The sequence below is a fragment of the Corylus avellana genome, chromosome ca4, assembly GCF_901000735.1.
Source record: "Corylus avellana chromosome ca4, CavTom2PMs-1.0".
NCBI lineage: Eukaryota > Viridiplantae > Streptophyta > Magnoliopsida > Fagales > Betulaceae > Corylus > Corylus avellana.
In genome coordinates, this window is record NC_081544.1 from 7,459,021 (window position 1) to 7,529,268 (window position 70,248).

General features: G+C 36.9%; 9 protein-coding genes across 9 annotated transcripts; 6 read left to right on the forward strand and 3 right to left on the reverse strand.

Moving 5' to 3' along the window:
- Positions 1 to 2,376: 2,376 nt before the first annotated feature.
- Positions 2,377 to 5,189, forward strand: LOC132177983 (probable glycosyltransferase At5g03795). The gene is made up of 5 exons (XM_059590453.1): positions 2,377 to 2,802; positions 3,570 to 3,862; positions 4,013 to 4,245; positions 4,684 to 4,833; positions 5,089 to 5,189. The coding sequence occupies exons 1-5, from the start codon at positions 2,377 to 2,379 to the stop codon at positions 5,187 to 5,189; spliced, it is 1,203 nt and encodes a 400-aa protein (XP_059446436.1).
- A 9,559-nt stretch (positions 5,190 to 14,748) lies between these two features.
- On the forward strand, positions 14,749 to 17,344 carry LOC132177984 (probable glycosyltransferase At5g03795). Its single transcript, XM_059590454.1, has 5 exons — positions 14,749 to 15,087; positions 15,701 to 15,972; positions 16,123 to 16,355; positions 16,785 to 16,942; positions 17,252 to 17,344. The coding sequence occupies exons 1-5, from the start codon at positions 14,749 to 14,751 to the stop codon at positions 17,342 to 17,344; spliced, it is 1,095 nt and encodes a 364-aa protein (XP_059446437.1).
- Positions 17,345 to 19,374: 2,030 nt separating this feature from the next.
- Positions 19,375 to 21,773, forward strand: LOC132177985 (probable glycosyltransferase At3g07620). Its single transcript, XM_059590456.1, has 5 exons — positions 19,375 to 19,770; positions 20,219 to 20,508; positions 20,713 to 20,945; positions 21,431 to 21,588; positions 21,681 to 21,773. Exons 1-5 carry the CDS (start codon positions 19,375 to 19,377, stop codon positions 21,771 to 21,773), a joined length of 1,170 nt encoding a protein of 389 aa, XP_059446439.1.
- Positions 21,774 to 22,952: 1,179 nt separating this feature from the next.
- On the forward strand, positions 22,953 to 26,368 carry LOC132177986 (probable glycosyltransferase At5g03795). The gene is made up of 5 exons (XM_059590457.1): positions 22,953 to 23,348; positions 24,630 to 24,919; positions 25,036 to 25,271; positions 25,856 to 26,013; positions 26,243 to 26,368. Exons 1-5 carry the CDS (start codon positions 22,953 to 22,955, stop codon positions 26,333 to 26,335), a joined length of 1,173 nt encoding a protein of 390 aa, XP_059446440.1. The 3' UTR covers positions 26,336 to 26,368.
- A 296-nt stretch (positions 26,369 to 26,664) lies between these two features.
- LOC132177439 (GATA transcription factor 19-like) lies at positions 26,665 to 36,346 on the reverse strand. Its single transcript, XM_059589764.1, has 11 exons — positions 35,850 to 36,346; positions 35,008 to 35,094; positions 34,788 to 34,921; positions 33,870 to 33,971; positions 33,607 to 33,721; positions 29,961 to 30,020; positions 29,233 to 29,301; positions 28,705 to 28,773; positions 27,717 to 27,788; positions 26,995 to 27,063; positions 26,665 to 26,884 (listed from the first exon to the last, which is right to left on the reverse strand). Exons 1-11 carry the CDS (start codon positions 36,093 to 36,095, stop codon positions 26,834 to 26,836), a joined length of 1,074 nt encoding a protein of 357 aa, XP_059445747.1. The 5' UTR covers positions 36,096 to 36,346; the 3' UTR covers positions 26,665 to 26,833.
- Positions 36,347 to 38,621: 2,275 nt separating this feature from the next.
- LOC132179312 (GATA transcription factor 24-like) lies at positions 38,622 to 44,987 on the reverse strand. The gene is made up of 7 exons (XM_059592015.1): positions 44,392 to 44,987; positions 43,246 to 43,329; positions 43,009 to 43,142; positions 41,232 to 41,354; positions 40,883 to 40,988; positions 39,124 to 39,195; positions 38,622 to 38,939 (listed from the first exon to the last, which is right to left on the reverse strand). The coding sequence occupies exons 1-7, from the start codon at positions 44,698 to 44,700 to the stop codon at positions 38,841 to 38,843; spliced, it is 927 nt and encodes a 308-aa protein (XP_059447998.1). The 5' UTR covers positions 44,701 to 44,987; the 3' UTR covers positions 38,622 to 38,840.
- A 1,424-nt stretch (positions 44,988 to 46,411) lies between these two features.
- Positions 46,412 to 49,687, forward strand: LOC132176974 (costars family protein). The gene is made up of 2 exons (XM_059589150.1): positions 46,412 to 46,564; positions 49,335 to 49,687. The coding sequence occupies exons 1-2, from the start codon at positions 46,484 to 46,486 to the stop codon at positions 49,539 to 49,541; spliced, it is 288 nt and encodes a 95-aa protein (XP_059445133.1). The 5' UTR covers positions 46,412 to 46,483; the 3' UTR covers positions 49,542 to 49,687.
- Positions 49,688 to 50,054: 367 nt separating this feature from the next.
- Positions 50,055 to 58,905, reverse strand: LOC132176973 (KH domain-containing protein HEN4). The gene is made up of 7 exons (XM_059589149.1): positions 58,011 to 58,905; positions 54,203 to 54,646; positions 53,817 to 54,092; positions 52,663 to 53,073; positions 52,502 to 52,584; positions 51,015 to 51,126; positions 50,055 to 50,378 (listed from the first exon to the last, which is right to left on the reverse strand). The coding sequence occupies exons 1-7, from the start codon at positions 58,677 to 58,679 to the stop codon at positions 50,244 to 50,246; spliced, it is 2,130 nt and encodes a 709-aa protein (XP_059445132.1). The 5' UTR covers positions 58,680 to 58,905; the 3' UTR covers positions 50,055 to 50,243.
- A 10,408-nt stretch (positions 58,906 to 69,313) lies between these two features.
- Positions 69,314 to 70,135, forward strand: LOC132177987 (uncharacterized). The gene has a single exon (XM_059590458.1). The coding sequence runs from the start codon at positions 69,314 to 69,316 to the stop codon at positions 70,133 to 70,135; it is 822 nt and encodes a 273-aa protein (XP_059446441.1).
- The last annotated feature ends 113 nt before the right edge of the window (positions 70,136 to 70,248 follow it).

Here is a 70,248-nt window from a genome sequence, read left to right on the forward strand (position 1 = left end):
GGTAACATGCACATTAAATGCGCCGTATGGAGCAGGCCTCGGCAAGCGACATGTGGACAAACTTTATGACTAAGTTCAATATACCGATGAGGCCTCGGAATACCAACCGACGCCGCCTGAAAATTTTGAAATTTAAATATTCCCTCCGAAATTTAAATTTCAAAATTTTTGCCACCTTATTAATCCGAGACGGAATTGGAAAAACATTAACTGTCTCGGAATTTCTTTCAATAAAAGCTGGCCTCGGTTCATTCCATCAAGACATGAAATTTCTTTAGTTCTACAAACTTCGAAATTGGGGGGTAACTGTTGGGTCATGAACTAGCTTACTATTTATTGAGCAGTCCTTGGGCCCAGCCAGAGGAGGCCCAAGTCCGAGACCTACTCTAAAGGCCCAAGTCCGAGACCTACTCAAGTGATCCGAGACGAGACCTACTCATGTTATCCGAGACCACCAATCCGAGGCAACCCCTAGCCGAGACCATAAAGTCCGAGAATAACTCAGGACATTTAAGTCTCAGTAAAGGGAATAACTCTGATATCTTAAAAGATTACGAAGTTGATCATCTGATCTCAAGTCGCTTAAATCGTGGAAGAACTAACCGACATAATCTTTTCATTCAAAATGTTTGTTCAGCCGATATCAAGGGATAAGATTCCTTAATAAGTGGGAAATCAAATTTCCTCCAATGCTTATAAATACAAGTCATATGATCAAAGCAAAGGTAATCACAACTCTCATAATTTGAGCACTGTAGTTGTTACTATTATCCTTTCCCATTCTGACTTAGGCATCGGAGTGCTCACTCCGGCTCACCCCCGGTCACTTCGATCATTCTTTCTTCTTTGTTGTGCAGTCAAATTGTTCGGGTGTTGGTCCAACTCAAGCTCGGCAAGCGTGCCACGTCATCTTTTGGAAAACTGTGCATCAACACAGTTATTTTTTTTTAAGCTACGGACACGGATTTTCCATTCAATGATATTCTTCCCTCGAATAAATTTTCAATAGTACTGGACGAGAAAGATGTGTATATGGTTAAGCACATTCTTAATGACATAGGAGATGTAGATTCTCCATATTGCAAAACAACTTACTCAAGGTAAAACAATTTATATATCCCAAATTAAAGTTTATATTTATAATTTATTTAATTAGTATTTTAATAAAATCAGGTCCAGAAGCTCTTCGAATGGAACTCACCTCCACTCAGATTTGATGCATTCCACATGGTCATGTACGATCTCTGACTGCGGCTTTAACTCCTCTAAGGGTCGTGATACACACAACGCCGGCGTGCTAGCATGCCAGACAAATTTTTTTTTTTTATTAAAATATTAAAAAAAAAATTCTGTTTTACTTCACCCCTCCTCTAAATATCAATTTTCATAATAAAACCTCGGTTAACCCTTGTGATTCAATCACACATTTGGGGCTGACATGCATGTAAACGTCACACGTCGGATCATCAACTTTCAAATTACGAGGCCTTTGGACACAAATGGAGAAGAATTATTTTATGTGCAAAATTTTATTTTATTGTATCTAACGGTATATGTATTGTCATACAGTAAATATGTACGTGTCACACCATTTAAAATTTTTAAATAATATAACAGTCTATTCAATAATTAACATCCTTCTTTATTGATGGCTTCTAGTGGTGGTGATTAAGGTTTCCTATAACTTTTGTTGGTTTGGTAAGCCATATCGGAGAGCAAGGGGCTCCATTTTTTCATGAATTTCTATGTTCCTCTTCAGCCAAACAAAGTATAGCGTTATCATTAATATTAATTACGTTGATTGTATAATTTCTATTTTTAGTAGAATGTTATACGAATATCATACATCTGAGATAATATCTAAGTAAAAATTAGTATTTTTATTTTATTTTATTTTCTATATATATAAGTACTGATATAAAGGCTAATGATCATCACGTTATATTTCTGATCTATATCAAAAATGGGAAGCTCATAACATTTAAATCGTAACAACTTTATTTTTGTATAAGTCATTCAAATCATAACTACTTAATTCTATACATCGTGGACTTTGTGTTATATTGTTTAGGTTAATCAAAATGGAACGACGACGTATAATAAGTAGTTCACACAAAAGCTTCAAAAAGATTATCAAGTTTGCATTCTAAAGACCTTCATCCGATTAAAAAAAAATTAATGGCCTTCATCCGACGGTCCAGATTCCACTAGACCACTTATATATATATATAACCCAATTTAAATTCCCGCTCCTATTTCCAAATTCTTGTAACGAACCTAACCAACAGAGAAACCGAACGCTTTCTTTTCCCGCTCAAAAATCCAGCCTCTGATTGATCACTTTCCCAAGAAAATCAATCCAAGAAAAAACCAACCATGGCCAGAACAAACTCTCTCAGTGCCACTATTTTTAACCATCTGCCATACAGACTGCGTACGATCATCATCCTTTACTTGCGGTTTAGGCGTATCTGCAACAGGATCATCCTAGCGGTCTTCCTCTTCCTCATTTATAAATTCCTACATCGAGCCTTTGCAGGTATAGCCTCCAGCTCCGAGGAGGTGTTTCGCTTTCCGGAGACCCGTTTCGCGTACGAGCGAATGGAGACTTACCTCAAGATCTACATATACCGGGACAGAGACCCCGGCGCGAACTTTCAGTCGCCGAGGGAGCTGACGGGGATGTACGGGAGCGAGGCCTACTTCTTCAAGAATATCAAGGAGAGTGGATTCCTCACCACAAATCCTCTAAAGGCTCACCTTTTCTTTATTCCCATTTCTTGGCATCAAATGCGCACCGAGGTACGTACATTAATTTCATCAATTTCATTTTGTAATTTTGCAATTTTTTTTTGTTGGGATGAATGAGTATCAGTTTTACAATCTGCACTGAAAACAGTAGATGCCAGATTTTGAAACATATTTCAAAATCGTGTGTGTGTCTATATATATATATATATATATATATATATATCTTGTATTGTTCTAATTAAAGAATGGCACCAGTTAATTTTTCTCGCTTTTCGGAATATGCATATTATATATTCATATTCTAATTGATACTAGTGTTTGAATTAGAGCAGGACATTGTGGTTTGGCAACCGAGAGAGATTAATTAGAGAAAAGATAGATTTCATTTTTGAGAAATTCATGTCTGCAATGTTCAACAGTCTGTGATTTCTAAGCTAATCTTTTCAATGCTTAGGAGGACCAAAGAAAGAGGAGGGAATCAAATGATGAGTTAGGAAATCACATATTGTTGAGTTAGGAATCAAATCAGTAATGCTAATTGCAAAGTAATATATGAAAGAGAAAGGAAAGAGAGTAGCATCGATCTTGAATATATTGATTTATATAATACATAATACATGATAAATATACGAAAAATGTGGTACTTAAATATGCTAACATGAAAAATATATAAGAAATATATGGTAATTAGTCTTGAAAGCATATATGCTTTCAAGACTCATTTGTCTTATACAAATTGTAAGTATTTTGGTTAATTCTCGTTTTGAGAGTTTCTCTCTCTTTCTGATATGCGTCTGTGCATACTTTGTGGAATTCAGGGAACATCTTATGAGAAAATGATCACTATAGTTGAGAATTATCTGGAGAGCATAATCTCAAAGTACCCCTACTGGAACCGAACTGATGGAGCTAATCACTTTTTTATGATATGCCATGACATTGGTTTGGAGGTTACTGATGGAGTTACAATATTTACTAAGAATTTAGTTCGACTTGTGTGTCCAGCTACCTATCATACTCATTCTCTTCCATTCGGAGATATTCCCCTCCCTCCAGTAAATCAATCATTTTCTCATCCACCTGGAGGAAATGCTCTGCCTCAAGTTAATAGGTAACTTCATCTGTTGGAAGGTTTAATTAATTGAGGTTCAATAAAGGGTTGTTCATTGCAGAGATCATTCAGAGGTTCAATATAGTTTTCCAAACAAGTATTTCAATATAGAATGTACAGATAAAATATTGAAGTGGGTGTTTGTTGCAGGACAAGGATTGATCCCTGGGCAGGCATTCCCAATTCTTTAATAAGAGCAAGTCTGGAAGAACAGTGGAAAGATGTTACCGAACTTGAATCAGAACGTGTGTGGAATGATACTGCTGAAGGATATCTGCTACTTCATGACAAAATTCACAGGACTAAGTTCTGCATATGCCCTCATGGATTCCCAGCCAATACTGCCCTTATAGCAGACTCGATCCGTTATGGATGTATTCCTGGTAATATATCATGCATCTTCCTATGGGGTTCTTTTATGCAATGGTGGCACTTTTGCATCTGTTATGAATGTTTGCTACATATTGGAGTTATTCATGTGTGAGCCAGTATTTTTTTTTTTAATTTTTTAATTTTTTTTTCTCTCTACAAATCAAACTGGTTTCATGCAATTTAAGAGTAATGCTATTTATGACGTAGTGGAAAAAATTAGTCCTTGAATCACCAATTTGTAAAAAACAAAAACTAAATAAATAAAGGCTGATTTTTACTGCCTCATCATCCCAGCTGTATTTCAAACGTACATAAACAAAACATGCCAAATCTTCTATGAGATACGATGTATCTTGTTTTCTTCTTCTGCTTTTTTGTTTTCTATTTTCAAAAACTAATAAACAACCCAATATGTGTGTCCATGATGGTGTTTTTGTGTCTCTCTGCAGTTATCTTTACAAACTACACGGATTACCCATTCGCTGATACTCTTGACTGGAAAAAATTTTCAATAATACTGGACAAGGATGATGTGAATCAGCTCAAGGACACTCTTAAAGGCATACGAGAAGCAGATTTCACTGTAATGCAAAACAACTTACGCAAGGGAAACTTTATAGGAAATGATTGATTTAATCATTTTTATATGCAAAACAACACGTGTTATATTTAATTGAAATGGAATATGAATAATAAAAACAAAGTTTGAACTCAAGACAATGATATGTCATGCATGCATTATAACATTGTCTTTTTCTTAGTTCTCTAATTGAGCACCATTGATGTTTCCAACATTGATATGTTTTGAATGTTGGATTAGAAAGTGAGTTATGTTTGAAAATCTGCTCCCTTTGTGAATCAGGTCCAGAAGCACTTCCAATGGAACTCACCTCCACTCAGATTCGATGCATTCAACATGGTATTGTATGATCTCACTGTGCTCGCCAATGTTTGACTGCAACTTTTACGAACCTTTTCTTTTTTTGTCTCTATATTCAGCATCCCTGCTTCAGTATCAAGTAAAAATTCTCTGTATATCTATTAACACTTCTGTCACAAAACCTTGAGGAATAAAGTGTTGTATTTTGACCAAATGTATATCTAAAACATTTCTTTTGTCTCATTAAAAGGAATTTTTTAGATAAACAACTTAACCCCTCAACTTCCATTACTTTTACAATTATCTCATAAAGTTCAAAAACTTTCAATCAAGTGTATGAAACTTCTAATTTTTTGCAATGTCATAAATCCGTTAGATTTTTTTCATTAAATCTTGTCAAAATTCCCAAAATACCAAATAAAATGAAGAAATTACAAAGATTCAAGTGTGGATATTTTTGCAAATTATGTTAAATCCTGACCAACGCGAATCTTTGCTTCTTTATATATATAAATTGGGGTTATTTTGATAATTTTAACACCCCCTCCATTGGGTTTAACGAAAAACCTAATGGAGGGGTGACATTGCAAAAAATTAAAAATTTGATACACTAAGTTAAGAGTTTTTGAACTTTGGGGAGTAACTGCAAATGTGATTTTTCATTATTTTGGTCGGTTTGGTCATTGGTTGCCTCGTTGGTAAATTTTTAAAAAAAACTTATTGCGGATGTGTTAAAAAAAAAAAGAAAAAAAAGAAGGATATTTAAACGCGTTAAAAGTTGAGTCGCAATAATTTTTTAGACAGTGTCACAGCTATGGCAGGCTTTTAAAATGGAGTTCCAACAAAAAGAAAAATAAAACGAAGTCACAATTGGGCAAATGTGCATTTTCGTCAACTAAAGGCTAATTTAAAACGTGAAGAAAGAATAAAAACACATCTCACATCGTCTTCAACCTTTTGTCTAACCTAAAATGTCTGAAACTCTATGTAACAAAAAAAAAATCTTGTTTGCCCCTGATGTATAATAAGTGGCTGAGTCGTTGATGATGATATCTATTGCCCCTAATGAGTGGCTTAGGGTGGGGCAACCAAGACATTTGGAGATTTTTTACCATAAGTAAGAGAAAATTTTGGGGGTTGAGAGGGGGCATTTGACCCCTCTCGATCCCCCTTCTCTCCACCCCTGTACGGGAGAAGGGCCTACTTCTTCAAGAATATAGGAGAGTATCTTCCTCACCACTGATCCAGTTAGGCTCACCTTTGAAAATATATAAACAACTCCAAACAACACCTAGAAGGGAGTTGAATAGGTGTATGCAAATAATACACGGGAATTAAAAATAACAAATCATACAACCAATCATTCACCAAAATATGTAAAGCAGTAAATCAATCTGACACAGATATTTTGGTGACGAAGAGAAAACCTTTTAGAAAATTCTCTAAAATTAAAACCTCTTCGGGGCAGCCAAACCCTTTATATTTACAAAACCTTTGAAGTTGACAATTCAAAACCCAATGACATCTACTTTATTTCCATTTCTTGGCATCAAATGCGTAGCCTGGTATGTATATAGATTGATTGATTTCTCTCTTTACGTACACAAGTATGTGTATTTCTGGTATTGTTCTAAAGAATGGATGAAGTAGCTCAGCATGCCCCAAGGATACAAGAGCTCTTCTAATTCTAGGGCTAGGAGAGGATGCTCACCAAGTACCGATCGGTAGCCAAGATACTGGTCCAGGAGTTCCATGCGAACCTCCACTGCCAGCACCACAACTACTTTATGACATGGCTGCGAAGGAAGCCTATTGTGGTGACCCCGGACTTGATGAGCAGTATCACCGAGGCATTGAGGATGGCAAACCCCGCATTCCCCTTGGTGGTCAACGCTATATGATGCAAATTGCATAGCCGTCAGTTTGTTTTATTTTCTAAACCGACTTTATGTTATATGTTATTATTTTATTAGGGTTAGGGTTTGGGAGTCTTTATTTTGTTATTTTATTAGGTTTAGGATTTTGGGGGTATTTATGTCATATTTTATTAGGTTTAGGGTTTTAGGCTATAAATATATGCTTATAGCCTTTAAAGAAGGAAAGTTATTGTTTATTATTGATTATGTTGAATAAGAATTACTTATAAGTGAGTTTTCTTGATATTTTTCCTTGAAATCATAGATAGACTCTATATTGATGTTCTTCGCTACAGCTCACCAAGTCACGCTGCATCAGTTGGTATCAAAGCTCAGTTACTTTCCATGAATGGGGAGGCGTGACCGTTGTGTAGACATGAACGAGGTGCACGTGCGCATGGAGATAGCACGTAAGGAGCAACCGGCAATTCGCTTACGGCACATGAGTGGTGGGCTGAACGGTTGTCGTCGCCAACCAAGATTGCGATTCGCGAAGGCGAAAGACAAATCTATCGCTGAACATTGGCAACACACGGAGGATCGATTCAGGGCTATGAGGGATCAAATTGAAGACCTCACTAACAAATTATCCAACTTGCGTGGTCAACATGGGAACGGATCTAGAAACCTGTTTGCGAGGCTCCGAACGCACAAACGCCAGCACCTTGCACAAGCTTATGCTAGTCGGGGAGTGAGTAGATTCGAACTTAAAATTCCGAAATTTGACGGGGATCTATAACCCAACGAATTTCTGGATTGGGTGTTAGCTGTTGAAAAGGTTTTTAAATTCAACGGGGTGCTCGATAAACAACAAGTCTTTTTGGTGGTACACACATTCCGAGGAAGAGTTGTTGCGTGGTGGCAACAACTGAAGAAAACTAGGATGCGGCAAGGCAAATTGAAGATCAATAGTTGGGAGGAACTATTGAAATATATGCGAGTTGCTTTTTTGCCCCATAGTTATACCATGGGCCAAAAATCACAAAATTGGAGACAAGGGTCTATGGCTGTGATAAGGAAAATAGAAAATTCCTACAAAAAAATGGTATTTAGGGAAATAGGGAGTGAGGCGAAGAGTCCATGACAGGCCAATTGGATCCTTACTTGCCAACTACAAATCCATAAACCGAATCCATATTTTGTGGAGGAGGAAAAAGAATCTGTGGATTGAGAGTTTCAGGAATCCGAATTCATTGATGAAGAGTTCTGACAAAAAGATGTTGAAGATCCTTCGCAAGGATTTGTGGCTTGGGATTCCCCACCAACTTATGATGAGGAGCCCGAAGAAGATGATTCATGGGAAGAGGAAAAACCCCCGGAAGAGCACGAAGAAGATGGGTTTTATCCCATGTTTGACGGCCTCTACCCCGAAAAAGATGACCAATTGGACGGGGAAGAATACGAAGAAGATGGGTTTTTTCCCATGTTTGATGGCTTCTAGCCCGAAGATGATCAATTGGAAGAGGAAGAGCCCACGGATGACATCACCGATTATGAAGAGGGTGGTGAAGACCTTTTAGGTGAAGTGCCTAATTTTAATGGTGAAGAGGTTGATTATGTTGATTTTCTTGGTGTTGAAGAAATTTTAAATTATCCTAACGAAGATTATGGTGAGTTTGATGCGGATGAGGAAAATTATATGTTCACAAGGGAAACAATGGCTGACCCTTTCTTGAGTATTTTCATGGCACGTGGAAGGGAAAATGAGCGAGAGAAGTATGGCAAATCCAAAGTATTGCCAAGTGGTGTGTGGGGCCGTCACAACAACCGTCAAGGTATTCTGAGGATGAGGAGCATCACGCTTACTATGAGGTGTTGTCTTGTTTTGATCTTGAGGAAGGGTGAGTGGAACGAGTTGATAGGGCATCCAAAGGACCATGGAAAGAACCGACCAAATTCGAGGACGAATTCTCTCCAACAAGGGGAGAATGATGCAGATTGCGTAGCCGTTAGTTTGTTTTATTTTTAAAACCGACTTTATGTTGTTATTTTAGTAGGGTTAGGGTTTGGGGAGTCTTTATTTCGTTATTTTATTAAGTTTAGGGTATTGGGCTATAAATATATGCATATAGCCTCCAGAGAATGGGAGTTGTTGTTTATTATTGATTCTTTTGAATAAGAATTACTCATAGATGAGTTTTCTTCATATTTTTCCTTGAAATCATAGATAGACTCTATATTTTGAAAAGAATTCTTAGGTCATTAATAGACTCAAGATCTAGAATTACATATCTGCTGCTTTATTGATGTTCTTCGCTGCAGCCCACTAAGTCACGCTGCATCATTATACCTACTTGCCGCCAGCTTGTGGGGTGCTTTGTTGAAGGGTGGCCTCATTAGATAGAGCTAGATGGGCAAGGGGATTCATCGTGAGTGATCGCATGGATGAGACCTGACTTGTCTATTGCATCATGATCAGATGGATACTCCCAGTCAGGAGGCTCGCCACCATCACTTGGGATAGAGCTCTTTGCGTCCATGCAATTCCTATTCAAGCTCCGATTGATTTCGCCTTTTTGTTCTCGATCATGAAGGATGTGATGGTGGAGGACCTCAGGAAATTTCTCCCTTATAGGGCCTTAATCACAAGGATTTTGGAACACGCTAAGGTATCTCTGGAAGACCAGCCTCTCACATTCCTAGAGGGACCCTTCACCTCCTGATTCTTCAATGCGAGCAGGTCACATCTTGGCAAGGCAATTGCAACTACTTGAGCTCCACGAGCCCAACAGTCGGCAGCGAGAGGACAATCGTCGAATGGAGCCTCATTCTTGCGATTTGCCCCACCTGCTGAGGCCGGTTTCGACTACGACCGCATCATGGAGATCCTTTCCTAGCAGGGCCAGGACATTGCCCGACCGGGAGAACAGATGACAGCTCTTCGCAAGGAGATGGGGCGCTTGTCCACAACATTTGCGGAAGAGAGGAGAGAGACAGCCACTGATCGGAGCAACAATGGTGTCAACACTGGGAGGATTCTCGACATGCACAATAGGAAAGTAGGACCACCCCTGAACGGGAAGGATTATGGGCTTCATGGCTCAAGTACCAACCATGGAAGACGGAGCCCCAGAGGTCGGGGCTTGGCAAGACGTAGCCCTAGGGGTGCTTAGTGGCCTTTCTTTTACTTTATTTCATTGTCGGTTTGTATTTTGTTACATTTTATAAGTCCACCCTAATGGTGGCAATCTTGATATGTACATATTTGGTTATATTTCTATGTGGCATCTAGTTTTACTTTTATGTTCATCTTTAGTGTTTAATGTTGTTTCTTCACTTCTCCTTCAAGAATTATTTTATGTTTTGTTATCTTTTCAAAACATCGGACTCCCTTTTAAGAAGGGCATTTTCAAAACGTTGAAATTTCAAGGACAAAATTTTTATAAGATGGGGAGAATGTGATGCCCCAAAATACCAAAACCTTAAGAACGGGATTTATTAAAAAAAAAAACATCTTGTTTTAAATCAAAAAAAAAAAACAACAAAAAAAAAACCAATTAATTTTAAAAAGTTATAATTATGACCATAAGAGTGCAACTCTTTTGGGAGAAAAACCTTCTATTTGAAAAATAGCCGAAAGACCAAAAATCAGCTTCTAACTGAACGTTCACTGGGGACCACTGAACGTTCGAGCTTAACCCTAGTACGAACGTTCGCACGAGGACCACACCAAATGTTAGCTAACTAAATTTTAAATCATTGGGCATTGATCGAACGTTCAACCTGCAACCCTAAAACCATTGTGTACACCGAACATTCGCACCTAAGTACCGAACGTTTGGTGACAGTTTGGAAAGAAATTTTAACCCATTCTCCTAATTTTCAGACCCTTGCACACCCTCCCCAACTGCAAATACCCCTTCTTCTCACCCCAAACTCCACCCCTACACTAGAAACCCTAATCCTAGAGTGAGAAGAGATTTTTAAGAGAGAAGGAGAAGGCTTAGAAGTGATTTGCCATCTTCAAGGTAAGATCTTCTGGATCTACTTGGTTTTCATGTTATCTTTATGATTTTCATGCACTTAACAAGTTTCAAAGTGCCCTTATAAATTGTGTTATCAGTCTCTTTAAGAAGAGAGAGAGAAAAAAAAAAAAAAAAAAAAGGTTTCAAACGTTTTAAGAACACCTAGTGTTTGCCTAGACTTGCATGCTATTATGGCTTGTTATATTTACATGTACTCATTAAAAACCTAAGATGAGAATTGTTACGTGATGAATTGGAGTTAGGAGCTTTGCATACATTCTGGCCACTAACCGAACATTCTCTGCATTATGACCAAACGTTCACCCTCGAAACTGAACATTCGGCCATAAGCTAGAACGTGCGAACAGTATCTAGAATTGGTGAAAATAGGATTTTTGTGACCTTAGGCTAGCTCACTACTCGATAGGATCCCGCGTGTTTAGAATAGACATTCTAGTACAATGGCCAGGGCACCTGTGATGGGTGCCAAATATTGCATATTTGGGCCCCTTAATTTGCATTTGTTAATCCTTTAGCTTTATTATGTTCTAATGTTTGTGTTAGTTTTGGTGTTTTAGTGTTTTGAAGCTTGCCAAGGGTAAAACGTGGATTTAATGGGAGAAATACCAGTTTTTTTGGAAGAAAATCACCAAGGCGGCAAGGTACGTCTAGACAGACGTGTGCTCAAGCGCACGTCAGTGCCGCTTGAGCGCACAAAAGCTTAGTAGCCCATCCGGATGGCTAAAAGGCCTGTCCGGACGACCACGTATCAGACAGTAGACCTGAGCCGTTTTGGGCCCTAAAACCCTAGAAAATAAGTTATAAAAAGAATACGAAATTTTAGAAGAAGGGGGGCTGCTAGAGACGATTTTTGGAGAGAATAGGAGCAAAAAGGCTAGGGTTTTCTAATTTTTGGTGGCTTTCAATTTGAATTTTATCATTGTAAGTTTCTCAATTTCTATGGATTCCCATTTGGTTGTATTTTCTTGCAATTCCATGAGAGGCTAAATCTCCAATTAAGGTTGAGGAAGAAGTCTCACAAATGATTAGCAATGTATGATTTTCATGTAAATTGATACTTTTCCAATGATATGAATTATATTTCTCATTGTTCTGTTTATATTCAATTAATTGTTGATCACTTTTAATCGATTACTTATTTTATTTATTAAATATTGGGTATCCATTGTCATTAGTTCATTGGATACATCAGATTATTTGATTTAAGTTGGATATCCATTGTGATTTGTGTAAAGCACAGATACATTGGATGATTTAAGATAATTTCACGTAATTGATTGCTTTGTTTTATTTGCTTAAAAAAATTGGATATCCCTTGAGATTTGTTCTACGGATAGATTTGGTGTTTCGATTGAAATTGGATATCTTTTGTGATTTACGGATACATTTGATGATTTGATTGAAATTGGATTCCTTTTGTGATTTATGCAATGAATTGATACATGGGATGATTTTGATTAACTTTTTGAAGCATAGTAAAACATACATATGATTTAATTTGTGAGAACTTCGGATTAATATTGATGAATACGGAATATGTTGTTATGATTCGGTGAGTGTGGATTCCAAACTCTTAGTGTTTTTCTTTTGATTTATTTTCCTTTATTTAGTTTATGTTTAGTCTTTTTATTTTGAAAAACCCAAAATTCAAACATCTTTTGGAACTAGGTTAGGATTAAATTAGTTTAGATATAATTTGTTCTTAAAAAAACAATTTCCTATAGGATCGACCTCACATTTTCAATCCGTTAACTGCAAACGATTCATGCACTTACGAGTAATTAAAATTTATACAATAATCGGCATTGTATTACGGGTCCCTCGAAACAACGCCAACCCTATTGAGAAGAAGTAATATATAGGGTAGATCATATTTGATAGTTATGATCTATTAAAGCATTAGTTTTCTAAATTAAGAATTATAGGCGATTGTTGATTGGATTACACCCAATCTTCTCATAAACCAAAACCATACTTTGTGTGTAATGATAGAGGAGACACCTATTTTGTTTAAAATAAATATATGTTTACTTATGCACTTAAATAACTATATGTACTTGTACAATGTTTACCTATTTTTTTTACGAAAAGAAGTCCGAAGACTATTGTACTTATATAATGTTTTATTAAAATAATTGTATTTCGATTAGTAGCTCCTGGCCAATGATTGATGATAGTACATGCATGCTTGATGATTTATTTTAGATACCTCAGATCATCATTTTCACCTTTTTTTTACAATTACTCTGACTATGCTTGATGGGCAATTCTTTTAGTCAATTACCAATTAACTGAATTTGAAAATTGCGAGTAACCCTACCAAAATAGTCAGGGCAAGTTTTGGAGGCGTTATAGTAGAAAAATAAAGTGTCCAAAAGTTCTTTACCGACTATAAATGCACCTCTCTACCTCTCTTTCTCCACTCCTGGCAATGATGTGTACTTTCATTAATTTTATAGATAGAGGTGTTATCTTTGTTGTTATGGTTGAAGTAAAATACTATCAAAGTAATCTCTTGTAACGTGTGGTGCGCGAAAGGTGATTAACCATATTTATTAACTGAGAAATACTTGCTCATCAAGGTCAACAGATGGCAGTTGGATCCACAGATGGTCAGCATAGCTCCCATTTGTGAAATAGCATTACTCTATTCGTAATATTTAAGATTACGAATGAAGAGAAAATTAATCCAATACCACCGAAACCTGAAAAGCCCAAGCGACGTCGATGCATGGTATGTACACGTCAACTCACGGATCATATTTCAAGATTAATTACGAGTTACTTGAGTAATAGTTTGAGAGGAGTACGTAGACCTTTCCCTAAATGTAAAATAGTGTGCTAAACGCACATTGCATAAGATATTCATTCTTTATGGTGTGTATTAAGCAATGTTATTTAGTAGAATATTACATGAATACCATGCGTATGAGATCATGTGTCAATGAAAATTAGCATTTTTTTTACAAGTTGATGCAATGATGATTTTCATTGTCACGTCATCAAGTTAATAGCCTACTCGATGTGTATTACGTACATAATACGCTAATGATCTAATCTATACAAACATGGGATGCTCATAACAACTTTATTTTTGTATAAGTCATTTAAATCATAACTACTTAAGGGCATGTTTGAGATTGTTTTTGATGAGTCTAAAAGTGTTTTTAATACTCAAAAAGGCCATTTGAAGAGATAAGTATTTTTAAGGGTCCAACAAGCTTAAAAATTGCAAAAAAAAACACTTTTGACAAAAATTTAAAAATGAAGCTTTTGCCCAAAAGCTCTATTTGTCACATGCAATCCCAAACAGACTCTAAGACTCTAATTCTATAACATAGTGAACTTTGGGTTATATTGTTTAGGTTAATCAAAATGGGACGACGAGGTATAATAACAAGTAGTTTGGCTCACAAAGCTTCAAAAGAATTATCAAGTTGTTGGCAACCCATTGCAGGTGCGGAATTCTAAAAGCCTTCATCCGACGGTCCAGATTCCAGTAGACCAATATATATGCATAAATAAAACCCAATTTAAATTCCCGCTCCCATTTCCAAATTCTTGTAACGAACCTAACGAACAGAGGAACCGAACGCTTTCTTTTCCCGCTCAAAAATCCAGGCCTCTGATTGATCACTTTCCCGAGAAAATCAATCCAAGAAAAAACCAACCATGGCCAGGAGAAACTCTCTCAGTACCATTTTTTTAAACCATCTGCCATACAGACAGCGTATGATCGTCATCTTGCGGTTTGGGTGTATTGGCGTCGGGATCTTCCTCTTCGTCATTTATAAATTCCTACATGCAGGTACTGCCTCCGGCTCCGAGGAGGTGTTTCGCTTTCCGGAGACCCGTTTGGTGTACGATCGAATGGAGAGGTACTTCAAGATCTACATATACCAGGACAGAGACCCCGGCGCGTACTTTCAGTCGCCGAGGGAGCTGACGGGGATGTACGGGAGCGAGGCCTACTTCTTCAAGAATATCAAGGAGAGTCGCTTCCTCACCACAAATCCTCTTAAGGCTCACTTCTTCTTTATTCCCATTTCTTGGCATCAAATGCGCACCCAGGTATGTACATTAATTTCATCAATTTCATTTTGCAATTTTGCAAAATTTTTTTTTTTTTTTGATGAATGAGTAAACAGTATGTGTGTGTATAATACAAGAAATATATATATATATATATATATATATATATATATATATTTCTTGTATTGTTCTCGCTTTTTTCACTATGTTCCGTCTACTCGGCCAATCACTGGTGTTTAAATATGAGCCACTAGTTCCAACATTTAAGCTAATCTTTTAATGCTTAGGAGGACCAAAGAAAGAGGAGGGAATCAAATGATAAGTTAGGAAATCACTTACTGAGATTTCTTTACATTGTTGAGCTTTGATATAAACTTAGTTGGTAATAATTGTGTGGAGTGAAATCAGTAATGCTTATCTGCTGGTAAGCTTTTCCAATTTCATTTTCTAATTGGAAAATAATATTGATTTATATGATACATAATACAAAATAAGAAATATATAAGAAATATTCAAATTACAGGCATATATGCTTTGAAGACTCATTTGTCTTATACTATGTTTGCTACAACTTGCAAGTATTTTGGTTAATTCTCGATTTGAGAGTTTTCCTCTCTTTCTGATGTGTGTCTGCAATATTTGTGGAATTCAGGGAACATCTTATGAGAAAATGATCAGTATAGTTGAGAATTACGTGGAGAGCATAATCTCAAAGTACCCCTACTGGAACCGAACTGATGGAGCTGATCACTTTTTTTTGATATGTCATGACATTGGTTTGGAGGTTGCTGATGGAGTTTCAATATTTATTAAGAAGAATCCAATTCGACTTGTGTGTCCAGCTACCTATGATACTCATTCTATTCCATACAAGGACATTCCCCTCCCTCCAGTACATGAATCATTTTCTTCATCTGTTGGAAGGTTTTCTTAATTGAGTTTGGCCAACTTTTTTATAGTAGTTAGCTGTTGTTCATTGCAGAGATCATTCATAGTTTCAATATAGTTTTCCAAACAAGTATGAATTCAATATAGAATGTACAGATAGAATATTGAAGTGGGTGATTGTTGCAGGAAAAGGATTGATCCCTGGGCAGGCATTCCCAATTCGTTAATAAGAGCGAGTCTGGAAGAACAGTGGAAAGATGTTACTGAACTTGAATCTGAACGCGTGTGGAATAATACTGCTGAAGGATATCTGCTACTTCATGACAAAATTCACAGGACAAAGTTCTGCATATGCCCTCATGGATTCCCAGCCAATACTGCCCTTATAGCAGACTCCATCCGTTATGGATGTATTCCTGGTAATATATCATGCCTCTTCCCATGGGGTTCTTTTATGCAATGGTTTTATACATGTGGATCTGTTATAGTTATACTATCCACAAGAATCTTTGCTAAATCAAACTGGTTTCATGCAACATGTTAAATCACACATAGGGGTTTTCTAATTTTTCCAAATTAAGAGTAATGTTATTTAATAGTACTGTCATACGACTACTATATAACTTAATAATGTGAAAGTAAAAATTAGAAATTGGATCAGCACTTTGTTAAAAATAAAAGGGCTGATTTTTACTACATAATCATTCCAGCTATATTTCAAACATATACAAAACAAAACAAAACGTAAGTATCTTGTTTTCTTCTTCTGATTTTTTGTTTTCTATTTTCAAAACTAACAAACAACCCAATATGTGTCCATGATGGTGCTTTTATGTGTCTCTCTGCAGTTATCTTTACAAGCTACACGGATTACCCATTCGCTGATACTCTTGACTGGAAAAAATTTTCAATAATACTAGACGTGGATGATGTGAATCGGCTCGAGGAAACTCTTGAAGGCATACGAGAAGCAGATTTCATTGTAATGGAAAACAACTTACGCAAGGTAAACTTTATCGGAAATGATTTATTTAATTATTTAAATTAATATTCTAACTCTCTCTTTTATATGCAAAACAACACGTGTTATATTTAATTGAAATGAAATTTAAAAACAGAGTTTAAACTCAAGACCTTAATGTGAATGATATGTCATGCATGCGTTATAACGTTGTCCTTTTCTTCGTTCTCTAATTAAGCACCATTGTTGTTTCCGACATTGAACACTCAGCCTGCAATGTCCAAAATGGATATGTCTTGAAGGTTGGATTAGAAAGTGAGTTATTTTTGAAAATCTGCTCCCCTTGTGAACCAGGTGCAGAAGCACTTCCAATGGAACTCACCTCCACTCAGATTCGATGCATTCAACATGATCATGTACGAACTCAGTGTGCTCGCCAATGTTTGACTGCAAGTTTTACGAACCTTTTTTTTTTTTTTTTTTTGCTTTATCTTAAATTATAATGACTATTATGAGTCATTTGCCTATTCTCTGTATACTACTAAGAGGAGATTAACACTTCTGTCACGAAACCTTGAGGAATAGAGTGTTGTATTTTGATGAAATGTATATCTAAAACACTTCTTTTGTCTCATTAAAATGAATTTTTTAGATAAAGAACTGAACCCCTCAACTTCTATCACTTTTACAATTATCCCATAAAGTTCAAAAACTCTCAATTTAGTGCAAGGAATTTCTAATTTTTTGTAATGTCACCAATCTGTTAAGTATTTTCATTAAATTATGTCAAAATTTTCAAAATACCAAATAAAATAAAAATAATGGGTAACTTCACTTTAAACTCCTGAATTACCACGTGATTTGACAAGACCCCTCCACCCCCCGAACTTCAAAACTTCTCAATTTGAACTCATGAACTTTTAATTGCACTCAATTTGGACCCTCCGTCAGATTTTTAAACGTTAAAAGTGAGACAATGACGTTTATACCCCTAACTTTTCATAAAATTTCAAATTTACCGTTAATTTCAAATTAAAAATTAAAATATATATATATATATATATATATATATATATATATTATTAAAAAAAAAATCACAAGGTGACCCCTGGTTGGGCCAGCTTGTGACCCTTTTTTTTTCAAAACAAAAAAAAATTCCATTGTTTTCAAATTTTTTTTAATAAAAAGAAAATTGAAGGGTAATTTTGTCTTTTTAAGAGTGTTAATGGCAAAAAAATTGATGGAGGGGAGGGGAGGGGGGTAAATTAACTGCAATTGAAAGTTTAGGGGCTCAAATTGAGAGGTTTTGAAGTTCATGGGGCTTGTCAAATTGCATAGTAATTCAGGGGTTTAAAGTGAAGTTATCCCAAAAAAAATTTACAAAGATTCATACATGCGTATTTTTGCAAATTCTGTTAAATCTTGACCACCACTTGAATCTTTACTTCATTTTTTCAAAAAAAAAAAAAAAAAATTAAGGTTATTTTGATAATTTTAACACTCCTCTATTTGGATTTAACGGAAAACTTAATGGAGAGGTGACATTACAAAAAATTAAAAATTCAACACACTAAATTAAGAGTTAATTAATTTTGGGTAGTAATTGCAAATGTGATGGAAGGGTTAAGTGAAGTTTCCAAAAAACCAAAAAACAAAGAACAAAAAATCATTTTGCTGATTGGTTGAGAAAAAAACTTCAAATTCTTAGAAATGGTTTTCTAATATTAAGATGAGTACTGTCAAATAGCCATATCGTTTTGTATAAGGAAATTCTGTCTAAAATTTTATTCTATAATAGCAAAGACTATGACAAGAATTGGGTGCCGGATTCTTTATTACAATTGCACTATAAATGTATATCCCAACGGGCAACACCAAATTGCTAACTTATTCCAATTGAATAAGGGAGGCAAAAGATGTAAGCCAATTTTTTTTATTTTTTTTTTAAGCAGACTGTTATGCGATTGTCATGCATTTAGGATGACATAGCAGTGAATAAAACCAGTTATTCTTTTTTTAACAAGTGTTGATTCAAAAGCTGATTATCAAATTGCATGACAGTAGTGTAACAGCCTACTAAAAAAGCATTACTTGATGTGTATTCCATAATACACTAATCTATATATATATAAAAAAAAAAAATTAAAAAAATAAAATAAAATGGAAAGTTAATGTCATTTAAATCATAACGGCTTATTTCTATAACATATGGGACTATGGATTATATTGTTTTAAGGTTAATCGAATGGGACGACGACGTATAAACTACCGACGGTCCAGATTCCACTAGACCATAGATTGATTGATTAAATATATAAAGCCAATTGAATATCCCGCTCCCGTTTCGAAATCTTGCAACGAACCTAACAAACAGAAGAACAGAATTACTTTCTTTTCCCGCTCAAAAACCCAGGCCCTCCTCCTCCTCCTCCGATCACTTTAATTCCCGAGAAAATCCATCCAAGAAAAAACAAACCATGGCCAAGAGAAACCCTCCACAAAGGCGACGCTGGCGCTTCACAGACTTTATCTACACCCCGACCATCATCCCTGTAGCCATACTCTTCCTCTTCCTCATTTACCGCTATAAATTCATACGTCAAGAATTTTCAGGTATCGTCTCTCATGTGTTTCACACTACGGAGAGGAGTTTCGCGTGGGACTACATTCGGATGGAGAGGAACTTGAAGGTCTACATCTACCGGGACATAGACCTCGGCGGCTACTTTGAGCCGCCGACGGAGCTGACGGGGATGTACGGGAGCGAGGCCTACTTCTTCAAGAATATCAAGGAGAGTATCTTCCGCACCATTAATCCTCTTCAGGCTCAACTCTACTTTATTCCCATTTCTTGGCATCAAATGCGCAGCCTGGTATGCATACAGATTGATTGATTTCTCTGTTTCTTGTATGTATGTATGTGTGTGTGTGTGTGTGTATTTCTTGTATTGTTCTAAAGAATGGCATCACTTAATGAATTTGTTCTTGCTTCACAGAATATGCATGTTATTCAATTGATTCCTGATGCAATTCAATCTACTGACACAAAATCACATGTTTTGAAAATTGTGTTTAAATTGGAGGGAGATTAAGAGAAATGATTTATGCAATTTTTACTTAATGTCTGCAATCTTTTTAATGCTGAGGAGGACCAAAGAAAGAGGAAACCAGCTGGGTTGTAATGAATTAGTGTCACATGAGATTAATCAGTAAAATTATGAACCAAAATATATAAGAAATATTATTATACTATATATGTTTGATAATTCTTGTATTGAGAGTTTTCCTGATATGTGTCTGTGCATACTTTGTGGAATTCAGGGAACTTCTTATGAGAAAATGACCACTATTGTTGAGAATTATGTCCAGAGCTTAATCTCAAAGTACCCCTACTGGAACCAATCTGATGGAACAGATCACTTTTTTGTGATATGTCATGACAATGGTGTTGAGGTTGCCGATGGAGTTCCATTTCTTAAGTACTCAATTCGACTTTTGTGTCCATCTACCTATGATACTCATTCTCTTCTATACAATGATATTGCCCTCCCTCCAGTAAATCAATCATTTTCTCATCCACCTGGTGGAATTGACCTCTTTCATCTTAATAGGTAACTTCATCTGTTGGAAGGTTTTCTTAATTGAGGTTCAATATATAGCACATGTTTGGCCAACTTTTTTTATTTTTTGTTTTACCATTCTGATTTTTCTACATATCCAAACAAAGAAACAAGTATTTCATATCATGTCAATGAAAAAACTTTGCTGTCTATTTGAATGTACAGATAGAATATTGAAGTGGATGTTTGTTGCAGGACAAGGTGGGATCCCTGGGTACTCATGCCCAATTCTGAAGTAAGACATCGTCTGGAACATCAGTGGAGGGATGATACTGAACTTGACTCTAAACGTGTGTGGAATGATACTGCTGAAGGATATCTGCTACTTCATGACAAAGTTTATAGGACAAAATTTTGCATATGCACTCATGGATTCCCAGTCAATACTGCCCTTGTAGCAGACTCCATCCGTTATGGGTGTATTCCTGGTAATATCATCTTCCCATGGGGTTCTTATAAGCAAAGGTTTTATATAAATTAGTCTTTTTTTCTTTTTTCTTTTCTTTTTTCTTTTGGTGCAAATGTCTACATTATTCATATACATTTTTGCATACGTATTTTGAACACTTTTTTCAAATTAAAAACAAAAAACACCTTCCAAAACATAACCTTGTGTTGAAAAACTCTTTTAACATAAAAATCTGATGGCGAGCATGACATATTTTGTGGTTCTAACACGCTAGGAGCCTGTTCGGGATTACATTACCTTTGCTGCCATTTCCCCACTACCCCTGGTTTGAGGACTTGGGGTTCTGATGCTTGCTCGATCTCTACCTAATGTGGATATTTGTATTTGAATTTGTAATTTTTTTTTTTTTTTTCGAAGGTCATCTCTTTGTTCTTGCTTAATCTTTTAGCTGAACTGTTTATTTTAATTGTGTCCATGATGGTGCTTTCATGTGTCTTTCTGCAGTTATCTTCACAAACTACTTGGATTTCCCATTCAGTGTTATTATTGACTGGACTAGATTTTCAATAGTAGTGAACGAGGTTGATGTGAGTCGGTTGAAGAATATTCTTAATGGCATAGGAGAAGCACAATTCTCCATAATGCAAGACAACTTGCGCAAGGTAAAACTTACAAGAAATAATTGATTTAATAATTTAATTAATATTCCAAAACCAATTTAATGCAAATGATATCTCCTTCATTTGTGAATCAGGTCCAGAAGAACTTCCAATGGAACTCACCTCCCCTCAGATACGATGCATTCCACATGGTCATGTACGATCTCTGGCTGCATGGCGACTTCTGAATGACTGCAAGTTTATGAACATTTTTTTTTTCCTCTATATCCAACATACCTGCTTCAGAAGAAAAACTAACTGAAATTCTGTGTATACTACTTCGTACGAGGAGATTAACACTTGTGTCACAAAACCTTGTGGAATAAAGGGTTGTATTTTGATCAAATGTAAATCTGAAACACTTCTTTTGTCTCGTTAAAAAAAATCATTTTACTGATTGGTTTAAGAAAAAAACTGCAAATCCTTACAAATGGTGTGGAAATTCTTTCTCATTTTAAGGAGGGTAATTGCACTATAAATGTATATCCCCAATGCAATATCAAAATACATAAATTCTTACAACCAGCAAGCGCATGGAATTCTTCAAATTACAGAAGCGAATAATGTAGCTTCAGCAGTTTCCAAATGAAGAAAACATAAGCTGGAACCTTCAAACTGGCCACTTGTTAGTAACATAAGCAGTGACATGAATCATGATCATGAAACCAGAAAGGTTCATAAGCCAGCTTCAGCTGAAATAAGAGAAGAGAAAGATGGTCTTCATGGATATATATGAGCGAGAACAAAATAAGGCGAGATATTTGTTAAACTACCAGTTATCCCAAAAGTTTAAGCGGATAGAAAGAGATAAATTTAATCACTTAATCATTACTTTAACGAGGCTCAACACGTGGAATATTTAATTTAAATGGAGGGTAATTTGACGGAGTCAAGGTTCGATCCCATAATTTTTGGTACCATGTTAAATTACCACTTATCCCAAAACTTAAGCTTTTAGTATATCAATAGTGAAGCCGAATGAGAGTTTCATTTGAGACTTTGAATGGAGGATTTAGGCCTGAGATATCCGAAGGCAGAGCAAAGAAAAGCATAAAGATTGTGATGTTGGTTGCACGGAGAGAAGAGCTTAAAGCCAAGTCTTGGTGCATAAAGCAAGTGCTTCAAAAAGATTATCAAGTTTGCCGGCTTTCAACTGACGTTCCAGATTCTACTAGATCCATGCATTGATTGATTTATATATATATATATATATATATATATATATATATATATATATATAAAACCCAATTTATAACGAACCTAATTAACCAACAGAAGAAACCGGATGCTTTCTTTTCCCGCTCAAAAGTCTTGCAAAGAAGCTCTGTTCACTTTCCCTAGAAAATCCATTCAAGAAAAAACCAACCATGTACAGGAACCACCGTGCCATTCCTTCACAGGCGCCACACAAACTATGTATCCGCGTCGGGAACATCCTCCTCCTAACGCTCATCCTCATCGTCGCTTACCGCTATATATTCCGGAGGCCAGTTTCCAAAGCTGTCGTCCCCAAGGTGCTTCACTTTCCAAATATCAGTTTCGAGCAGGACTACGAGCGAATGGAGAGGGAATTGAAGGTCTACGTATACCGGGACAGAGACCCCGGCATTTACTTTCTTCGACAGCCAAGGAAGGTGACGGGGATTTACGGCAGCGAGGCCTACTTCTTCAAGAATATCAGGGAGAGTAGCTTCATCACCATTGATCCTCTTCAGGCTCACCTCTTCTTTATTCCCATTTCTTGGCATCAAATGCGCAGCCTGGTACGCACATTATTTTCATCAATTTCATTTTGCTAATATTGATTTCTTTGTTTATGTGTAGTTCCAAAGATTGACATCACTTCATTTGTGTTATTCTATTGATTCCTCCTGATGTAATTCAATCTACTGCTACACAAAAATCGCATATTTTGAGACATTTTGGTTTGGCAACCAAGATTGATGCCATTTTTGAGAAATTCAGAGTTTTTACATTGTCTGCAATGTTCAACGGTCTGTGATTTCTAAGCTAGTCTTTTTAATGCTTAGGAGGACCAAAGAAACAAGAGGGAATCAAATGATAAGTTATGAATATATCATATTCAATGAAAGAGAAAGAAAAGAGAGTAGAAACAGAGAGAAAAGAAGTTCCTGTCAATTGAATATATTGATTGTGAGAGTCAGGAATTCAAGTCATTTGTTGGATGAGGAAGCTAGTGGACAAACTAAAACATATGGTTGTTGATTCTTATAAAAGAATTATGGGTTCGTCCAATCATGAGGATGAGAAGTTTGTTGACCTAGAGTATCACGGAGGCTCAAGCTAAGCCTTTTGCTATTCCTAGACACTTTTTCTTCTTGTGGTTGACAAGTAGGGATAGTCTTTCTACTGGGGATAAGATGCTAAAATGGGGTATGGTGGGTGATATGAGATGTTTGTTCTGCCGCAATATCATTGAATGGGGGAGCATTTGTTCTTTTGAGTGTTGCTGGAGTAAAAGGTTATGGAGAGGTAGTGAGGGAAGGAGTGAAGGCATGGAAGGGTAGAAAGCTGCAAAGCATTGTTTGTAGATTGGCTTTGGGTGCAACTGTGCATAACATTTGGAAGCATCGAAATAGTAATCGGGTGAACTCTGAAGAGCAGATTTTTCAACACATTTGCTGGGAGATTAATACAAGAATTATGGGACAATTCAAAAATTCTGTTGTCAATGCCAAGCTGTGTGAGAAATGGAGCATTCCATTGAAGGGCTCAGCTGCTGGCTTTGTCTGGTTGGGTTCTGGAGTTTGTTTCTGTTTTCATGAGGTTTCTTTTTTTTTCTTTTGTTTTGTTGCTAAGCAACTGGGTTCCAGCTTGGTTTTCTTGCTGGAGTAGTTGAGCTTGTTTCTTTCTCTGTGTTGGAGAAGGAAAGTAAAACATGCTAATATGAAAAAATATTCTCACAGGCATGCTTTGAAGTTGCATTTGTCTTGTACTATGTTTGATACAGATCTTTCATTTTCTAATGAAAGCATAGGCATGCTTTGAAGACTTATTTGTCAGTTTTTGTGGAATATATGCAGGGAACACCATATCACAAGATGACCTTTACAATTGAGAATTATGTCCAGAGCCTAATCTCAATGTACCCCTATTGGAACCGAACTCAAGGTGCTGATCACTTCTTTGTAATATGCCATCACATTGGTGTGGAGGTTATTGAAGGAGTTCCATTGCTTAAAAAGAATTCAATTCGACTTGTGTGTCCTGTCAGCTATGATACTCATTATATTCCATACAAGGATATCTCCTTCCCTCAAGTGAATCAATCAACATTTTCTCATCCAGCTTCAAGAAATAACATGCTTAATAGGTATAACTTCATCAACCAAAGAATGTATGTATTAATTTCATATCATTTCAATGTAAACTTTTCTGTCTCTTTGAATGTACAGATAGAATATTGAAGTGGGTGGGTGTTTGTTGCAGGACAAAGACTGATCCCTGGGCAGACATTCCCAACTCTAAAATAAGAGCGCGTATGGAATATCTGTGGAGGGAAGAAGACACTGAGCTTGACTCTAAACGTGTGTGGAATGATACTGCTGAAGGGTATCTGCTATTATATGACAAACTTTTTGGGACAAAGTTCTGCATATGCCCTCATGGATTCCCAGTCAATACTGCCCTAATAGCAGACTCCATCCGTTATGAATGTGTTCCTGGTAATACCATCATCTGCCCATTGGGCTCTTGTATATAAATTAGATTTTTTCCTTTTCCTTTTGGTGGTAACTTCACTTTAGATTTTTGAATTATCACGCAATTTGAGAAAATCCATCCAAACTTAAAACTTCTCAATTTGGATTCTTGAACTTTCAATTGCAGTCAATTTGAACCCATCTGTCAGATTTAGCCGTTAACTTCCTTGATTTAACCCTAAAAAGACCAAAATATCCCTGAGGTTTTTTTTTTAACTTTATTTTAAAAAAAAATTAATTAATTAATTAATTTAGAATTAATGGTAAATTTGAAATTTTATAAAAAAAAAGTCAAGAGTATAAATATCATTGTCTCACTTTGAACGTTTAAAATCTAACGGAGGGATCCAAATTAATTGCAATTGAAGATTCAGATGGTTTAAATTGAGAAGTTTTTTAAGTTTGGGGGCTTCTCATATCGCTTGGTAATTCAGAGATTTAAAGTGAAGTTACCTTTTTCTTTTCTTCTTTTAGTGCAAATTTCTACACTATTCTTCTACATTATTTTTATTGTGTCCATGATGGTGCTTTTATGTGTCTTTTTGCAGTTATCTATACAAACTACACGGATTTCCCATTCAATGGTATTCTTGATTGGAATAATTTTTCAATAAAACTGAACGAGGATGATCTAATTTTTGTTAAGGACATTCTTCAGGGCATACGAGAAGCACAATTCACCAGATTGCAAAACAACTTACACAAGGTAAAACTTATAGAAAATTATTGATTTAATCTTTTAATTAATAATTATTGATTTAATCTTTTAATTAATATTCTAACACTCATCATCATGCATGCATTCAAGCTTCTTCTTAATAAGTAAAACCCAACATGTGGTATATATTTAATTGAAGACAAGATTCTGAGCTTTGATACATGTTAAATCACTAATACCACTAATACCACGTTAATTTCCTCCCTTTGTGAGTCAGGCCGAGAAGCACTTCCAATGGAACTCACCTCCAATCAGCTATGATGCATTCCACATGATCATGTACGAACTCTGGCTGCGTGTCATTTTCTAAGTGGCTCCAAGTTTTAGGAACCTTTTTTTTTTTTTTTTTTTTTGTATACTCAACATCCTTGTTTCAGTACCAAGTATAATTAATTGGTTTTTATCTATTTTGTTCTTTCTTTCTTTTATTTATTTTTTTTTTTTTTTTGTGAGTTCTATCTATTTTGTTCTTAATCTGAAGCCATAATAAGCATGTGCAGCACTTGATTTCTTTGCTCCCTTTCATGTGTTCTTGATAGTTCTTAATCTGACCTGATTTGTGAGTTTACAAGGGCATCTTTTAACATCACCATTTCTGTGATCTAACTTATTCCAATTGAACGAGGGAGGCAAAAGAGATGAAAAAAATAAAAAGAAAATAACTTATTGGCATATAATTTTAGTACAATGTACAGCAACTGGCATAAACAAGTATACTGTGTGTTGTACAACTCGCATCCACGAGTAAATCCTGAGTCGTCTATAAACATTCTAATGTTAGAGCAAACCAGTAAGCACATGGAATTCTTCAGCTCCTTGGCCAGTCAGTCCCCCCCATGTTGGATACGTCAATGTCAACCTGTAAGTATGTATTCATGAACTTAAACAACTAACAAAAGCTTGTATTACTCGGCCCAAGCACGTGGTTACTCCACTGCTCACAACGCCGATTAGGGTAGAAACCAATACCTGCTCATCAAAGTTCTCAGGAATCTCGAATTCTGTCCCTGAATCATTTGCAAGTTCATCAAGGGTTTCCTGCAAGAACCAGATACGTACAGTATATACCAGCTGCAACTTCCAAACTATTAAAGCATGTGATTTCTTCAAGATTGTTTAGAGATAAGTTTCTTTAGACACTGAGAAAAGCATGAAAGAGAAGCAAATTATGTTGGTTGACTTAAGCTTTTATGATTTGAAAAGTTAATCTAGTCTCTATAATAGGCATACGTACTGTAACTAATAATACGCTAACGCACTAATGAGGTTCTTAAGTTCAAATCTTACCCAATGCTAATAATGATTATCCAACAACTAGACGGTGATCGAGAAATAACAAAATATACTTTAATGGGCATTGGCACAAAGCAGTTAATGCTAAACTAAATATTTTAACTGAATAGAGAAAAGAAAAAAAAACATTTAACATGGAGGGTTGCCTGGTACAATGGTAAAATGTCTTGGACAGTACAACTGTAGCACAAGCGTGCAGGTTCAATCGTTAAGAGCAGAAACTGTCTTCTAAAATATCCTAATGTATCATCAGGATTTGCACAAATTGTCAAAAAAATGCGTACAATATGAAGAAAAAATTGTATGCGAGCTGTTGGAATAGCTCAAAATACAGAGGCCAAGAATGTAGACAGTACCGAGCCTGTACCATTTCAATTTATTTATTAACAGAGAAATACCTGCTCATCAAGGTCAACGGGCGGTAGTTGGATGGACAAATGATCAGTAACAGCAGCAGTTTCCAGTAAATTCTGCATGAGATTTTTTTATTACTTAAACCAAATACAGAAAACATAAGCTGGAACCTTCAAACTGGCCACTTCTCAGTAACTCTAGCTATAAATGAGTTCCCTAATGTACTAAAGCAGTAACATGATCATGGAAACAGAAAGGGTTGCCGTCCGGCCCTTGAAAAAAACTAACAAGAAGGTTATGAATGATTATTACAACCACTTACATGAAAATGTCATATTTATCAAGAGTAACGCTAAAAACCATACCCTCATTTCACTGGACTAACGTGACAGTGCTCATCAGCCTTTAAATCAACTCTTGTTAAAAAATAAAAAATAAAAAATATAAACAGTTCTAAGAATTGATGTGTACTGCTACGTCAGCTCACGTAGCAGCTCAGTAAGACGGGTGTGGTTTTTAGTGTTTTTCATTTATCAATCCCATGAATTTTTTCTGGTTGCAAGCTGGACAATGGAGATCATGCTCTACCATCCCAACGAAGTATTCAATCCCATATCTCTTGTACGACAACATAAGACTTCTTTTTTTTTTTTTTTTAATTTATGACGTAGGAGAACTTTACTCAGATTAATTGCACGTTGCAAATGCATACGACAACATAAGACTTTACTAGCTAAGCAAACTAAACTCTTAATTTACTAGTATTGGCTTGAAATGGCACAACTATAGTAAGAAGATAAAAATATAATGATTTTCCTCAAATGTTCTTCATATTAGAGATGACATGACTTTAATTAAGAATCTTGTTTGCTTTTTTTTCTTCTTAAAAAAGGTAGGTAATATCAGATAAAGTCACTCAAAAACCAAAAATGCACAGAAAGATTTAAAGGTAATGCCCATGAGTCAGGATTCAAACATCAAATCATCAGTAACCGATGCATTCTTTGTTCCAGCTCCAAAAAGATGTCATACCTGCTCATCTGACCTCATAGAAGGATTTCCAGGGTCCATAGGTACAGGCTTAGTGTCATCCAGGCTTCCCTGAGCAGTCAATACAGGAGAGTCCGGTAAGAAAACCCCAGTAGAGCATTAGTAATTTGCAGTCATGACTTAGACTGCATCTATTACTGGAAAGCATGTTTTATGTGGAATCACTCCAGAAAAGATCATCAAGAAGTTAACAATTTTGGAAAGCAAGTTGGCTCAAATAAGTTTTTGAATGAGAACACATCCTAAATAAGCTGGAGATAAGCTGGTTTATTTCGGTAAAAATATAATGGGTTTATGTAAAACTTCTCAGTTCCACTGCGGCAGCCTAAAGAGACTTCAAGGACATTCTTCAAGAACCCATCAATAGGAAACAGAAAATCAAGACTAACTGAAGAATTTAGGAAAACAATGGACATACACACACAATAATATCTCCATGTCAGCAAACTAAGCACTGGAGATTAATTTGCTTTACTGATATGCATCACAACCAATCCTAAAAATTTATACCTGATCATCCTGGTTGGCATAGGAATTTTCAGGTTCCATTCTTAAAGGCTTAATCTCAGCTGGAGTTTCCTGAGGTAACATGAATATAATCAGAAATGGCATTCTACAGATAAATGCCTCATCATGACAAACCATGTAGATATGAGTCCATAAAGAAACCTATAACCACTATTTTCAGTTCAGAACAGATCCATATAAAGAGAAAATGCAAGGAAGAAAATATTAACTATGTTGGTGATTGTCAGGTTGAGTAAAGTTTCAAGAAGTATCTAATCTTAAAATGCTTCCAATACAGAGTAACAAATATAATCATTCAACAAACGATGTGTCAATGACTCAACTCTATGATAAACTGGCTTGGGTATGTGATGTCAGAATTGAGTGTGTCCAGGTGTGGCATACATCTGGTTTCAAAGAATTTTCATCCTTTGTAGTGTGCAGATTGATGATTGCCAGGCTTAGTAAAAATTCAAGAATATCTAATCTGAAAGTGCTTACTTCCAATTTGGTGTAACAAATATTTTCATTAAACAAGTATGTGTCAGTGACTTCAAATGTTAAACGGATTCGGGTATGCAATATCAGGGACAATTGTGTATCCAGGTGTGGCATACATTTGCTTTCAAAGAATTTACATAATCGGTAATGTGTAGCATGTTCCAGTGTCAAATGGACACAGATACTGCTGTGAAATAAGGTGTAAAGTAAACATAGATCAAAATACATACAGGCTCACTTTGGTCAAAAGGAATCGGCCTTCCTGCTTTTGTAAGATCTCTCAAAGTTCCCTTCAAGATCAGTAAAAAGATTAAATAAGGGTAAGTAAAACCAAAAGAAAAATACCAATTTAACTTCAAATACATATTACAATAAAGAATATAGGTTAAACAGAAGCAAGAATATAATTTAAGACCATCCACACTTTCTACAAGGAATGGAAAATTTCAGAACTTGTGAATATCTCAGAGAATATCTAAGATGCAGAATACTGTATCTTACATGACAAAGGTAATTCGAGAGTCTCATCCAATATGAAATAAGCCTTCACAAAGAGATGAGCACATGAGCGCCACAAAAAAAAATAAAAATAAATAAAATACCACCTTTCAATTCATATAGCAGACAAGATAAATATGTATTTTTGAAAGAGTGGGAACACTCCGGATGAAAATTGAACACAATTCATTATATTAAGTTTTTTTTAAGGGTCCATTGAGGCCATTTCGTCTATGGGTTACATAAAGGGATGCTACCCATCCCCTAACCCCTCCCCCACTCCCTCCTCCCTCCCTCTTAAGAATGTTGGGGAAGGTGGGATTTAATCCAAGTATCTAATATAGCATGCAAAAAAAAAAAAAAAGTATCTAATATAGCACCATGGAACCTACCAATTAAGTTGGTCAGCACCTTCAAAACTGAACATAATTCAGAACTCTTGCAGAAATAATAATAACAATAATACTAAAAGGATAACAGAAATAGAAGTGCTAGAGAGTGTTCCTGGGCTACAACAGTCAAAAATGATTTCTAGTACTAAACGTATAGGCAAGGGAATGGATTGCTTGACAACTTGAGGAAACAATAGGATGCCTAAAGCAACCCAAGCCAATTTGGAATTTTTTAAGTATTGCCATAAGATAGCATTAACGTATGCAACCCAGCAATAATGGATACTTGAGATAACAACAGACATCATGTATTTGAAACTCTCTTAAATAATAAACCAAGTCAAGCACTCCCTAGCCCATGGAATCAAAGGAACATTTGTTACATCCAAATGAAAGCAGAAAAGTTTCAAATAGTTCTCAAGAATCACGTGTCTCCTTAAAGAGTTGTCTAGCACGAATCTCTAAAGCCACTAACCCAGTAAAGCTTTATTAAACATCAGGAGGTTTTTAACACCCAACCCTCCTCTAGGAACTGTGGAACAAATAGTCTTTCAGTTCACTAAATGAAACTTAGGCTCACCTCCTATTCCATTCCAAAGGAAGTCCCTCTGAAGATGCTCCAATCTTCTGGCTATACCAGCCGGTAAAGGAAAAGGAGACAAGAAGTAGGTAGGTAAACTGGATAACGTACTCTTGACTAGGGTTAGCGACCACCTCTAAACAAGCAAATCTTCTTCCAACTAGTCAATTTTCTTTCCATTTTCTCAACTACCACATCTTAAATAGCTTCTGACTTAAAAGAAAGCCCCATGCGAGTCCCAAATATTTCAATGGCAGTGAAGATTTACTACCATTAAGAATACCAGCCAGCTCCTCATGATGCAGTACACTAACTCAGATTTTCGAAGATTGACCTTCAAGCTCAAAATAGCCTCAAAACACAAGAGAATGTGTCTTAGATTATAGATTTGATCTCAATCAGCATCACACATAATAAGCGTGTCATATGCAAAAAGAAGATGGGAGATTTCCAAGGGTGCTGCGTTTTGGAGGTTCACCCAAAATCCATATAAATAACCCCCCAACCATAGCTCTAGATAGTATCCTACTAAGAGCATGTTTGAAATTGCGTTATAGAACTTAAAAAGCATTTTCCATACATACAAAGTTGTTCCATGTTTGGTCAAAAGTACTCCTTCGATTTTTTTACTCTTGTTAAAATGTTGATTAAATGATTAAATTTACCTTTTTTTATAAGCTTTAACCTTTTGGGACAACTAGTGATTTAACATGGTATCAGAGCCAAAGGTCCTATGATCGAACATTTACTCTGTCAAATCACCCTCATTTAAATTAAATATTCCACGTATTAGGCCTCACCTATTAAAAGGGAGTTTGAGCTCATACGTGAGGAAGAGTGTTAAAGTGTTGATTAAGTGATTAAATTTACCTCTTCCTATCAGTTTAAGCTTTTGGGACAAATGATAATTTAACAACTCTAAAAATGGCTAAAATGCACTTCTGAAAAAGCTTAAAAATCAAACTTTTAAAAAAAATTCTTTTTTTGGCTTTAAAATCTTAATTTCTTAACGCAATCCCAAACATACTCTAAGAACTTCCAGGACAATCACAGAGAGGAAGCGAGAGAAGCTTACCTTGGCGGAGGCCCTGGAGCTACCAAAGAATCCATGCAGGCTACCATTAATCAAATAGAGAATCGGGTTGTAGAGATACAAGAAAACATCTATTTCTCCATTTAAAACTAAAGTTAGGACACCCCAAAAGATCGGAGAAAAACTCCAAGTTGAAATGGTTGTAGGCTTTTTCCAAGTCCAACTTGCACATAACACCAAGAATTCTCGATGTCAACCTGTTGTCCAAACACTCGCTATAAAAACTAAGAACATGCAACTGAAGTCTTGAGACTCAACTTGAGCTCTAGCCAAGCTTGAACTAAGCCAAATTCATCATAGTTGTGAGCAATTTAGCACGTGGCTTGCCTTTGGCTTGTTCTTATCCAATAATGATTGCTATATCCCAAAAACTGACTACGTCTAGGCCCGCCCAAACCCGAGCCGTCTAGGTGACTCCTGACTAGATTCAACTCGGAATTAATAACCAATTTTTGAATTTTGCTCGGTTTGGGACGAAATTTGGAAATCATGTTAGGAAAAAAAAAATCCAAATTCTGACCCAATGCAATAATTTAAAAAAATAAATAAAAAAGGTCATATATATATATGTTATTTTTCTAATGAAAACCCTAACCCACACCTCTTTGCTGCTGCCGCTCCCTATTGTCGCCCGTTGATCTTGTGATCCCTTTGTGTCAATCTCCCTGTTGCCACTCTGCTTCATTTTGTGTCGATCTACTGCTTCCTTTTGCATTGAGGATCCATGGCCATCGACGAAGACTCCATTTGTTGCCTCTCCTACAAACCCCGCACACAATCCTACCTCCGTAAACCAGTTGGAGAACTTCAATTCTCGATGTACAAAGGGTCCAAGAAGAGAGTGCATTTAAGAGCATAGAGTGGGGAGGACAAGGCAGCTTTGGTGGAGGCACTGAGGACAGTGAAGGAGATGTTCCCGCAGGTGTCACATGCGGGTTCCAATAGTAAACCTGATTCCTAACTGAACCGAAAATTTCGACACTGCACAGTAAATCCTGGAATTCGGCTCGGGGTGAGTAATGGCTTTATGATTCCAGCCCCCTCAGGTCAGAATTCGGAAAGAGAAATTTTCCACTCTGAATGGGTCAGTAACCAGTATACTTCTTTTTTTTATCCCCATATTATTTTATTCAGTTTTCTTCTTCATTTCATGACTATCTACATCTTATGTTCTCATAGCTTACTTATTACATAACAAATCTTTGCCAAAATCTGATGATATCATAAAAGAATGTCAAGCCAAGTTGTGTTGAAGCCTGTCTCATAGACATAAACATGAATCTATATACAATATACCATAAACCAATTCCTACCTTGTTTGCCCACATTAGCCCACAAGCGTTGCAAAGGGATCTTGGACCAGCAGGCCCCCGACGCATTGCTGGAGTAGAATTTTCACTAATCCCACAATGTTGACATCTACGTAAACTATACAAAATGCGAAAATGGATAAACACTAGTCATCTCAGCATCAATGAGTAACAGATACAAGAAGTACCATCCATCCTTGAATAGAATTAATTGACAAAATATATTTTAAGGTTTAAACTAGTAAGTGTTTTAGCTTCAAACTCACATAGGTGCAGGACAAGTTGTGCCATCACTTGAATCACAGTTTTCAGCAGCCACTTTGTAAGAGTCCTTTAATGATGCAAACTGTCCATTCTTACGATGCATCCTAGAAGACAAATCAAAGTTAAATTTATATACTACCAAACTCTCATAGTGCTTGCCTCCCTGGTTAGAGAATATTTTCTAAGTCAAATTCTGGACAAAAAATGTACCAGTATTCCTTTCAGATGCTCAACAAAATTAAAAGCAGTGGAAGACATAAAAAAACATATATAATCCATTTCATTTAATGCATGTGTGTTAGTTGGTCTACGTGAATGGGAAAGAGAGAGCAAAATAAAAGAAAGTCTGACAGCTACACAAATAAACATATACTAACAAACAAAAATAAAAAGGAAACCTCACAAATAGTAGCAGGGATCTTGTAGACCTGTGGCTCAACGGTACATGGTGTATGTAGAAACTTTATTCATAATTATTAAAGCAAGGTCCATGCAGAATCCAGAGTAGGGAAACACCACTACATATTAAAAATCTTTGCTCGTGTTTTGTGAAAATTTTATTACTTATGGAAGGAAAATATAATTAAGGATATACAACAAAGTCTTTTATAAGTAACACAAACATGCTTTAGTTCTTAGACAATATTGGTGCAGGACTTCTTAATTAAAATCATGGCCGCCGCAAATAGAGCTAGCAATTTTGACACGATCCGCAAACCCAACACAAAATTAGCAGGTTAGGTTTTGTATAATCGGATTCAATAAACTGGTCAACCCCGAGTCAACCTGCTTAACCCATAGGTGACCCATTTGACCCGCATACTAAAATCACATTTTTTTTTCTTTCACAATTATATATATATATATATATATATATATATATATATAAAGAAAAGGTTTCAATTCATGTCACAGCTCACCTGTGAGCAACCTCTTTTCGACAAGTGTACCGAATTTTCTTTTCAAAACATCTCTCTTTTCGCTTTTCCCGGAACCTAACAAGTGATGCAATTCTTCTTGAAAGTTTCGAACCTCGCGAGGTATCACCTATACCCTATAGAGTTGAAAAATAAAATTATAAAACGTAATGAAACATTAACAAATTTTTCCAGAGAGCATAACAATTTTTCACAGGAATACCCTGCTATTCTGTTGTAGCAGAATCTGAGTGTTAGGGACACTATTGGGTATATCACATCCTCCCAGTAGTAGTAGCACTGCCTGCACCTGCATATGCACATTCCAGCATATCAGGCTTATTTTACTCAAATAGACACTCGAGCATCACATGTCATGCAACAAAGGTGAATTGATGCACAAACACCTGAACGGAAGATTGCTAATATGCCAAAACAAAATTCCCACGCAAGTTGAGAACTAAATAGGCATGGCCGCATGGGACACACACCAAAGGAACACATGAACACTAAAAATCAAAACAAACGTAATTGTCAGATTGGCACCAAGCTAAAGACTTGATACCAAGCAGCCCACTGAAAAGAGATGATTACAAAATTTAACCACATCTCACTCTAACACAATAGTAATACCAGTTGGGCAGTTTTGGTCCATATTTATTGAAATTCATCAGACGACACCTGCATTCGAAATATCTTTATAACTCACCCCATGTCGGCCCTAATAGTCAGTGAAAGTAGTGAGCCTACAATCTACATCCCAACAGGCAATGCCCCAACAAAACGACATATTTCGATATGAACATAATTGCAGGAACCCAGAAAGCGCAAAATCAAGCAGGCCTAGTAAAATATATCAAACACATAGGAATTGGTAATTAAAGAATCACAATCGCCAAATAGCTTAAAATCATTTAACAAACAAAAATTTTAAAAAAAAAAAACAAAACAAAAAAACAAACAAAATAGAGCCACAAAGTCTTGTTCCCCACATGAATTTCTTTTCCGTTTCCCGAGAACCAAACACAAACCAAAAGAGAGATAGTACCACCAAAGAGAGCGAACCTTCTCGGGCGTAACCGCGGGGAAAACGTAGACCTCGCCCTCGAACGCGACAGTGAGCTCGCTGGTGCGAGACGCCGAAACGGGACTGCTACGCACCCGAGCTTCCAGCACCTCGACTCCCCCATTGACGTACTCGTCCTCCGATCCCCCGTCGTCACCTTCCACCTCTATCGGCACCTGCACCAGCAGGTCCTCTCGCTCCTCCAACGGCCTCGCCTGGAGCGGCTGCGCATTCACCGTCTTCATTCCTCGAGCATCACAAGCTCACTCTCTGCCTCTCGACGCTTAAACCCGAAATGAAAATCACTTCAAAATTTCACGTTCAAAATTCAAAAATTCAAAAGCTAAAACCCTAAGAGCGTGAACATATAATAAATATTACGTTACAGAGAAAAAAAAAAAAAAAAAAATTAGGCTTTATGTCGACGAAAATGGAAAAATGTTGAAAGCTTGTCTGAGGTGTTTCCTAGAAGAGACTCAATTCAGATACTGAGAAAAACAATCACACAGAATTTCACGATTTTCTTTTCCTTCTTTTCTCCTGGAGAGCGATAGGAGCCGTTGGATGTGGCGGGGCCCGAGGAGAGGTGGGTCACGTGGATAGGAGGGTAGGAATGTGTCAGGTAAGAGGGGGACACGAAGGGGTGCAGGCGGATATCCACGTGCATCACCGTTGAAAACAGATCTGGTGGTGGAGATTACAGCGTTATCTTCATGTCAGTGCATGTCAAAATTGGTCCTACTGTTGCCTTAAATTACGTTTTTTTTTTTTTTTCAATTTAAAAAATTTAAATTGAAATTAAATTAAATTTAATCCTAATTCATTCAAAATATAATGATAAGTTTTAGTATCAAGTCAAAAAAAAAAAAAAAAATAGCAATTAAAATATTTCATGGAATAGTTGTGATTAAACTGGACAAGGATCATCTCCATTTCGCTTGAAAATTGATAGAAATCATTTCATTGGTTAAGGCCGGAACAAATTGCAAAAGATTAATGTTCATTTTACACCTAGAGACTAAGTTGACCTAATATTCAATGCTCCATTCTCTGATGGCCCTTTCCGCGTGTGACTTTGCAACTAAATCAGCTAATAGTGAACGAAACAAAATTTCCTTTGTTAATGACGTAGATAAAAGAAAAAAAAGTCATTTTGAATATTTATGATTTTTATATTATTTGTTTTTTTTTTTTTTTTTTTGAAAAGAAAAAAAAAAGTGTTATGTACAGATAGATTGCTTCAACACAAAGTAGTATCTATATTCTATCTAGTCACTTTGATGTTACAACTTTTGTGGTAATTCATCTTTTGACAAACAAAGAAAGAGTGGGATTTTCTTTTTGTACTTTGAAGTTTGAAGTGAGCAAAACAAAGCCATAGACTTTTATACAAAATCCCAAGATTCTTCAATAAAACAATGCAGCTCGACCTTCTATGACATATTTTATGTGACAATATTCCTCTTTTTCTTTTTTTTTCTTTCAGTCCATAACTCAATAATCACTTCATTATATAATAAGCAATTATGGTCTAAAACGCCTAATTCAAATCATGAAAATAACTTTTATAAGGTCTTGGTACAAACCAAGACTTTAATGCCCTTCAATAAGAGATTGACACACAAGCTTAGAACAAGAAAATCAAATGTTAGCAAAACACCGGATCTAAGCCATTCTTTCAGCCTAAAAAAAAATCCTCACAATACAACAACCAAAAAAGGCACACCCAACCATCTCCCAACATACGCCGCCGCTGTCGTTCATGCCAAGCCCCGCTGCTGCCACCCAAGGCTAAGATCTCTGACTCTGAGAATGATAGAGACAATTCCAGTGAGAGAGATCCCGACCAAGATCTCTAAGAAGGACAAAGATGATTCCAGCTATAGAGATGCTGGCCAAGATCTTTGAGAATGATGATTCTAGTGTGAGAGGGACTTCGTCCTCCAAAGGATCGTAGAGCCCACCGTCGTACATCAACCGCTTGGACTGATCAAAGAGATCCCGACCGTCAAAATCCAGAGATCTCAACCTAGGCGGGGGATTTGCTAGATCCCAATCTGGGCGGCAACATCTAGCGTGCGTCTCTCTCACCACCTCCATCAGCCGAGAGGGCGGCAACGATGGCAGTGCATAGCGTAAACAACGGCGGCGTCTTGTCAGAGGTGGTTGTGTGTACCCATTTTGGTGGCTGTGTTGAGAGGGGTTTTTAACTTTTTTTAGACTAGGTTTGATATGGTGTTTTGTTAACATTTGATTTTCTTATTCCATGCCGATATGTCAATCTTATTGGAGGGCACAAAAGTCTTGGTTTATGCCAAAACCTTAAAGAAGTTATTCTCTCAAATCATAGACAATTGTATCACATTGATAATGAGGTGCCTCTTTCCTTCTCAAACCCTAGTCATCTAAACCCACAGCCTCCACCAACCAAAAAAAGGTCAGTTTCTCAAATCTCAGTCAAGCATTGGAGAATTTCAGAATGGTTGGTAATTCTGATGTAAATTTTGGGTCACTATAATGTATAGCAAGGCTTGAATATATGCAAATATTAGCGATTTCCACAAAATTTTAAGCTAACTACGAGATATAAATGATTTTATTCGAAAAAGATCTAGCTACCTGAAAAGTTATAATTAAAATTTTTTTCCCTTCCCCCTAAATTTTTATCCATGTGAAGAAAGTAGATGTTCACTCGTGTGCAGAAATGCCAAGAATAGTGCTGCAAGAATAAAGAAATGCCCAAAACATTGCTCTCTTTTTTTCCAAGAGGAGATATTAATACACATACAAAATTTAGACAGAAATTCCATTATGGTCCATACACTACTACACTCAAATTACAGAAATAATAAGTGTTTAAGAAGAGTTGAGAGCACTAAATTGTATGTACATTCTGTTACAGCAAGTTGAAAGTTATTACAGGTGAATTTAGATCAATTACTTGAGAAAAAAAAGGCGTGTCACTTGCCGCAACATAAGCGTCTTGTTACTCACCTTTCCACAGTTACAGCTGAGTTATCGCCATTCGAAGAGGAGACAATTTCTACAGCCTGGGTTACAGCATCTAAGTCATTCGCTTCACCGTCACTCTGTGATAAACACCCATGAGAAAAAGGGGAAGAGAAAAGATAGAAAAAATTGCCCAACACACACAGATATATAAAAATATACATTATATAACAAAGATGCAGGCGGGCAAGAAAAAGAATTGGGTTAGGTGGGGGGAAGGCTCAAAGAACAAACAGTATGTTCTTCACAAAGGGCGTAGCTCACCTGTTCAGTTGGCTTCACAGAAGGATCCTGGGGACCCGCAGTTGGAACCTTAGAAAGATCTCGTAGAATTCCCTGCAAATTCAATTCATTATCTTGAGATCACTGAAACAAGCACCAGGGTTTTAGTCTTGGGGAATTTCATCATCTTCAAAGAAATTTACAAGGTTTAGCATACGCGGTTATGAGTTTAAATATCCATGTCTTCAAGCATATTAAAAAAATTAAAGTCGGGTGTGGATGAAGAAAAAAAGAGAAAAACAAATATTTTTTTTTCTTCTTTTTGTTGGTCAGAGGAAGCAATTCAAGCACCATGGGATACAAAAAAAAAAAAATTATGATTCTACAACCTCATCAACTCGCATAATATTCATTACAAAAGCCAGAAGAAAAGATCAAATCAAGAATGAAGTGAAGAGAACAGATAGAGACAGTAAACAATATGATTTAACCTTATGCAGTATCATTATTCCTCTTCAGTTGGCAACGTCTTCTTTTTATTTATTTGTTTGTTTGTTTGTTTAATGCTTGGTCTAGATATTTATATGGACAAAGACCAAGTAAAACAATAATGATAAAACAAAGGAAAAAAAAACAATAATAACGTTTTAAGAAACAGCATTTTGCAGGGACTCACATACAAGGCATGGAATTATAAAAATTTCATCACCGTCAACAAAGAAGAGTCTAAACTAAACTGATACATGATAATACTGTTTCTTCCTTCCTATTTCTTTCAAAGGTCAGTAACTGATTGCAAAAGGGTTACCTCAACTCTTCTATACAGGAAGCTACTCCAGCATAGATTTTTGACCTCAGTGACAATGATATGTTAACAAGTGTAGTATAGCATTCATATGACAGCTTCAAATGGACTGAATCAAGTTTTGCAGAAGATTATCAAACCTTCATCGTAATCAACACTAACGTTACACCATATGCATCCATTTCTAATTCCATCTTATGCGACTGTGAATCGTGAATCATTTCTCCCAACATCCTCACTTTAGTTAATAATTACCTAGACAGGTCCCTCAACTACCTAGAATGCTGTATCATGACACATTGTTCTCCCTCCAATACAGAACATATTCTACCATGGTCCCCTTAAGCTATCATTCCTTACTTAAAAATTGTAGATACTTAGCGCTTTTTTAATGATATTGAATTACTTAAAAAAAAATGTAGATCACTACACCACAAAGAAAGGTCACTGTTTCAAACCTTTCAGAAACCAATTTCGACATAATCCAGTTGCCACTCATAACAATCTGTAATCCATGTATTCTTGTCTTGCTTATCCTTAATCTTCAATTCAATATCATTTCTCCTGGTTTAAGTTCCCTCAAGCTTGCCACTTAAAATTATATTAGCAAGCAACATAAACCACAGAACTTCTTGAATATGTATCACTTTGACCAAATCTTCGGGCATGAATCTTGATAAGTCACAGAATTGCCCCAAAAGAAATATGAAGGGGAAAAAAGGGTAGGTCATCACAAGTTCAAACAGTAATTGGCTAATCAATATAAGCTCCAAAAATTATGAAGACTTTTTCATTCAGTCACTGAATCACCATCTACTCCAACTAAAATCACAAAAAATCAGGATAATACATCCATAAAAAGTGAAGGTGAAGATTATGCAACCAATACAATTACTCAAAATGCACTCAATATACATGATATTCCAAAAGATGCATATATTTAATTAATTAGAGCAAAGAAAATCAATCAGTATATTTTTTGCTGATTGTACCAACCTTGTTGGCCCACTTGAGCCCACATGCATTACACAAAGTTCTTGGACCAGTTGGCCCTCGACGCATCATTGGAGTTGACCTTGAACTGATTCCACAGTGTGTACATCTGCACAGACCATCGCGCAAAGATGTAGAGAGAGAGAATACATATTTTCTTTACAATTATATAATGATACTAAATTCCAACTTGCAACTATCATCTTCTTCTGAGATGCATCAGAAACGCAGGGAGCATTTATATCACCTTAAATGGAAAGGCCAATAGGCAGGAGATAGGATATATCATTATATGGTCCATAGAATAGAAAAGAAGTTACTTATACATTCAAAAACAAAGATTAACACTCACGAGGTTTCCTGCAAGCCATCATCTTGTCCAGAACCCTGTGTTGCATGATGAACTGAAGAATCTGAGCCCACTTCATCAGATATAGCCTTGGCTGATGTAAACTGACCCTTTTTACGTTGCATCCTGACATAGCCACAGATGAAACATGAGCCCATTCAGGCAGCAAAAATATTGGTGGGGAGAGAAGGAAGAAAAAAAAGAAAAAGGATGATTCAACTATTCTACGTTGGACGGAAAAGATAGTTTCTACGCTTGATAAATATTACTACTGAAACAATAGACATTAGCACTTTTATCTTTATTTTAGCATCCCAAAGGCCCATCACTTTTTTCAGTGTCCATTAATCAACCAAGACAAGAGAAAAGGGCATAAAAGATTCTCAAGCTCCAATTTTCTCACATATAATCATGAATCACTTGGACACACTGATAGGGAAGCATGCAACAACTTAACACTGCTGCATCCCCCCCACCACCACAAAAACAAAAAAAAAAACAAAAACAAAAACAGAAACAAACTCTACCGGGCAAAAAAATAGATGTTCAGCCATAAATTATTATTGAGATCATAGTCATTATTATTTATTAAAACCAACCTCTTTGAGTCTCTGGGAAATAACCACTCAAGGTTTTTCAAAAATTGGTTAAAGCTTCTAGATATAAAGCTCCACACTCCATTCCGGGATTAGAGGCAGGGAAAAAGGAAGGTGAATGTCTTTATTTACAATGCCAAAAAGCATAGAGACCTAATATTTTACAGTTGGATGTTCTAAGAACTAATGAGACAAGACTAAATTTAAAGCCAGCTAGACCATGGCCAAATTGCACTTCCTAGCACCCTGCAATACAAGAGCCCAGCTTCAAATTTAGTCTTGTCTCATTAGTGTTGTATTGCAGAGTGCTAGGAAGCCCAGCTTCAAATTCTGCCAACACTAGGTTGTTCTCTGCAATACACTAGCAATCTTACGTGCAGAGAATATCAATCAATGCAAATGCCTTCTCTGTGTCTATGACAAGTACTGAAACCTTGACCCCTCCTCTCCCTCTCAGGCCCATTGCCAGCACAATTGTGCCATGTTGGCATTGAAAATTGATTACCCTTACTAATTTAAAGGATGCTTATTCAAGGAATAAGCAAATAATCAGTGCAGAGAAACAATAGAATCCCTGGTATCCCCTCAACCCAAAAAGGATTATACTAAACAAGCTTGGCAATGAGGAAATAGCAGTAACAGAGTGTAGGTAAAGTTAAAGATGGAAAAGCTTTTTTTTCTTAATAGTTAACAAGTTCACTTAAAATTAAAATACTAGCAGAAATGTTTTAAAAAATTTTATTTGATTTTTCTTTGATCACTTATACACTCATACTTCTTTTTTGACATTTGCTGAAACAGTGTTGTTGAGACACAGCCAAGTGCATAGTTCTGTGTAACCATGACTTACTATTATGCACTATGTTTCCTTTACAAAAGACAATATAAATCAGAAAGCCCCAAAAGGTGAGTGTGTTATCTTTTCACATACATGCTCCAGAACTCATTGCAGTAGTTGTCATTTACTTGATACTTGGAAAAGTAAACACCTAAATGGTCTCAAATTATAGAACAAGTCAACAAAATGGGACGCCAACATTTTTCTTTTTCTGTTATTTTTATTACTTTTTTTCCGGATAGAATTATAATAAGAGCCACTTAATACAACAAGACTAACCAACTTTTATTCTTCAACTTGTTTTGCATTAACAAAATGTACCTCAGACAGAAACGCAATATAATACCTGAGTGCAACTTCTTTCCGCACACTGTAACGGATTTTCTTATCAAAACATCGCTCTTTTCTCTTCTCCCTGAATCTACTTAGAGAAGCAGCTCTCTGTGGTTGAATTGACCTTCCAGGAAAGTCATTCACGCCCTGAAAAGAAAACCATTGGGGCAGGGAAAGTAAAAAGAAATCAATACCCTCTGGAACAGTATATAGTTTTGAGAAAGCTTACATGTTTTAAGCATTTACATACCCTTTGATTAAGAGGGGCCGTCCCCACAGCAGGAATGCCAGAAGGGATTTCATATCCACCCAAAAGTAATAACACTGCCTGCACCTGTTAAATCAACCTAAAAGAACTTAAACTCCTCATATGATTCTTCAATATTTACAAGCTTGAGACCCTAAAATACTCGCTCATTTCAACTGTCAAACCACTCAATAATGTATAAATCTATAATAAGAACCACATTATTCATTTTTCCTTTTTAATGGATAGAGTAATCAGTTTTTAAAATATTTTTCCTTAACAAAACACAAAATTCATCACAAGAACCACTACAGCTTACATTGCATGTTTAAAAAAGTACTCCATTATTGCTTAGCAAAACGAAAGAAAAAAATCTGTGACTTGAATGTAACTCTTTCTACAATTCTACACATCCAAAACTCTAATAAAATTAGGGGAAAAAGCACATACTTCACAAAATACATACTCAGCAGATAGAACTTAAACATTTCCGGTTGAAACAGCACTAAAGAACAAAATATGCCATTATCGATCAATAAGGAATTGGACTATAAGTATTTTAGTGTGAAACCGCATGAACATAAAAATGAAGCATATTCACAAATCCAAGCGATAGAAAAATGAAAAAACAAAGTTGGTTTAGGTGAATAGCATAAAAAATATGATATTACATACTTATCAGGAAGAAAAAAAAAAAAAAAAAAAAAAAAAAAAACCTAGATGCCTTAAAGCATGACCAAAACTCTTGAGGCTAAGCGATTCACAAAACTAACTGCAAGCAAGCTGAAAACACTTACTTCCCAAGTGATTAAGCATGATAAACTGCATAGTTCAACAAAGTAACGGAAACCCAAATGGCTAAAAAGCAACGTGAATTTACAAAAGCGTAGCATAATTCACAAAACTAATCGCAAGCAAGCTGAAAACACTTACTACCCAAGTGATTAAGCATGATAAACTGCATAGTTCAACAAAGCAACTGAAACCCAAATGGCTAAAAAGCACCACAGCACAAAAACACTTAAGAATTCACCAAATTAACCACAACCCATGTCAAAACCACACATCCTTCAACCGCATAACCATCAAACAAACAAAACAACGCACAATTCACCAAATTCAGCAACACCCAGAAGCAAAAACCCGAACCTTATCCGGCGAAACAGCGTCGAAAACGTAGACCTCGCCCTGGAATGAGAGCGTGAGCTGGTCAGAACCACCGTTCCCGGCCACCGGAGGATACTCAGACCCGGGAACGAACATAGAAATAGGAGCACTCTCCTGAACGGCACCGTTTAAGGTCACCGATACGGCGCCGTCCTCAAAGCGCATCTGGGGGTTGTCTATGGACTCCTCTGCGCCCGCAACGTCGTCGTCTTCGTCCTCAATATGACCCTCTATGTTGTTGTTCATCGCTCCCGAATTGTACATCGGAGGTTGGCGATTCGATTCCGGCATTGCTCCAGCGTTACATTACAGAAGGAATTCAAAAGCGCAAAAGTTTTCGAATTCAAACAAAACCTTAAATTTAATTATATAAAAGTTGAAATAGCTTAAAAAGTCAAAGATTCAATTGTCAAAATCGGATTGAATAAACGAAAATACTAATAATTAAAATACCAAATTGTTTTGCGAAAAGAAAAATTGATGGGTTTGTGAGTGGTGTGAGAGGAAGAACGTGGAGGAAGAAGAGGAAGATGCTGGAGAGAGAAGGATTAGGAGCAGGAGGAGGAAGAGGAGGAGGAAAAGGAGTGGGAAATGGCCACGGATTATGTGTTTATTTACGGGGAATGCCACTGTAAGGAGTAAACGATTGTATAGGGGGGCCCCCGGGTACTGGAAGAGTAATGCCAAAACCCAAAACCACTATTTTATCTCAAAAAATATTATAAAGTATTCGATAATGTTCCAACTAATCATTAAATTTTCTTTTTTTTTTTTTTTAAGAAGGGATAGGCATCTCAAATTTTTTTTCTTAAAAGTTAGTTTCTAAATGACGTACCACTATCTCATGAGATTTATTATTTTGAAAAGTATGTCATCAACTCATGAGATTGTGACACATCATTTGTGAACAACTTTAAAAAAACGAAGTCTTGGGAAGCATTTCTTTTTATTTTTTATTTTTTTTTTTTTAATAAAGATTGATTTAACTCGTATTAAATATTGTAAAATAATTATGATTATAAAAATTAAAAATTACATTTTTATAATTATCTTAAAATGTTGAGATAACCGTGTCAGACTTTTTTTAAAAAAAATAAGGATTGATTCGTTTTTAATGGGTAGTTTAATTAGTAGAAAATCATGTCTCATGAAATAGAGATTGCTAATTCGAATTCTCCACCCTTTTTTCCTCTCCTTTTGCCGACATGTTAAAAAATATATATATTACCCTTTATAGAATTCTTATTAAGAAAAAAGGTATATAGAATTACCCTTTATTTAAATGATGTTTCTAATCTTGATTTTGGCTTAATTTGATTGTACGCGTTTTCAAATGGTAGTTTAATTGGCTGGGAATCACATTTTATGAAGCTCAGATTACTAGTTCGAATATATTTCCCCTCTCCTTATGCGACATGTAAAAAAAAAAACAATAAAAAAAAAATTAATTAATTGCACCGTTTGCACGTCTCTCTTCATTCTCAATTTTAGGAAATGAAAGTATACATAATTTCAGATAAAGATTAGCACAAAATGCAACCAAAACCGCGTCAATATTATTTTAAGAAAACAAAAATATTAACAAATAATTCAAAATATATATGGATTAAATTTATTTACTCTTAAAGTTTCAGGAGTTTTTTAATCGAATCACAATATTTAAAAATGGATAATGTACCCTCTAATATTTCAAAAAATTTCAATTCAGACATTTCATTACTAATTTCGTCAAATTGGACGAAAATATAAAATTACATAATTACCCTCTATGTTTTTTTTTAAAAAAAAAATTCTGTCAAATTAGATAAAAATTAGTAACGGAGAATTTGAATTGAAAATTTTTGAAATATTAAGAATATATTGCCAAATTTTTAACTTTTGGAATTGAAAAAAAAAAAGATAAAAGTGAATTTAATACTATATAAAAGTACTTGCCATTAATCGGGTGACAACATTATTATTTTAAAAAAGAAAACACTTTTATCCAAAAAGATATTTTGCCTGGAAACGATCGTACTAAAATATAAGACGCTGAAATAGTAAGCGGAAGATATTTTGGAAAGAGGCTGAAACCATGAACGTGGAAGAGGAAGTTGAGCGACTGAAAGAAGAAATCAAGCGGCTTGGCAAGGTCCAAGACGATGGTTCCTATAAGGTGCACACTAAAAAACACTATTTTCAACATATTTTCACCTCATTTTTCTCTCGATTATCACCGTTATATTTGTATGGATTCCTTCGTACCCGACCCAGATCGAGAAACATGCATAGAATTAGGCTGAAACGAATTGCATTGTATTTGAATGTCCGATGGTTGATGTGATTTTGATCTGGATCTAGATTATTTGGGCCATGAACCGGGTGATCTGTAATTTGTAGCTGATATTTGGTAACTTATAGATCGGAGATCTAACCGCGTCTGAGTTTCTTTTGCGTGTTTGTGTTTCCAGCATTGCTCATTAGATTTTGTGTGTTTGCCTGCTTTTTCCTCCTCCAGCATTGTTTTGATTTATTGCGGTGCTCTTTTATGTGGGGTTTCTATATGTTATTTAAGAAGCGGAACTGAAAACTTCATTATAAGTGATGTGGGTAACATCATGCTTTCTTTGGAACAAGAATTTCTCATCTCATTGCGAGAAAGTTTGTCGTTTTTCCAGTGTAAAGATGGGCACTTTTCTTTTTTCTTCTGTTCCTCTTCTTTCTCTGAGAAACTTTTTTTCCTTATTTTTAGAGGGTGTTTTTTTACTTTTTATTGAAAAAAGTGTTGTCGAAAGCAGTTTTAAGTATTTTGTGATTGGAGTTTTTTTGTTAATGATTTTACGTTTTAGATAAAAAGCATCCCAAAAGCATTGTCAAACAAGGTTAAATTTTGGAATAGAGAATGATTTATTGAAGTGTCCTGCTCAGTCTACAAACCTCCTGTAACCTGTTTCCTTTCAGATTCTGGCAATTGGATTATGAATTCTTTTTACTTAAAAAGAAAAGAATTTGCAAATTAGTTGGTGAAGATTGTATCAGCAATCTACTTAACTGCCCACCAAGATTTTTGGAGAGTGCAAAAACCACTGTCTCCTTACCCTTCTACTGGGCATGTCTTTCCAATTTAATTAAGCCATTAGCCATATCAGCATACAAAACTAGTTCACCCGTCTGGTGGCTTTCGTTTACCATCATTTGCATGATCAAGAGTTTCCCTAGGCAGTGTAGATCGTATTTGTTGGTCTTCGTCCAAGAAGGGCAAGTTTGAGGTTAAGTCGCTCTACAAGGCCTTGTCCAATCCTAATCAAGAGGAGTTTCCTTGGAAGAGCATCTGGCGTACTAAGGCGCCTCAGCGAGTGACATTTTTCGGGTGGACTGCGGCCTTAGGCAAAATTTTGACTCATGATACTATGCGTAAGAGGAACATAGTGGTAGTGGAGTGGTGTTGTATGTGCAAGAAGACCGGAGAGTCAGTCGATCATCTTCTTCTCCACTGTGAGCTCGCAAGTGTTATTTGGCACACGATTTTTAAGCGGTTTGGGTTGCTTTGGGTCATGCCTTGCAGGGTGAGGGACTTGTTCGATAGCTAGTGGTCGAGAGGACGATCTCGAAGCGCGGTTGTGTGGAAGATGATCCCTCTGTGTCTTATGTGGTGTATTTGGAATGAAAGAAATGCTAGATGTTTTGAAAATTTCACTAGGATCATAGAGGAATTGACTCATTTTTTTTTTTTTACTCTTTACTCTTGGATGGCCGCTTAGCTAGCTCCTTTAGTGATTAGTTTATCTAATTTTCTTTTTCATTTCTCTTCCTCTTAGGCGCTCTCTATTTATACTTCCCGTGTATGTGGGTTGCGCCCCTTTGCACTTTTTATATCATCATTACTTATCAAAAAAAAGTTGAATACTGCGTAAACCCAATTTTAGCAAAATTGCATTATACTTAGAACAATTGGACTGAAACCATTGAAGAGGAGTACTCCACTTTGATGTCCCGCGAGGAAAGTGCGCTGCAATTGACACTCAAGGAATATAAGATCTCCATAGGTAAAAAGAGGACACCTATTACAAAGAGAAAGGAGAAGACATAGAAGGGAATAGAATATACAAGAGTCAAGAAAGTGCTAGCTAAAATTAGGAGTGGCGGGCTCCACACACAATGGAGGGGAGTGGTCGGGGGTGATGTAGAGGCCAGTGAAAGTGATGGGGTCGGAGACAGCAGATGGACAATAAATCTGGCTTCCAAAACACAAACAGAGATACAAAGACAGAGAGAGGGAGAGAGAGATCTACAAGGTGGCACTACTAGGAAGATGAATGTCTCTCACTCGAGTAATACTATAAGTCCTTCTGTGGAGAGAAAGGAATAATAAGTGCTTTGAGAATTTGGAGGGGACTTGGGAAGACATACTAGCCTCTTGCTTTCATACTCTGTATCTTTGAACCGTTGCGCATGTCTTTCCAGCATCGATTAGCTATGATGATTTTCTTCTTCGTTTTTCTCCTTCTAGTTAGGTGATCCTGTTGTATACTCTCAGTGTACCTTGAGGCGCCTTTACGCTTTTTAATAAAACATTTTATTACTTATCAAAAAAAAAAAAAAAAAAAAAAACTATAAGTCCTTATTGTGACACTCTTGTGTTCTTCCAAGGATAATCTGGCATTTAAAATCACCATTGGACTTGTGATTAATTGCTATTGAATTTTGATCAAATGATGATTTTAAAAATCACCTCATTTTTTAACACTCTTGTGACACATGATGGACTTCTACTCCTTGCACTCAGAGTGGAAAAGCTCCTACACATTGATAGGAGAGAGCTTCTCTCTCTAAAAAGCTAGAGAGAGAAGTGACTTTCATGCAATTTTTTAATTTAAACTAGTTTACACTATATACTTAATACATCATTTGGATCTTCTAATCGAAAATTTTGGTTGGTGTGGAAGGTCACATTTGGCACGCTATTTCATGACGATAGGTGTGCAAATATATTCGAAGCACTGGTTGGGACACTGAGAGCAGGAAAGAAGCGGAAAGTTTTGACATATGATGGTGAGCTACTGCTGCAAGGAGTCCACGACAACGTGGAAATCACACTCAAACCCACTCCAGTTGCTGTGCCAGTGGCAACCGATGCAGTTGCCAAGAGTTAAATAAAAAAATTGTGCTTGATGATGTTGTTTTGAATTAAATCTTCTTGTACTGGCTTGTGATGTTGTGCATTTGATATAAATATGTTTGCCCTTTTATTTGAACTCGATTGAAAAATGAAAATTGAAGTTCAAGTTTGTCATCGTCATCATCTATGTCAAAAGTTGAAGCCAACTGAAATAATGTGATAGTGATAATCAACCATTGGTTTTCTTTTCTATTTTTACAAATGCTAATTAAATGATTGATTTTTAATGTCACATCATCAAGCTATACCACAGTCATATGCCAATTTATTAAATAGCATTACTCTTTCTTAAATAGGTACTAGAAGTCTAAGACATTAGCAAAATTGTGCACCATGACATTAGGGCTGCACTGCTATGTGCTATGCCACAAAGCACTTTTTGTCTTAACCCTTCTTAAAATCTGAATTTAAGATTTAGGGCAATGCTGTCAAAGTTAGAAATTGGCCTTGACTTTTTTTTGTCTTAACCCTTCTTAAAATCTGAATAGGAAACAAAAATCATGACTCGCTACAAAACATAATGTTAAACAATTACATCCAAAATGCTGTTGCCAAAATGCCAGGATACAAAAGAGCTGAATCTTCCTACTTTAGTGTACACGTTTTGAGGGGGCGAAAAAAAGGAAGGAAAAAAGCCAACACAAGCTACAAACTGGATAAATATGATCTCATCGCGTTATGATCCAGTGAGAATGAATGCATGGAGGAGAGACTGCGCCGCCTGGGTTTCATCGGGTGTCCCCGATATGACAACAATCCTGTCGGTTGATCCGGAAAGAGGTTCATGCACTATGACCTTGGCACCCGATATCTGATCAGAAAACATCCAGAGAGTAAGTACAAGTTAGTTCTAAGTATAGATATCTTAAAAAGTAGTGAACATTGATAGCAATCATGGTATCTAATGAGAAAAGTGAAGCGTGAGATTCCCAAAAAAAAAAAAAAAAAAAAAAAAAAAAAGCAAGAAAGAGGAAAGGAATAAAATGAAAGAAAAAAATTTAGAAAGATGCAAACTCGGACTTTTCTACTTTCCATATTTCTGGACTAAACTCAGACTCTTTTTCTTTTTTCTCAGCAGCTAAAGCACAGACTTGTTCCCACAAAAGCAAGCTGCCAGCATGATACTCTTTTATCTTTTAAATACTTAAGCTTGTTAATCATCACTACGCTCTCTCTTTTCAAAACAGAACAAAAGAAAAAGAAAGAGAAAGGCTTTTAGGGTTGGCTGTGTTGTAGCAGCCACTTCAGTGAGTTCCCTGAGTTTGAAATATTTAATTCCTAAGAATAAATAACTAGCAATTCTGAAGCTTTATAGAGTTATAAGTAGGCATGGGGTAGTCATCATTAAGCATAGATCATAACGTTCACATAGAACTGATTATTGGTGGAAATAATGCCAACATGGCAGTACTGCTGGAATATATTTTCAAATGAAAGAGTGGGTCACCTGTCTCAAACGATTCAGATTGCTACCATTATCCCCATATACAGAGCCAATAACATTATCCGGAACTACGATCTCAACAGTTGTATTTGTCACAATAGCGGATTTGCTTCCACTGCAAAAATAAAAAATTGATAAAGATGAATGTAATTACACAGACATTCTGAATATTTTATACTCTGCTAGTTTCTCCTTTCCAATAGAAAATATATGGACTAGGTAGTTCTCCAATTCACAAACTGATAACTGATGCATGCAATACTCAGTTTAGACAGTCCAAGCGTTTTATACTCTGCTTTTTTCTTCTTTCCATTAGAAAGCACAGGGCCAAGGTTATTCAGTCAAAGGGCATCACTGCAGGTATATACAATGATAATACAAAACGCTGCTAGTGTATAATCACATATTCGATGATACTCATTTGTTATGTATTTCAGTTAACTAAAGAATAGGACTGTACACACGATATGCATGAACCATCAATTATAGCTCTGAGTGGCATGTAAAAGGTCCCCATCCACAGATACAACTGCACATATAGGTAATCTAGTTGATATATAAGTATGAGATGCGAAGACTGCGCATTACATGATTAAGCACAACAGCATCTGAGTTAATTACATTATCTCTGCAGAACACTCCATAGAGATATAACCATAAACAATTTTATTTTTTATTTTTTATTTTTTTTATTATATGTAAATGGCCCAAAGGGGAGGGGGAAGAAGAAATTCAAACTAGTAACCTCCGAGCTATTGCTCTTGGCCAATTGAGCTACACCTTGACGTAAATAACCAAAAAGAGTTTGATAGAGCAATAATCATAGGTAATAAAATGAAGCAAAGGGCTGATATCACTGGTTGCAGCAATAATGGACTTTAATATGCTAAAGAGCTATGCATCAGAGTGTCAATACAAAGAAGAGATCTTGTAACAACCTAGGGAAAAGCGCTAGCCACATCTGCGCTATTACCCTCAAAAGACTACTCAATTTGAAGCTTCCCTAGAATTCATTATAAAGCTCAGTTTCTCTTAATAACTAGGCAATGTACGACTTAGCATTCATAACTATCTTTATAAACAACCCACTCTATGTGGGCTACTTCTCATATTTCTAATATGGGGCCGAGGTGTTACAAACTCTCCCTCTTAAATTCTTAGCATCCTCATCATGGCCACATCATGAGTGCTCCAGTACCACATGGCCTGATGATACTAGGTGGCTCTGATATCATTTGTAGCAAGTGGGTTACTTCTCATCTTCCTAATATAAGACTAGTCACTCAACAAGTGAAGGTGTTCGGCATGTCCCACTCACATAAATTAAACCAGAAAGCATCATGATTAGGTGGATCTCAAACCTTCATGAAGTTTTCTGTTTTGTCAAATTAAGATGCTAAGATTTCTAACTGCCAAATAGTTTGCTTGATAATCAATTACAGCTTGGTCCACACTCATAAAATGTATGCATTTTGTAGGGTGTTACCAACCTGCCAAGTTCTAAGCCACCTTTAAGATTAGTCATTCCTCTGCCAATATCAGTGATGCCTCTTGGATTTACTCCAACTGCTGACTGCAATCAAACCCATCCATAAGAAGTGGCAAAATTATGAGAGAGAGGGAGAGGAGAGAGAGGAGAGAGAGATCTTACCTGCGATGCCCATAACCTTGGTGAAGGAGGACGATCAAAACCATGGGGAATCCCAAAATTATCCATACTTTGACTTATAGTATGTCGACTGAGACTATGAGAAATACCAACTGAAGGATCTGTACTTTGAGTGAAAGTAGCATGTCGACCAAGACTATGAGAAACACCAACTGAAGGATCTGTACTTTGCGTGAAAGTAGCATGTCGACTGAGACTATGAGAGACACCAACTGATGGATGACTTCCAAGAGGGGGAGGATCTCTCAGTCTTCCATAAGGGCTGGTATCGGTAAATACAGAGGAACTGCTCCTTGTTCCAACATTGTTCTGCGTGCTGGAGAAAAGGTTATCTCGCAGTCTACCAGTTACATTATACAACGCATCTTGCACATTTGAAAACTCCCCTGAAATCTGTCAAATAAATGAAAACCTTACTGAAATTAAAGATTATCCTATTTCACTTAGGCCACCATGCAGAAAAGATTTCACTAAATGAAATCTGCATTATTTAGTTTGCTCAACTTTTTTTCCAAAGAAATTATATTAAATTACTAACCCAAACATTTTTCTACAAGTAAAATGATTTTATTACGAAAAAGGAAGACACTCATATACACAGGGAGCATATTGAAGCTACTTGTAAAAATTACAATCTGAAATTCAGAAGATTAAAAAATTCAAAAGACATGGAATGGAATTACTAACCCAAACATGAAACCATAAAATGCAACAAATTGTCAACATCTTCATAGTTGATAATATTGGAAAGAACTTGAAGGACAAAACTTTGACTGCTTTGAAGGAAAATATTTTTCATAAAATATTGGCTGTCAAATGTCAGATATCCATGAAACCTTCTTTTTGGCTGGTCTATAAAGAAGATGCAGCCAGCAATGTTCTCAGCAACATCAACTTTGAGTCATTAATTCTTTCTCTTTTGATAATTGAGAAAAGAGTCATCACTTGCCAAACCCTTGTAAAGTTTTGACTATAATTCCAAGCTATAAGATGAAAGAAAGTTTAACCATTTCTTAATTTGAAAGTCCAAAAATTATTTATGCATACTTCTCCAGGCAAAAAATGAATTAAATAAAATTGAAGCTTTATTTGTCATCCTCTCATTGTACTTAACAAAAGAAGTTACACCATCGCACCTGCACCACCTGATCATTCTCTGTCACACACTTCGGGACTTGTTCACCTCCAATTATTCGTATGGCAGCACCTGTAACCTTTCGCATCTCTGAAACTATTGCACCTCCTTTTCCCAACAAACAACCAACTTGATTTGATGGGACTACAAGCCTTGCAATAACAGGCGACCCCTTATTTGAGCCCGAATCTTGGCCCTTCTCAATGCCTGCCTCTATAGACCTAGAGAAAACAAGAACAACTGCCTTCTGTGTTGGCGAGAATCGTGAATCAGGGTCCTACACAAGACAAAGCAAACCATAAAACCTATCAATAACCCATAGACCAATAAATGAGCACATGTAAATTGTGAAATCATGAGAGAGAGAGAGAATACACAATGACAAACCTCTGATGCAGTAATGGTAATTACTCGTTCATCACAATTAGCTATAGAAGCCCCAACACTTATACTAGCCCCTGTATCAGTTTGAAGAGCCCTGACAATGGCACCCCCCTTTCCAATAACACCACCAACCCTATCATTGGAACAAAGAACCTTAAAAATAACTTCCTGCACTAGTGTTTTTGTTTCCAAAGAAGGAACCCTATCAACCTCTAATGACACCGCATGAACTCCTGAAGCATAGTTGATTGAGCTGCTTGGCATAGTGTGTAGCCCCGAGTTCCTTTGCGTAACAAGATCTAAACGGAAGTCAGGTAAAGTCTCACGGGTAACTGCTTCCACGGGTTTGCTTGCAATAATCCTCGTCTTCTCAACTGATGTACAATCTTGAAGACGGCGGGAGATGGCAATAAGTGCTTTCTTTACAGCCAAAACATCCCCTTCTATCTGCCACATTGTTGACCCACAATTGCATAAGGGAATAGGAGATATATTGTCAACTAAAATACAATAGAATTAAGCACAAGCATCAGATTGACATACATTTCAGTCACTCAGAAAGCTATAACAGAATGCTTGGACATGAAAAATGAAATTTCTTGATTCAATTCCACCTCCTAACAATTTATTAAAGGTAATTCTAAAAGCAAGAAAAATGGAAATTCATTTAAATAAATGGTGACCTGTTGTGTGCTAACACATACTTCTCTTTTAAAAGATAAGACTACAAAAACTTTTAACATGTTTTGAAACTGAAATGAACACATCACCTTACTTTTACTCAACCAGCTCGTTGGCTAGGTTTTCCGCCTTTCGATTATTAGGTCATTGGATATCGTTCTTGTCAAAGGCAAATTTAAGAAATTTTTGAAATGATTGCTTAAGGATTCAAGAGCTTAGTAAAAAAAAAACAATCTCAAAATGGAACTTTTTCTATTCAAATACATTAGAAACTTTTTTTCATAAGTAAACCTAAGCACACAGAAAGTATACAAGAGCAACCCCCAACTAGGGAGGAGATGAAGAGCACATATTCAGAAATTCTAGGAAATGAGAAAAACGAGAACTATTGACTGCAGCCATCCAAACATAAAGGGATTTGAACATTAAGTCTTTCAAATATATTAGAAACTTCTTCTCAAGATATTCTGAATTTAACTGACCCATTAAAAGAATAAATTTAGTTCTCTTTTATGATATGGAAACTCTCCAATGCTTCTTTTCCCAACTTCTCCAAAGAAATATCCTTCCGTACAGGAAAGAGACTTTTCTGGAAACTAATTATCTCCAATTTGGCCCAAACTGCCAAGAGAACACCCATAAAAAAAATTTAAGTCAACCTTAGCAATAGGAGGAGGGCCTCATTGCAGACATGAATAAGGAGAGGATGCCTTGAACAAGAAATTGACGTCAATATCTTAAATTAAAAGCAATAGGAAACATCAGATTATAAATCATGAAGCACAAAGAAATAAATTGACCCAAAGTTTCTCCAAAAGGATCAACAGCCTGAATCACTCCTACAAAGTTCTAGCATCTCTTTTCATCTAGATAAAGCAAATCACAGTTAAAAAAAAAACACCTTCAAAAATCTATTCACAATACCCCGAAATCTCAATGGTACATTCACGATTTATGATCATAAATCCATGGCTAACCAAATAACCAATGCCAAGCAAGACAGTCTAGTGATTTCTTCATTTAGAGAAATTAGAGAACAATTCAAAGCCTTTCAATGGGACAGTGATTACTCTACAAAAAGATGGGGAAAAGGCACGGAAATTTACTCAAGAGACACTTGCCCAAATCGCCAATCCACACTACACATAATTCTGCACAAGACTCCAACAATTTTTTTTTTTTTTTTTTATAAGTAATCAAAGTATCATTAAAAGCGTAGGGCGCCCTCAAGTACACAAGAAGTATACAAGAGGAGCCACCTCCAACATTCTATTCAATAAGGTTGAAATGGTAACCTATGTGTGGTGAACATCTAAATAAAAACAACAATCTCACCATCCGCAGCCTTAAAACACTAAGCATACCCTTGATTCCACATTGGCTTTTGCCAATTGTATGCTAAAACCAAAGTGAGTTGTGTTCCCATGGAGCTCTCCACAATAATTTTTCACAGTTAAAACTTCATTTTCAGATATAAAAATACCCAAAACTAGCTCTTGTTCTTTCTTTGAATGAAAGATCATAGCCTAATCCACCTAATGTTCTTCTCACTATACAAAAAAGCCATCAAGTTAGGCCTAATCCACCTAATGTTCTTTTTCTCCTTTGCGTTCTTCTTGTATACTTCCTATGTACCTGGGTTGCGCTTTGCGCTTCTAATGATATTTCGACCACTTATATATTTATTATAAATTTAAAATAAAAATAAATAAATAAATAAAATTAAAAAAAATAAAAAAAAAACCTTCAAGTAATCACAAAAAATATCAACCCAAGGTCAACTTAAATGGACTCCAGTAAAAGAATATGAAAACATGAAAATGTTGGCCAAAGTTGATTATATTCATGTAATTCTACCAAGGAGATGCAACTGGTTTCCATCTTGGTTTTCAATGACAAATTGTCAAAACGAATACCAGTACTTCTCCACATTTGTATCCCTCCTAATGGAAGGACTTGGAATTTAATACGTCATCAACTAATGTTGTATCGAAAAGAGGTGGTAGGTGATGCAGTTTTGCCTCCAATATCTGCAATTGCACTCCCAAATGAGCATTTTGAACCCTGATACCTATGAAAGCACTTGATAAGAATTGTGTGGGCGGATTTACCTCTGTTCGGTAATAATAGAAGTGAAATAAACTCTAGCCATCAAGGAAATTATAAATGAAACACTTGAGTCTCATTGTGCCAACAAGAGCAATTCAATGAGATGAAAGATGCAACCTATGTGGTAATACTATGATGTAGAACCAACAATACACACAAAAATCACAAGTTAAAAGAGGGGAAAAGAGAAGAGAACAAAGCTAAAAGGGGGAGAAAGAAGATAGTGAAAGAGGAAGAAGCCGAGGGAAGAGAAGGAGAGAGAGAAGGAGAATCAATTCCACATTTTTTATTCCATCAAAGTCTACCTCCACTGGAGTACAAAACACACTTAAATAGACTAATAACTAAACCCTAACCCCCTAATCTAACTGAATTTGGGCAAAGCTCATTTAAGGGAATCCAATAAGCCTTGAAACAACCTCTCACTTTTTCAATTATGGCCAATAAGAGACCCTGAATAGGCAACATAACTCTGTTCCATTCTTGAACTTAAAAGGCCTTTGCCTTTTCCCTCTAGAACTTCATCTGAATATTCTCTTTCATAGTAAACATCTTCAAGTTTCCGCCCAAAACTGGGGTTTCTCAAACAAGTAGAAACGTCTATTAGCTGTTTTCTAAATATTTATTCAGGTACGTTCCCCAGAAAGCAATGAAGGGCTGTCCATTGCAATATTCTGCTTCCGTTAAGAAACAATACCAGTGCCACTGCTTCAACCAACGAATAAACGTTGGGTGCACACGAGGAATCATAAAAGCAGTACAAATTAAGAGTTTTAGAGATTTGATATCAACCCAAGAAACCGAGTATGCACCCCTACTACTCTACATTCTCACACACAAAAATGCAGGCCACAACAACATTGTACACCTTGAAATTCCTCACTTAACAATCAACTCCAAGCAACCATCCAATTTAGCTCAACCAGTAGCTACATAAACCCTAACAAACATTGTACCACAAAGAAGGAAATAATGAGCAAATTTTCAACTTCAAAAGGAGTAATGAAAAAACAAACCTTACCTCGACAATCTCGTCGGAAGGTTGTGCGCAGGCCGGCAACTTGTCGGACAAAACCCTAACTTTGCAGCCGCTCTCTTTCCTTATCTTCTCCACGACCTTCCCTCCCTTTCCGATCACTGACCCCACCTGCGCCACCTCCGCCAGCAGGCGGCACGACACCACCCCAACCCCGACCTCCCCGCCATCGCTCTCCGCCGCCACCTCCAGAATCCTCTCGAATACCTTCACCAGCGCCTCCTGAGCCTTCGAAACCTCAACGCCGAGCTCCTCTTCGCCGTCCTCTCCTAGGAGGGTACTATTGGCGGTGTTCCTAAGGACGAGCTTGGCGGTTAGAGCGCTGGGGGCGATGACGACGATTACCCTGTCGGGGGACTCGTTCGGTGCATCCTCGACCCGGATCTTGGCTCCGGTGGCCTGCTGGAGGGTCTTGATGACGTGGCCGGACTTCCCGATGACGCCGCCGATGCGGGATGCGTGGCAGAGGAGGCGGAATGCCGCGTGGCCGGCCGGGACCGAGAGCGGAGGGGGCGGGTGCTTGGAGCGCTTGGAGGATCCGTTTGCCGGTGTCGTGGTCGGGTCGGGCATGGAGGCCTTGGTGGCGGTGTTGGCGGATGCGTAGAGTGTGGAGTTGTGACGCTTCACTGGTGGAGAGAGAAAGGTGCTTCCCATAATCTGACGCACGCACGCACACACAAACAAGCGCACGCACCACTCGCTCCCTCAAATATATGAAAAGCTTTGATTTTTTTTTTTTTTTTTTTTTTTTCTTTTTGATATTATTTGTCTCTTTCTCCGCCTCCACAACTGATTAGGGAGAGTTGCAGAGGGAAGACTGAAGAGAGTGGTTTTTGGGGCTAAAGTGCGCGAGGGAATTCGGGGACTGGGTGCGCAGTGCGCTCACGATTAGCCAAACACCGCCGTACTCAATTTGACTATACAAGGGCTTACTGTGCGTTTGGGGATTTTTTTTGCATTTTTGACTACGCGGTTTAAGGTTTTGATTAGTGTTGTACTAATGGTTTTGGTCGCTGATTATTGACCAAGGGCATGTTTGAGTTTGCGTTTGAGGGTTTAAAAGTCTGTTTAATATTTAAAAAGTCTGTTTAAAGAAAAAAGTATCCGTTTGGTTAAAAAAAAAAATTGAAAGTGCTTTTAACGGTAAAAAAAACCAAAAAATGGCCAAAACGTATTTTTGACAAAAGCTTAAAAAATGAAGTTTTTGCAAGAAAAAAAAAAAAAAGCTTTTGACTTAAACGCTCTATTTTTCAAACATAATCCCAAATATGCTCTAAGGGTTTGTTTGAATGTGCATTTGAGGGGCCAAAAAATGGGTTTAACACTCAAAAAGTCCGTTTGAAAAGTACCCATTTGATTAAAAAAAAAATGAAAGCACTTTTAAGGGTCCAAAATGCTTAAAAATTATCAAAACACACTTTTGACAAAAGCTTAAAAATGAAGCTTTTGCCAAAAAACATTTTTTGACTTAAAAACTCTATTTTATAAACACAATCTCAAACATGTTCTAAAACTGCAACCGCCTAAAGCTGTTATTGAATTTTAATAACCGCAACGGCTCCACTTAGGCGGTTAGCGGTTATTTTATAATCGACAGTTACTAAAATCAATATCTTGCGGTTTTATAACTGCTTTTTTATATGAGTTTTCAAGCTTTTTTAGGTGCTTTAAGTGGTAAAATACAAAATGAATATAACAACTAACAAAAAAAAAAAAATGAATATAACAATTAACAATCTATGAGTTTTTCCCCTACTTTCTCAACAACTACAAGCTGCAGCCCATAAACTAAAAAAATAAATAGATAGAAACTCACATGATCGTGATCATCAGCCATTCAACCTGTGAGACAGAGAGAAAGACGATGAGAGAGAGGAGAGACAGAGGCGACGAAAGAGAGGGAGGGACGTAGACAAGAGAGAGGGACGGTGCCACGTGAGACTTGAGTCGTGATAGAGAGAGTCTAAGACTAAGAGAATATGATGAAACCCTAATCTATATAAATCAGGCTGAGTGAGTGAGTGTTTATTTTCCTCCAAAATGATGCCGTTTTGGAGAAAAACAACAAACCGGTGTCATTTTGATGTTATATATATATAAGGGTAGGCCCCCATGAACTAACGCACTGTCACTTTGACCGTCTGAGTTAATGGCTTTGACTGACGGAATGAGGTTTTTGACACAAAATAGTAGTTTATGGGGGCAAAGTAGTACAATTGGCAGTTCATGAGGGGGAAAGTGTCAAGGCGTTGTAGTTCATAGGGGTAAAATGTAGTTTTCCCTGAGAGTAATAACAGCATAAGTCTAACGACTTAGTAAATAAGCCTCACAATTAGGTATGATATGAGCCCATTTAAGCAGAAATAAACATGCAGTTTCAGTAAACATTTTAAAAGAGGTGTTGTCTCCGTTAATACACCATATAAGTATTGTTTGGTTAATAAAAGAGTGGTGTACTCCCGGCGACAATCGCCAAAGTATTTTAATACAGGAAAAAGATATTACACATTATCAGCAAGGTTGGCGCTGTCCCGAGGGACTTGTAATACAATGTCAGTGCCCTGACCATTGTATGCTACCATCCATCACATTAGTGGCATGATCGAATCCGACCTTGGATGGCCCACACCCTATTAGGGAATGGTTGCGCCGGTCACAAAACCATTGGATCCAAAGCCCACACACACACACATTTGACCATAAAATGAAGCCTATGTACTAAGCTCATGGCCATTATTCCGAACGTACCGGTGTACCATGTCATACGATGCATCTTATCCACAGGTTATTAAAACAATTACCAAGTTATTATAAAAATGTAGACATGCTCATATCATATGCGTGGTCAGTCAACTGACATATCCCACGTTTTTAAGGAAAGTGTTCGTAAGTGTTTACTTACCTCGTACGCTCGCTTGAGTCCTCCAACATTGCGAAAACCCTGCTATAACGAAATATAACACATCGTTATGCATAGTGATGAGCACCGAATGTTGCACATTCAAGCATTTTAAGTCGCATATGTTAATTCCTTAGCATTGTTATTTGTTTGATTTTCTGTTGTTTTTGTGCTTTCACGTGTTTAACAAAGATACAAGAAAAACTATTGATTTCAAGCTTAAAACACATTATGAGAAGACTTAGCATATGTCTTAGTATTTTGACCATAACTTTTTGCTCAAGTCTTGGATTGAAGTGAAACTAATGGCATTGGAAATCTAACTCAAAATGCTACAAATCATTCTAAATTACAAATTTCATAATTATGATGTTTGCTATGCCAAAATTCCCCCGCAAGATAAGATTGCAAATCTGTCAAGTGCGTAGGTGCACTCGAGCGCACCACAAGTGGATCGAGCGAACCTCAGCCCACATGCATAGGTGGGATCGAGCGCACTTGTATTGGAAAGTCCAGAAAGAGCCCAAATCCACCCTGGAGAAGGTTTTCAGTCTCCTACTTGAACTAGGAGACAGACCTACAACTTTTTTTAGATTCCTAGGGCTTCTAGGACTTATTTGCACCCTATAAATAGAACCCTAAGCTTTAAGAGAATGTGTGCTTAGTTTTAGACATAAATTATCTCCTTGGAGTCCTGACAAGTTGAAGAGGAGAAGATCATGGCAGGATGCCATCCCAGCACCGCGACGAGCAGCTAAATTATGTAATAGGGCGTTGATGTAGCCCTTTTCAAGTAGCAATGGTTTAATTGTATTTTAATTTGGAATTTTATATATGCATGATGGTTGTATAATTGTGAAAATGGATCTTAATGTTTATATTCAATCATTATGAATTTTTTTTCTTGTCTTAGAAAGTCTTTTATATTGATTGAACTCAATCATTCTTATTTTCTGTGATTATATGAATGATTGTTATACAACGGCTTTACTAACACATGATCAATAGAATTTGATAGGCCATTCATAGGGAAGATGGATTGTTCTACACCTTAGTTTAGTGTAATTTAGGTAAATAGTTTGTGCCAATCGAAGATGAGTTATGCTTATTCATTGATTATGTGTAGCCTATTAAGGAATTGGGAAATGCTAGACATCACAAGACTTTCTTCCCAAAAGTTGTTCCCAAATGATGTGTCATCATCCCATGAGTTGGTGACACACTTCCTAAAATAATAAATCTCATGAGATGGTGACACATCATTTGGGAACTAACTTTTGGGAAAAAAATTTGGGATGTGTAGCACTCTTCTAAGGAATTAGATAGTCAATACCTAGGGAAGACGGATCGTACCGCATCTTAGTCGTTAGGTAGACAGTCCGTGCCAACCGAAGATGAATTATACTTATTTCTTAAATGTTGGTATTTTCTTGACCACTTGAGTGAAACGAGCCCTATATCATGCATAATATGAATTTTCCTTATTAATTTATGATTGACCATTGTTATGAAGTTAGTGGTGAATTCAACCCTCTATTCTATCTCTCATTACTATCTTTATTTTTATGTCTTTGCTTTTATTCATTTACTTTTATAAAAACAAAACAAATCAATATTCTTTTAAATTGAGTTATATTTGATCTTGAGAACTTGATAACACCTACGCAATCCTTGAGGTTTGACACCCTCAATATAGTCATATCCTACAGGGACTCATACTATTGCAAGTGGTATTTTATTATTGGTATATTTTGGTATACAAAAAATCACATCAATTTTTGGCGCCTTTGCCTGGGACTGCAAATGGTTTCGTTATTAATTTTTAAAGATTAAATTTAGCTTAATTATTTTATTTTTATTATTTTTATTTATTTTCTTTTGTTTTATAATCTTTTCTTTTGGTTTAGTTAGTTTTTTTTTTTTTTTTTTTTTTTGATTTTCAGCTTTCAGACCCGTAGTTCCCAGCCCAACTTCGTTAGTGCACTCGAGTGCACCCACCAATGCGCTGGTAGATTCCAGCACCTACGCACCTACGACGCAGTGCCTGTTTCCAACAGCTGTAGCTTCTAAATTCCAGCACTCCAAAGCTGTATTTTCGGGCCATTTGTGAGTTTCTTTTTATTTTCTTTTTCTTTTTATTTTGTTATTTTATTTTATTTTTGTCAGTTTAGTTCATGTGGGGAGGCAATCCAACACACCATGGACCATGTTCATATTGTTATAGTCCTTATTAGCATGTTAGAGATTGTCCTACTGCTGGACAATTTCTAATTATTCGTACGAGCATATGAACATACCGTTCTCTAAACCGGGGAATGACCTTTATTCTGATTCCTATAACCCGACATGGAGCAATCAGTCTAATTTCTTGTGGCAAGCTCAAGCTCATGGAAATTATGCTCCACAATTTCATGAACTGCACCCTCAAGCATATTCGCAGTTCAATGAGCAATCCTATTCCTCTCAATATCAAACAATTCCACAGTAGCAGTATCAGACCACACCACCTCCTCGGTCGGATTCTGACTTTCAAGATCAAAGGTTGAAAAGGCAAGATCAGATATTGAATGTTCTCAACGAGAATCAGATTATGAAATAGATGATTAAATCTCACCAAGAAATGATGAATTCTCAATAGGAACTAGTGCACTATATCCCTCAATTCTTCAATGAGACAGATGCCAAGATAGAAGTTTACGTTGAACAAATCATTAACCACCTCAATAGAGAAGAAGAAGAGCTTCAAAGACAGCCGGTGGCCAATCCTGATGGACACTACATGGTGGATGAAAGTACTTCTTATCCTGAGCAAACTATCACCACACTAAGGAGTGAAGATGTGGTCGGAAATAATGTGGAAGAGAGGAAGGAGGAGCAAATTGAGACCCCACAGGATCTACATTGGGAAAAAGGCAAGGAAGTGAGCACTAAGGCTTCTTCACCATTAACTCCTATTCCACTACAAAAAAATTGGTATTTTCTGACGTGGCAAACAGTACATGATTTTTGCTACGTCAGCATTTTCTGACGTGGCAAACAGTACATGATTTTTGCCACATCAGTATTCTCTGACGTGGCAAAAAATGCCAAGTCAGAAAATATTTTCTGACGTGCTAAAAAATAGCGTGTCAGAATTTTCTGACGTGCTATTGACGCACTAGTTTGGTGCGTCAGAATTTTCTGACGCACCGGTTTGGCGCATTAGAATTTTCTGACGCACCAAATTTAATGTGTCAGAATTTTCTGACGCGCCAAATTTAGTGCGTCAGAAATTTCTGACGTGCCAATTTGGTGCGTCAGAATTTTCTAACGTGCTAAATATTGCGTGTCAGGAAACAAAAAAAAAAAAGGCCGAAATTTTGAAATTTTCCCTCTTTTTATTCTTTCCTCCTCATTTATTTTTCCCACACTCTCTCCCTCTCCTCTCTCCCTTCTCTCCACGGTAGATCGAAGAAATTAGGCAGAAGAAGGAGAACAAAAAGAAAAGGAGAAGAGAAGAAGAAAAAGAAAGGGTGGAGAGAAGAAGAAGAGAAGCTGCAGAAGAAAAAGAAAGGGAGAAGAGAAGAAGAGAAGCAGAAGAAAAAAAAAAAAGAAGAAGAAGATCGAGGAAGAAGAAGAGCATGGATCAACATGCACCATCTCTGCACCATGGTGTGCAAAGATCGATCTCTGAACACCATGGTGAGATCGAGTGCAGAGATCGCACCATCTCTGCACCATGGTGCAGCTGTGTTGAGAAACACAGAGGAATTCCTCTGTATGGCAGAGGAATTCCAAAAAAAAAAAAAAAAAATTAAATTAATAAATTTTTAATTCAAAAAAAATTCCAGAAAAAAAATATATTAATTTTTTATTTAATTTTTTAATTTTCTGACGGGTGAGACAATGGAACGTCAGAAAATTCTGACGTTCCACCCACTAGCACGTCAGGAAAATTTTTTTCCTGTCACCTCTGCTTCTGACAATCAACGCGAGTCAGAAACGCCACGTCAGAAAACTCCAGTGAGGAAAAATTTATTTTTTTGTAGTGTTCCCGAGACACCATATGAGCCCTGAGCCCCTATTCCAGGTAATCTGAAATCTTCATTTTCAGGGACATATGACACTATCATGGTCATTATTTCTTATAACTTACCAAGAGGTCAAGAAAGTAGTCTTTAGGGCTGCTAGACGAGCAAAAAGAGACCATTGAGGTAGAAAAACTCCCTGATTATTCTCCTCATTTTATTCCAATTCATGATTCATTTCCAGATGAGAAATTGTTTGAGAATACTCAGAGGGATCTACCTCAATATGCGGACATTTGGAATTACTTATCTGTGGGTAAAATTTATTCTCTTTGGTCCAAGAAAAGAAAAGATTGGCGTTTCAAATTTAAACTTAAGGGTCATAGAGCACGAGTGCATCAAGGATGAGGATTTTGTTGGCTTGGCGGATCCCATATATTTTGACTAAATGAGTCAACTTCATAGGTTCGAGCGCAGACCCTATGCACTCGAGTCCTCCATCAAGCTAGGGTACATGATCTCCTTCCAGGTTTTATCTTCTCCATTGATGTTCCATTCTCATTCTTGATTATAATTTACAATAATGTGTTGCACTTGACTGGTACTTGGTTGGAGTATCACTTATTTTTTCCAGGACATGTGTTTTTTTTTACAAGTTTGGGGGTATGATATGACCCACATCTGCTCATTCAGGTATTCCTATACTCTTGATCTTATTTCTCAATTCTAAACATACATTGGGGACAATGTATGATTCAAGTTTGGGGGTATGTGATGTAGACTAGATGGCTTGGGAGTATTTAAGGAAGACCCAAACAGATGATGACGTGAAGGCACCCCAAAAGATGGTGACAAGGTCCCAAACTCGTGCAGTAGCAGGGTCCTCTGGAATTGCGATCGATCGCACATTGGCTGCGATTGAGCGCCCAAGTCCTGGTATAAAAATGATAGTCCCTGGAACTGTGACCGATCATCCCCTGTAAGTGCGATCGATCGCACAATCGAGGGCATCCTTCTCTGGTAGTGCGATCGATCACCCCTATAGTTGCGATCAAGGGCACTCGGGCATATCTGTTCTGGAAATGTACATCTGAGACACTTATCTTAGTTTTAATCTTTTGTTTTAAACTAGGTTTCTTTGTCAGTTGTTATTTTATCTTATCTTTCAGTTTTTCATATCAAATTAGGTTCTTTATTAGTCTTCTATTTGGTTTAGTTTTCTTTCATAGACTTCTAAACCAACTTTATTTCATTGTTATTTTAGAATTAGGAGTCTTGGGCTATAAATATATGCTTATAGCCTTTTGCAATTCAGTTCTCATTGTTTGTTTTGTTTATCAATAAAGAATACTCAGAGTTGAGTTTCTTCATTGTTTTTCCTTCAAGCATAGATAGTCTCTATTGTTTGAGAAGATTTATTTGATTCTTGTGATAGTCTCACAATCTTTGAAATATTTACCCCTTCAACTTGCTGTTTTCTTGTTCACCACAATCCTATGCTGCATCAGTTGGTATTAGAGCTCCAATTTTCTTTCCATGGCACCGCCAAACACAAGAAGAAGGGACAACCACTTTGCAAATCTGGAGGACGTGTATGAACGTGAGGAAGCAGTCGGTGAAACATGCACGGAGGAGCAGTGGCAACTCATGGAGGAAACGGTCGTTGATTTGAGGGCCCAACTTGCGGCCTCCAATGCTCGAGCGGCCAAACTGGAGGGGTGCCATAAGCGCCGTTGACAACCCTCACCACCTAGCTCGGAGGAGGAAGATGAACAACGTACGGAGAATGAAGCTAGGAACCCTTTTGCAAGGCGCGAAGTACAAGGGCATCAACCCCAGGTCCAAGCCCAAGCCAATTAATGGGAGAGCGGTTTCAAACTCGATATTCCAGAATTTCAAGGGGGTCTCCAACCCGAAGAATTCTTGGATTGGGTAGCGGCAGTTGAAGAAATTCTTGATTTCAAAGGGGTGCCCGACGATTGACGAGTTTCTTTGGTTGCAACCAAATTTCGGGGAAGAGCAGCGGCATGGTGGCAGCCATTGAAGCAATCCCGAGGGTGGCAAGGCAAGACGAAGATCAACAAGTGGGAGAAACTGTTGAAGCATGTACGACCGGCCTTTTTACCCTACAATTATACTCGAACCATGTATCAAAAGCTGCAAAACTTGAGCCAAGGGTCGAAGTCCGTGGACGAATACACGGAGGAATTTTACAAGTATCTAACATGTGTTGATCTAGCTGAAACTGACGATCAACTAGTGTCACGATACATTAGGGGTTTACGTCACCAAATTTAGGATTCATTAAACCTCTTTGACCCCAAGAATGTGTCGGAGGCCATCAAAGAGCACTCTTGCTAGAAAAGACGGCCTCGCAAGGGTCCTATGGAGTTTTTGGCCTAGGAACTGGGGGAAGCACAAACCGATCAAGCGGGCCATTCACGGCTTGAAGCCCTACGCAAACCCCAAATCAAAACCGGACCCAACCACAATGGGTCCATCCAACAGTGGGGCAGCGACGAGCGGCCCTAAATGCTTTAGATGTGGAGAACCGGGCCACCGGATGGTGGATTGCCGAAAATGGGACAAATATGGTAAGGGTTTACTTATTGAGTCGGGAGACACCTTCAATGAACAAGGTGAAAAAGAGGAGTATGACACCACCGTTGACGACCATGGGAACGATGACGGAGAATTTGTATCCGGAGATGACGGTCCTCTTTTGATGATATGACGAATATGCTTGACACCCCGTAAGGAGGAAGGTGATGATGGGCAGCACCACAATCTCTTTCACTCCACATGCACTATAGGGGGGAAAGTGATAAGCACCGAATGTTGTACATTCAAGCCCCTTAATTTGCATATGTTAATTCCTTAGCGTTGTTATTTGTTTGATTTTGTTTTGTTTTTATGTTTTCAGGTTATAAATAAAGATGCAATTAATTCCATTCATTTTGGGCTTAAAAGCACACTTTGAGAAGACCTAGAAGATATGATTAAGCTTAACCAATCATGGTTAAATTTAATCAAATAAAGGAAAGGATTAATTCGAAATTTCTCAAATTGGAGTCAAAATCGGATTGGATTCAATTTGGGATTCTGCATACGTCTCGGTATTTTGGCCATAACTTTCAGCTCAAATATCCGATTGAGGTGATTCAAGTGGCACTGGAAAGCTAACTCAAATTTCTACAAATCATTATGAAATAACATTTTCCTAATTCGGAGCGTCACATTGCCAAAATCGCTCCGCAAGATAGGAACGCAATTTTGGGTGAATCCTATTCCGATTTGGACTTAGGTTTTCTTTATCCTAATTGGACTTGGACTTAAATCTCCGAAATTTATAGGATTACTAGGGCTTCTAGGACTCTCCTAAGCCCTATAAATAGGCCTCTAAGCATTGAGAAAAGACAGACCGCCTCTTAGAGCAAAATTCAGTAAAATAGTCTGTGGAGCTTAGGAGATCATGAGCGGCTAAACCCCTTCGTGGGGTGTTGATGTAACCCTATCCAAGCATAATGGTTTGATTGTATTTAATTTCTATATTTTTAATTTATGCATGTTGATTGTATAACTATGAGGATTGCTACAATTGATTTATGTTCTTCATATTAAATGCAATTGTTCTTCAATTTCAATATCAATATTTGTGAAATTCTTCTCTTGTCTTAGAAAGTATTTTACTTTTATTGAAATCAAATCATTCTTGTTTTCTGTGATTATGAGGATGATGGTTATACAATGGGTTTAATTGACATATGATCAATAGGATTTGATAGGCCATGCCTAGGGAAGACGGATTGTACTATACCCTAGTTTAGTGTAATTTAGGTAGACAGTCCGTGCCAACCGAAGATGGGTTACACTTATTCATTGATTGTATGTATCCTATTAAAGAATTTGATAATTTATACTTAGGAAAGACGGGTCGTACTGCATCTTAGTGGTTAGGTGGACGATCCGTGCCAACCGAAGATAGATTATGCTTATTCTTTAATAAGGTAGTTTCTTGTTTATTTATAACATGCATAAAATGAATTTTTGGGATTAATTATGATTAGCCATTGTTGTGCGGATAGAGGTGAAGTCAATACCCTACACTCTCTCTCTTATTTTTAATCTCTTTTATTTTCATGCACTTTAGTTTTTAAAGAAAATCAAATCAATTCTTCTTTTTAATTAAGTTAATTTTGATCTTTTGAATTTTGATAATAAAACCCCTGCAGTCCTTGAGGTTCGACACCCTCTCTATAGCCGTATCCTACAAAAATTCGTCCTATTGCGAGTGGTTATTTTTATAATTGATATTTTTGGTCACAAAAATACCACATCAGAAAGTATGCAAACTTATCATTGACGGAGGCAGTTGTGAAAACATGGTGGCAGAAGAAGCGGTCCGAAAATTAGCCCTTGAAACAGAAAAAGACCCTACACCATACCGCTTGGAGTGGCTCAAGAAGGGAAACGAGGTAATAGTATCCCAACGCTGCCTTGTGACTTTTTCAATTGTATCAAGATATAAAGACAAAACTTGGTGTGACGTGGTGGCCATAGATGCATGCCACTTATTGCTTGGAAGGCCATGGCAATATGATAGGAATGTTCATCATGATGGAAGGAATAACACCTATAGTTTTTTGGTGGACAATGTGAAACTCACTATTTTGCCTAATCTGGGAGACAAACCTAAACCTTCTAAAGGGGCGGGCCAAAATCTCTTGGCTAAGAGGGAATTCATTAAGGAGATGCGTGATTCCAATCAAGTATATGTCCTAGTTAGGAAGGAGTGCACTCCCACAGAGGAGGCAGTCCCAGAAGCAATGAAGGGATTGGTGGAGGAGTTATCCGATATGTTCACGAAAGAATTACCAGAAGAGCTATCGCCTCTTCGCGACATTCAACACCAAATCGACTTGGTACTCGGTTCTAATCTCCCCAACCGACCACACTACTGCATGAGTCCTAAGGAGCATGAAGAGCTACGCCGACAAGTAGAGGGGTTACTATCCAAGGGTCATATTCGGGAGAGCTTAAGCCCATGTGCAATTCCAGCTTTTCTTACACCTAAGAAAGATGGATTATGGAGAATGTGTGTTGATAGCGGTACCATCAATAAGATTACAGTAAGGTATAGATTTCCTATTCATCGATTAGATGACTTACTAGATCAATTGGGGCAACAATATTTACAAAGTTAGACTTGAAGAGTGGGTACCACCAAATTCGGTTACGGGTTGGTGACGAATGGAAGACTGCGTTCAAGACACGTGAAGGACTCTATGAATGGTTAGTGATGCCGTTTGGCTTATCT

Coding starts and splice junctions, on each gene's coding strand:
- LOC132177984 (XM_059590454.1), top strand. CDS start 14,749: ATGATCGTCATCTTGCGGTTTGGGTGTATTGGCGTCGGGATCTTCCTC. Junction 15,088..15,700: donor GGCATCAAATGCGCACCCAG/GTATGTACATTA, acceptor TGTGGAATTCAG/GGAACATCTTATGAGAAAAT. Junction 16,943..17,251: donor TGGAAAACAACTTACGCAAG/GTAAACTTTATC, acceptor CTTGTGAACCAG/GTGCAGAAGCACTTCCAATG.
- LOC132177983 (XM_059590453.1), top strand. CDS start 2,377: ATGGCCAGAACAAACTCTCTCAGTGCCACTATTTTTAACCATCTGCCA. Junction 4,246..4,683: donor CCGTTATGGATGTATTCCTG/GTAATATATCAT, acceptor GTCTCTCTGCAG/TTATCTTTACAAACTACACG. Junction 4,834..5,088: donor CACTGTAATGCAAAACAACT/TACGCAAGGGAA, acceptor CTGCTCCCTTTG/TGAATCAGGTCCAGAAGCAC.
- LOC132177439 (XM_059589764.1), bottom strand. CDS start 36,095: ATGAAGACGGTGAATGCGCAGCCGCTCCAGGCGAGGCCGTTGGAGGAG. Junction 29,302..29,960: donor CTTTTGACCAAAGTGAGCCT/GTATGTATTTTG, acceptor ATGTTACCTCAG/GAAACTCCAGCTGAGATTAA. Junction 26,885..26,994: donor CTGAGAACTTTGATGAGCAG/GTATTGGTTTCT, acceptor ACATACTTACAG/GTTGACATTGACGTATCCAA.
- LOC132179312 (XM_059592015.1), bottom strand. CDS start 44,700: ATGCCGGAATCGAATCGCCAACCTCCGATGTACAATTCGGGAGCGATG. Junction 43,143..43,245: donor CGGCCCCTCTTAATCAAAGG/GTATGTAAATGC, acceptor TTTTCTTTTCAG/GGCGTGAATGACTTTCCTGG. Junction 38,940..39,123: donor CTGTGAAGCCAACTGAACAG/GTGAGCTACGCC, acceptor TGTTTATCACAG/AGTGACGGTGAAGCGAATGA.
- LOC132176974 (XM_059589150.1), top strand. CDS start 46,484: ATGAACGTGGAAGAGGAAGTTGAGCGACTGAAAGAAGAAATCAAGCGG. Junction 46,565..49,334: donor AAGACGATGGTTCCTATAAG/GTGCACACTAAA, acceptor TTGGTGTGGAAG/GTCACATTTGGCACGCTATT.
- LOC132176973 (XM_059589149.1), bottom strand. CDS start 58,679: ATGGGAAGCACCTTTCTCTCTCCACCAGTGAAGCGTCACAACTCCACA. Junction 54,093..54,202: donor TTACCATTACTGCATCAGAG/GTTTGTCATTGT, acceptor TGTCTTGTGTAG/GACCCTGATTCACGATTCTC. Junction 50,379..51,014: donor ATCTGAATCGTTTGAGACAG/GTGACCCACTCT, acceptor TTTTCTGATCAG/ATATCGGGTGCCAAGGTCAT.
- LOC132177986 (XM_059590457.1), top strand. CDS start 22,953: ATGTACAGGAACCACCGTGCCATTCCTTCACAGGCGCCACACAAACTA. Junction 24,920..25,035: donor AGAAATAACATGCTTAATAG/GTATAACTTCAT, acceptor TGTTTGTTGCAG/GACAAAGACTGATCCCTGGG. Junction 26,014..26,242: donor TGCAAAACAACTTACACAAG/GTAAAACTTATA, acceptor TTTGTGAGTCAG/GCCGAGAAGCACTTCCAATG.
- LOC132177985 (XM_059590456.1), top strand. CDS start 19,375: ATGGCCAAGAGAAACCCTCCACAAAGGCGACGCTGGCGCTTCACAGAC. Junction 19,771..20,218: donor GGCATCAAATGCGCAGCCTG/GTATGCATACAG, acceptor TGTGGAATTCAG/GGAACTTCTTATGAGAAAAT. Junction 21,589..21,680: donor TGCAAGACAACTTGCGCAAG/GTAAAACTTACA, acceptor TTTGTGAATCAG/GTCCAGAAGAACTTCCAATG.
- LOC132177987 (XM_059590458.1), top strand. CDS start 69,314: ATGGTGGCAGAAGAAGCGGTCCGAAAATTAGCCCTTGAAACAGAAAAA.